At 41.9% G+C, this 72089-nt stretch overlaps 1 protein-coding gene across 1 annotated transcript; it reads left to right on the forward strand.

The window, feature by feature from the left end:
* The first annotated feature begins 18896 nt into the window (after window positions 1-18896).
* Window positions 18897-23484, forward strand: LOC144790749 (uncharacterized). Its single transcript, XM_078665456.1, has 2 exons — window positions 18897-19371; window positions 22543-23484. The coding sequence occupies exons 1-2, from the start codon at window positions 18897-18899 to the stop codon at window positions 23469-23471; spliced, it is 1404 nt and encodes a 467-aa protein (XP_078521582.1). The 3' UTR covers window positions 23472-23484.
* The last annotated feature ends 48605 nt before the right edge of the window (window positions 23485-72089 follow it).

Genomic DNA, 72089 nt, shown 5'->3' on the forward strand with positions numbered 1-72089 from the left:
TTGATTTTATCACCCATTTTCTTGTTAATTCATGCCCTTTGATGCCTAACAATATTAATTAATATGTTAAAGGTTATAACACAGAAATACAAGGAAGTGTGCTAGAGAGACAGTTCACACGGGGGCTCTGGGCAGTTTCCCACTTTGCCCATGTTTTAAAACGTCTCTGCCCAAGCTTAGCTCAAATAAAACCCTGCTTACATGAAGGGAGTCTGCTTGGTGCCCGAACAATAAGGCTCGTAATCTGATATGAATATCGCACTTTAATCCGTAGCACTTTACAGTGAACATTTTTCTATACAATTATAATTACCCAGTGGAAATTAATGCTCATTCTACCGTTCTCAAAATGATGAAGGGCTAAGTCAACAGTGTCTGGAGTTACATACCTTTGACCTTCATACCAAACACAAATCTCAACAGCAAGTGTTTAGCTCGCTGAGCTATCTAGCGAGCTGGGTCTGGTGGCTTAGTGGACTAATGCATCCACTGCAGGGGACTGTGTTTGACCTCATGGTCACAGGTTAGAATCTGGGGGTCCACTCAGCCATTCATCCATCTGAGGTCGATAAAATGAGTACCATTGAGGTGCTTGGAAGGGTGGTGCTTGGTCAACTCACGGGATGGCTTGTGGAAACGAAAACCCTTTCAGATCTGCAATATGGATTTAGGAAGGGTAGGGGCACGTCAGATTAATGCCTCAATTTACACCTACTGTTTGGGAAATATACAGTTGCCAAGAAGGGTGCACTCTTTCTGGCATTTATGGACCTTTCCTCGGCCTTTGACCGAGTGAATAGGTCCAAATTATGGGCTATGCTTCAGAAATTAGGAGTTGATAAAAATATTGTTTATTTCCTTGCAGACCTGCACAGGGATTTATCTGCCACCGTGAGATATGACCAGATGGGCAATTGTACTGGAGGAATACGTATTGCCAATGGTGTTAGGCAGGGGTGATTTTTGGCCCCCTTTTTACCCTTTATATGAACAATTTGGACTCTGTTTTATGCGAAGTGTGTAAAAATATTCCGCGTGTTGGGAAACGCCTGATCCCGGCACTCCTTTACGCGGATGATGCCGCCCTTTTAGCATGAACTGCGGTGAGGTTACAACTTCTTTTAAATTCCTTTGCGGCCTTATAAAATCCCTAGACCTTAGTGTCAACTTTTCCAAGTCCCACATAATCATAACTGTTTGTAAAACCAAAAGGGCTAAAACCTTTCATTGCGAGGGGAACGTGTTGTCTAGGGTTTCAACTTTCCCGTATTTAGGTAATATATTCAACGACCAAGGATCTTGGACACCACAAATTCTAGCGAAAAGAAATGTCCTGGGCAGATCGACGTCTGCTGTTTTGGGCTTTGCACGTAAATTGGGGGCTAGACCAATGCAAGCCCTTTTGAAAATATACGGAGTGAAATGCGTCTCCCTCGCAATGTACGGTGTAGATATTTGGGGAATTAGGAATGTGAAGGCAATTCAGGTTGTTGAAGATAAGTTTTTTGAAATATTTTATCTGTCCCACAATCCACAGCTGGCTATATTGTTCATCAGGAGTGTGGAGCTGGTTTTGTGGAGGACTCAATAGCCATGGCACCCCTTTTAAAATGGATCTTGACTTGGTTAAACCCGGAACTAGGCCTAAATCAGGAAATCCTAAGAGACTGCTTAGCTCTCGACCATGGGAATCGTATCCCCTACTCAGATATGTTTATAATTTGACAGTAAAATTGGGCCGACCCGAGATATCCAACTCACCTGGAAAGCTGTTGAAGGGGGACGTCAAATGGGTAAAGGATTCATATTTATTAATGGCTGCCATGGCTAGAGAAGAAAGGGAGTTGGCAAAGCTGACGGTAAGGGCTCACCAATTGTGGAAGACTACCTGACTATTGAACCATATTTGAATATCGTCACAAACCCCAATCATCGATTCCTACTGGTTAGATTCAGGTTGCACCAATTTCATTTCCTCCTTGCAGAGGCACCAGGTTGGAAGAGGGTGGAAGATCTGGGGGCATGTTCATGTGATGATTTCTCTGTACAGGAGACAACGCATTTTATTTTCTTCTGTGAGCACTTTCTTCTAATTCGGAAGCATTTTATCCTCCCAATTCTAGCTAACAAAGGCTTCTTGCAAGTCAAGCCAGCTCTTCTTTATTTGCAGTTATTATCAAATGTGTGGGAAATGTTTAATGTTGCTAGTTTCCTTACTGCAGCTGTTAGAATCAAGAGAAATAAAAGCTATGTATAACCCAATGCACCACTCTGAATTAATTGAACGTATGGATGCCTCAGCCTTGAAATGTGGTTTTTAAGTAACTTACCAAAAACGAACTGATTATATGTATTGTGTATTTAAAATTCTTTGTATACTGCTAATATTTTTAATGTAATTTATGGTTTTATAATTTTTTGGTATAAAATGTTTAGTATGCTTTGATGGTTTTAACATAAACCGAATAAAGTATTTTGACTAACTGACTGACTGACTGAGTACCATTGAGTTGGGTAACCATAAACATCTGCGATTCAGCGCCTTGGGTGATAAGTGCGCTTTACAAATACACATTTTATGTTATGGGTGATCAGGGGAGAAGTTTATGCTTCACTCATAATAATCATAGCCCTAATGTCTAAAACGCCTATTTGTATCGCTATAGATAGCATCTTATCTAAGTAGCTAAATATAATTACATAGGCAGGGCCTCTTGAGGGTGGGTGTTTATTGCTTTATTAGCACATGTTAAAGAAGTAGCTTGGCAGGTCGCCTATAAAAACTCCCAAATTTATTCGGTGAAGTATTACTAAATACAGCTCTTTAATTACCTTCTAATAAATGACTCCACGTGCAGTCTTTTCTTGGGCGGTGCCTTTTCTGAGTAATCTAATGATATCAGGTCCTATATGTTAATATTCACATTAATGGCACAGTAAAACACATCTGCAAGAGTCTAAAGAGGAATGAAGCATGTTTTTGCTCTCAGCCTCTGGAGTAACTTTTCCACAATAATGCCCTCGAGGTTGCAATCTGAGTCTTAGTATACATTGTGGTTTCTGCACTGAACCAGTGGCTTTGCAAGACAAACTTTGTGGTACCTTCCAACTCCACAATTATATGGTGCAATTAAGGGGATCCCATAAAATGCACAGGCAGATACAAGAGTAAGAATTATTAATTCTTGCAATTACCTCCCCTCTCGTTTCTGGTAATTATGATATTTATTCCCGGGAATGGAAAATAATTTTGTGGACCGAGAACTACCAGGCCAAAACTGCAGGTTTCCCCTCATTCTGGGAACTATCTGTCAGCGGCTGCTATGGTCAGAAGTGATGAGGCAGGGAGGGTAAAAAAAAAAGGTGAAATCACTTACCTGGAAGTCGCCTCCTCTCCAACGTCTAACATTCAATGCAGGAAACAGAAAGCCCACAGACTTCCAGAGTCCCCTAGCCAATCACGAAGCTGCTGTCACCAGCATGTCAGCAATGTTGTGGTTGGTCTGAGCACCATGGTTCGGTACTCAGCCCAAGATGGCTGGCCAAAAAGTCATGCACACTTAGAACGGGCTCACCACTCCTCCGTCTGCTGTGTGGACAGCCCAGTCCCACTTCACTCTGCACCTAACGCCAGGACGGAAAAATAAAATGATAATAACATGGTGTTCATATTGGCTCCAAGCAGGTGGCAAATGTGGTAATCAGAGCTAGTTATTCTGCAGCCAGTCGAAAGGGTGCGGGTGGGCAGTGCAGGCTCAAGTGCTTGTGGGGCAGTGTTTCTTGTTCATGGGTGCTGTGGTAGAGGGTTTGTGGGGCCTGGTGTGATCCTCTGCACTTGATGGGTGATTGTTTTACCAGTTGCATTTCAACACCGGAAACTCCCATTAAATTTGGGTGCAGAAACTTTGATGAGGAGAACAAAAATTGTCTCAAAGAGAGAAAAAGAACAAGTGCTTCTTTACAGACTTCCAGCAATGACCATAATAAAAAGACTCAGGGACCTCTAAGCAAATGTAAATTTGATAGTAAACATACGTTCATGACTGAATTCACCATGTTTATGCCTGGCAGGAATTCACAAAGGGACTACTTAAAGGCATGAATAGTTTTTCAAGGGTGGAGATCTAGGCGTTCCAAGGCGTGGTTTGCCTTGGAAATTCCCACAAACATGTATGTAAATTTATCTTATGTGCACATTCTGAATATGAACTGTGACTGATTTATTCAAGGAAAGCGGTTGTGCACCCCAGAATATCAATCAGAAATGTTCGAAACATCCATGACATCCTATGGACCAATGAACGCACCTAGGTCAAATGTCGCAAAAAGCATAAAAGGTGGTACTCCAATGATACACAGGGACACTTGGAGTCATGCATTACATTTGCATCCAAAGATGCTAATGTAGGCACAAACCAGGCACCCACCAGGCTATTGTAGGCACAAACAGGAAAACTAACAACACATAAGGGCTGATTTCGATGTTGGACGGGCCTGAATCTGTCCAACATCGATTGGGTACTGGGATTGACCGACCTCCTGTTGGTGGTCCCAACCCAGCAATTAGGATGCAACCGAACACTGTTCGGTCGCAGTCCTATTCTAAACTAGGGGAGCATGCTTTCCGACCGGAATGCATACTCTCATTGTAAAGAGAAGAGGTGCAGTTCCTCCTTGTACCTCGTGGCAGGAACCACAAGGTGCCTGCCACGGGGTGCAGGGATCAACAGGGGGGCATCATAGGTGCACCCTCGAGCACTGTCCAGAGCCCTTGCACCCATGGAGGCCATGCTGGGGACCCCAAAGTCAAATTGCAACAGCCTTTCAGTGTCGGAAAGGCCAGCACAGAAAGGCTGTCGAATGGAAAGAGCCGCCCTTGGGATTACAGGAGGTTTTCTGAATGGCAGACGGCTTCTGAGTCCGTTGGAAGCCATTCGGAAATCCGGTTTGGATTCATTTCCAACTGACTCCATCCAAATGTGTTGGTCGGAAACTAATCCAAACTGCTGATTACGATGCCAAAGGAACAGCTCTGATGGAGGGTCGGAGCCATTTCCTACAGCATCGTAATCAGCCCTTTAGTCCTTAATTGCGGCATTTTTCAGACCAGATTCATTCTTGCTAAGGAAGCATGGTTTAATTGTTTTTACAGTTGAAGGTAATGTGTGATTCCAAGGGTGCCCTATGAACTTCTTATTGTGATAATGTATTTTCTAAATGTGCTCTAAAACAATTGCAAAGAATCTGAATGAAGTTTTGAGACAGTGTTTTAATATTAAACACCCAGATTGTCTTCATATTTGATTTAGTTTTGATGTTTTTTTGGCTTTCTTGTGTTTTTTTTTATAAGGCGTAACTTGAGTGATTCACATACGTCCAATGTAGACCTCTGAGGAAAAAATCTATCAGATATCCAGGATATATTCGATCTATGTTAAGGCGTTAATTTTTCATTGAATTTTTTGCAAATGTATCATATGTGGCTATCTTGAAAAGTTCCCTATCTATTCAGGATTTACTTTATGCAACTCTGGTATAAGTAAGTTGACTTAAACAAAGTTTGAAAACTGTACTTGTCTGTGTCTATGTATTTAATATTTCCCAAAAAAGGTAGCACCTCTGAGTCATCCATAGTGGTCCACATAGAACAAAAGCAGAAATATTAGTCTGCTATTTTTTCTTTCAATTGCATTAATATGACACAGAGAAACATATAGGGTAAGCAGATGTGTGTAAAAGTGGGAAAAGAGTTCTGTATGCTAAATTGGAGGCCTTACTATAACTGATGGCAATGGTACCCTAGCGAAATCATACAACCAGTGCCGGTAAATATCTTTTTTTATTTCAAATTTGTATAATTCGACTTTTTGATCCAGAATTTTGCCCTCCATTTACCTTAGCACTTTTACTGACTGCCTAGTTCATCAGATGAACAAACTACCCTTGCAGTTCTGCTTAAAAGTACACTTGATTAATTTAGGCAAATAACTATCAGGCATTACGCTAATTGTGATGTTAAATATCTCTTTTAATATCTGCATAACAGCAGTTATTACCTAAGTTGCCTTACATGTCTCATTTGGGAAATTATTAAAATTATCAGGAAATTCACAGATAAAGGTGTCCTCATAACTCAGAACTGGTGCCATTAATGCTAGCATCACTCACGATATATGGGATTAAGTACCCCCCAGCTATACATTATAAGGATATTGAATGTCATTGAGGAGTTCTGTGACTATATAGAGGAATGAGGCAGAAGGCAGACTTCCTTTACAAAGTCACGCAACTCCAAGGTGGCTTGTAAAATCATTATAATGTGCGGTGCGGGGTACTTTATACCTTGTAATACATGGTCACACTATTGCTCTTCCACAAACACTTATACCCTTGGCGTGGTGCTCTTTCTTATGAAAGAGATAGGATATTTGTAGACATGAAGAATACAATTTCAATCTCTAGTGAAAAGTTAAACACAGCAAAAAGCAATTAGATATATTTTGCAAAAAGATATTGGAATCGGTTTGGCACAAGTCAGATCAAAGAAAAACACTGCATCTCAGCAGAAAAAAGAAGTGCATGTTTCATTTTCTTATGTTAGGGTGTTTTGATTATGCCCATTGACATGCCTTTCCATTTCGATGCTGGCAGTAGGCATGGTGGTGTCAGACCTTAACTGTAAGAGTTATTACAGGTGAACCGCTACATCATTTCTTTATTACAGATGACTAAGTAAGTCACAAGTCGTCTGTAATAGGGAAATTAGAGAAGGGCTTTTATACAGGTATTGCAGGCTCCCAATTATTATATGTCCGATAAAATACTCTATACTCAATATTGTAAGGATTTTAAAAGTCACATAGGAGGAAAATGACCATATAGATAAATGAGGCTGAAGGATGAGCCCTCTTATAAGATTACTGAATTCAAAGTTGATTTGAAAGCAGTAGCGGTCGGTGGTGGGAGTAGCTGCCGGGAGGTGACGTGGGGAGGGGGAGGGGCAGGGTGGGGGGTAGTAATCTATGGATTACGGAGGTTTACAGGTAAGTAAACATATAAATAAATAAAACGAATTTCGTTGCGTGCACTGCAGCCCCAAATGCGAGGCAGTGCACGCAACGAAATTCGTTTTTTTTATTTATATGTTTACTTACCTGTAATCCTCCGTAATCCATAGATTACTACCCCCCACCCTGCCCCTCCCCAAGTCACCGCCCGGCAGCTACTCCCACCACCGACCGGACTGTTTGAAAGGCAGAGAAGGTTTGCGGATATCTAGATTAACTGTGAAAACTGTAGTGTGAAACTTACCAATATGTAGCTGGCAATTTGTTGCAAATATTTATCCTAAGCAGTTTAAGGTAACTCACTTTCAAAAATGGCTATACTTCAGATTGTGCCAAATGCAGATAATTTCCTGCTTTTGTGTAACGAACATTGGCAGTTCAAAAAACACACTGGCAGAAATGTCTCCTGTGAATGACTGTTCATTTTAAAATAATATAGCTGGGAGAGCTGAAAAGCCTGTTTTCAAATGCACTGTAATTTTCCTCTGCAACTTTTCACTGGTCGCAACTCAGCAGAAATAAATTATTGCACTGCATTATCTCAGTCATTTTCCTATTCCTAAGTGAGTAGTCATGTCACAGCTAGACTGAAATAAGAACCATAGGGACAGGTTTTATACATTATTTGCAGGCTTCCATGTATTATATAATTCATAACTGCCTGATTCAGCAAGGGATCAGACCACATTTGCACATGGTAAACAGTAGCGGTCGGTGGTGGGAGTAGCTGCTGGGCGGTGACGTGGGGAGGGGGAGGGGCAGGGTGGGGGGTTGTAATCTATGGATCACGGAGGATTACAGGTAAGTAAAAATATAAATAAATAAAACGAATTTCGTTGCGTGCACTGCATCACATTTGGGTATGCAGTGCACGCAACAAAATTAGTTTTATTTATTTGTATGTTTACTTACCTGTAATCCTTCATGATCCATAGATTACTACCCCCCCCACCCTGCCCCTCCCCCTCTCCACATCACCGCCCGTAAGTAATGCAACAGAGCATCTTTGTAGATGGGGTGCAGGGGGTGATGTACAAAGTACCAATCAAGTGCTGATGCTATACAGGTTAGAGTGACAGCTACATCATCTCCTTTTCAGACTAAGAAATCAAAGTGTGGGTTCATGCATGGATTGGAAGGGTCAATTACCTGATGAAAGGAGTGCAGGGTGGGATCTAGTGTAGTGTGAATCTTTGAGTGTCAGGGGTAGAGGGGGTGAAACGTTTTCATCTGATGCAATTACTTTTTTTCTCAATTAGCCTTAGTTACATAAGTGCATATTCTCTATATATAAGAGCATGTACAGTTAAACTATCACACTCTTTTTTTCACGAAAATATAAGGCTGCCATTCTTCTTCATAAAATGGTTAATATTAACACCTTTTATTTAAAGTAGTTAGATACAGCAGACTAACTACTACTACTGTATGAAGTGATGAGTAAAACAAGGATGATTATTATAATTATTAAACACAACAATGATGATAATAATAATAAAAACGACAACAATAATAATAAAACAATAATATGTGCAATAACAATAGTAATATAACTATTATTGCCCAGTTATTATTATAATTTATAATTATAATATTAATAAAAGGGATACAAACAATTATAATATTAATATCAATGATAATAATAGTACTAATATTATTCAATTCACAGCAAGTAATAAATAGACTTTAAATACACCCTCGCTCTCAGCAGTCACATAGGGCCCAATTGGTACGGTTCCCACCTGGCCATTCATATGATTATTCCCAAGGGAATATTTGACTATTGCAAATTCTCTGGGCTACTCACATTTGTAAATATTTCCTCAAACAGCAAATATAATAAGTCTACATTTCTGCAAACACAACAAATCACAAAAGTGCATTTTCAATTATATAATTGTATATTTGTGTCTTGATGAGAGAAAATAGTTTTCCCATTGAAGATTCCCAAATCAAACACTTCAACCAAATTTTGTTGTTTAAACTGCCCATCATCATCCAGCAGAATAACTGACTCCTGCCTATGTTAAAATTAAGTCTATAACCATTCCCTAGATGGGACCGCCTGCCAAGAGCTTTGTGAAAACACACACATACATGAGGGCGTGCACCTACTTCTTGAGGTGTTTTTACCATGAATGCATAAAAAGCGCACTTATATGAAGAATTAACAGTATTGAAAATTATGTCATACATCCAAAATATATGTTCTGCAAATCACTGAGTTAGGTCTGTACTCGTAAATGATGGTATTTGCAGAGGCTGCCAACAAAGTTAAAGAGGGTGAGGCAGGTGGAAGTGGTGCGGGGGGGGGGGGGGGGCGGGAGCATGTGACAGGGTGTTTAATAATAATTACAAAAAATGGTTTACCTAGTGCTGCCAGCTGCCTCACGCTCCTCTGCTTCCAGTTCCTGATCCCAGCAGTCCCTGGAACAGCATCACGTACTCCCCATCCAATACCCGCGCTGTTCTCAAGCATGAGAGCAACATGGAGATTGGCCAGATTGGGCCAGATTAATGCTCGCTCAGGCACAGGGCGTCTGTGCTGTAAGGGCGCATGTCAGTTTGGCTGGATTAAGATGGCGGGCCAAACTAACATGTGCACTTAAAAGTGCACCTGCCACTCCTCCTCCCCCTCATATGGTCCGGCCCACCCTTCCCTGAGCACGCTGGCTTAGCCAGCAGGTAATAGATAAAACCATAATAAAATATTGTTTTATTTTTCTGTTGCTTGCTCTGAGCCAGTGCGGCGACAATCCTCCGCCATTGCGGAGGATCCACCGCTGGGTATTTGTACCCCAAGTTATCACTGAGGTGCGCAAATACCTTCTTGAATCGGGACCGTAACGATCACCATGTCAATCAGAACAGGAAGTCTCTTTACTAATTTCAGCTGCCAGGCATTTTCCTTAGCTGCGAAAGCAGAAACCAACATATTTTCCTTTATGATCAAATGTATTGGTTTCATGTGCCAACAAAACTACTAGCCTTTCCAACACATATAGGTACTTCAGCACAGTTTAGTTGATCTCTTTATTAGAATTTTATATTTGTAACACTTCTAAAAACACAGCAGGGGAGAGGGGAGGGCAAACTGTGATTAATTTATTTGTAAAAAGCTCAAAAAGGAAACTAACTAGTCATTATCTATCTATCTATCTATCTATCTATCTATCTATCTATCTATCTATCTATCTATCTATCTATCTATCTATCTATCTATCTATCTATCTATCTATCTATCTATCTATCTATCTATCTATCTATCTATCCATCCATCCATCCATCCATCCATCCATCCATCCATCCATCTATCTATCTATCTATCTATCTATCTATCTATCTATCTATCTATCTATCTATCTATGTACTTTGGTGATGATCCATTGAGACAATTACACGACTTTTGTGATTCTATTGGGCGTTTTAAACAACTGCCTCATTTCATAGAATTTGCAAATGGAGTTGTAAAATGTCAATGATTTCAGCAAATGATTAATACAGCCTGCCTGTTTTTTCAACTTCATCAATGGTTGGGGCCCAGGAAAGGTAATGGGTGAAGTGCTTCAGAGCATACCATTTATCACAGATAGAGAGGCCCAGGACAGACAGAGCATTGTTCTTGCAGGTGAGACTCACAGTGAGCAAATCTGCTGACTGTAAAGAGAGGAGATGCAGAACCGAGCTGGTGGTAGTTAGAAAAGGGAATTGAGAAACAAAGGCATGCCATATTCGAAGAAAGCATGGCCCACCCTCTAAGAAAACTAACAACACCATATTTGTGTTTAACTTGATGGTATTGTTCTGTATGCCAAGATACCTGTTGATAGAGTTTTGTTATGAATAACTTTCTGTTGGGAATAGCCCTTCCTGAGGCGTCACCTCTAACACTTTTCCTTCCTCCTCCCCTTGTTGCTGAATTCTTTTTTGTTGGCTTTCAGATTCTTTGCACTTTACCACTCGTAACCAGTGCTAAAGTGCAAATGCTCGGTACCTCAAATATGTTAACATTAGCTTATCCACAATTGGCATATTGGATTTACTTGTAAGTCCCTAGTAAAGTGCATTATGTATACCTAGGGCCTGTAAATTAAATGCTGATATTGGTCCTGCAGCACTGATTGTGGCACCCACTCAGTAGCCCTTTAAACATGGCTCAGGCCTGCCGTTGCAGAGCCTGTGTGTGCAGTTTTAAACTGCCATTTCCACCTGGCAAGTTAAACTACATGCCAGGCCTAAACCTTTCCTTTTATTACATGTAAGTCACTCCTAAGGTAGGCCCTAGGCAACCCCAAGGGCAGGGTGCAGTGTATTTAAAAGGTAGGACATATGATTTTGAGTTTTACATATTATGGTAGTGAAAAACTGCTTAATTCATTTTTCACTACTGCAAGGCCTATCTCTCCCATAGGTTAACATAGGGACTGCCTGAAACCATCTTTTAAATGTAATTTTCCATTGGGAGCATTGAGGAAATTGGAGTTGGTGGCTCTGGATCCACAATTTAAGAACACATCTTTTAGTAACGTTGGTTTTTAAATTACAGGTCTGAAAATGCCACTTTTAGAAAGTTGACATGTTCCTACTTTTACCGTTCTGTGCCTCTGCCTGTCTCTGAATACGCACCTGGGTTGGGTGACAGTTGGGCTTTGTGGATTCCATAAAGACAGTCACACACAAAGGAAGCTGAGGTGTGCCCCCCATATCCCGATGCGCCATCACCAGGCTGATGGGTCTCACCAAGCTAGAGTGAGGAGCTGACTCTTGTACCTGAATAGGGCTGTGCCTGGCCCCACACAAAGAGCTGCATACTCCCCGGTAGTGTGTTTGGAGCCAGGGAAGGAACGGCATGGAAATTGTGAGATTCAAAGGCCTCTTTGATGTCTCCTCCAATTCAAAAGGCAAATTTGGGTATAACTACTGGGCCCCTGACACCGCCAAAATAGTTCACTTTGAGGCCCTGAGGAGTCTCTACAATGAAGAGAAGCAGCTCTGCCAAGAGGGACTGCCACTTTGCTATTTGCTTTGCAGTGTTGACCTGCTGCCTATTGATTACTGTGTTGCCTGGAGAGACTGACACTGTGCAACTTGCTCTGCTGTGCAGGCCTGCTGCCTGCTAGCTATTGCATTGAGGCAGGATTGCAACTACCCTCTACAACCTTTTACCCAGGAACTCCAAGGGCTTGGTGGTTTGCCCTCAGTTTAGGAAATCTCAGGGCCGTAAAAGATTTTACCAACATCTACGCCAGAACGGGAGTCTACCAACCATGATTCCGGCAGCTGAACCCTGTTTCGATTGACTGTACACTCTCGAGGGCAGTTGTCCTGAAAAGGAACATCTAAGGAGCTCAGAGCTCCTTGTACTCTGCCCCATGCTCACCCATACTGATGTACAGTGGAGAGTGGTCCCCTGTGTTTCATTGCATCCAAAAGCACACTCTAACCACTAGCGGTGGCAGAGTGCTGACAACGGAATCAGCGTCTGCAGCGAGCGGAGTTCGTCTCCAAACCAGCATGTTGCAATCGAGCGCCGCAGCCAGACCCCTACCGGAACCAAAGTATTGAGGACGTCCAGGCCAGCGACGATGCCATCACTGCCTCAGCCGCTCCCAGCTAGATAATAGGACTCACTGCAATGCATCGCCGCATTGGGAGCCCGTTCAAGACCTCGGCACTGCATCAGATGTGCCCCAGCCTCGCTTCAACCTGTAAAGGTACTCCATTATTTGATTATGAGATGGACTCGGTGTTCCCTGACAGCCAGCAGCTGGCCCCAGTCCCATGTCCTCACGCTGAAGCGTGCTTACTTACAAAGGGACCCGAGAGGTCTCTGTTGGCCATGATGTGCTTCTCGCAGCTGCAGTAGTGAACACTTAATCATTTTTTGAAAGATAGTGCACGTGTTTCGCTCTACGGATCGAGAGCATTAGGAATTCCCTAGAGGGAACATAAATATTCAATTAGAAGTGCATAGGCTCTTCTAAGACTGCACTAATATTCTAACTTTTAAATGCTTATATCTTGACCAGTACTTATTGGAGTTTTGTCGTTTTGTCATATCTAAATCAGATAAAGATACTTTATTTTCCTACTCTGGTGTGGAGTCTTTTTGTGGTGTTCTCACTTTGCTACTGTAATCAAGGTGTTGCACAAATACTTTACACATTGCCTCTTAAATTAAGCCTGACAGTTCTGAGCCAAGCTACCAGAGGGTGAGCACAGGTTAATTTAGGTTGTGTAGTTGACTTACTCTGTCTAGAGTGGTGGTCCTTATTTAGGCAGGGTGCATACTTAGGCCAACTAGAAACCCCATGTCTAACACTTTCACTGAATAATCAAGAAATAAAAATAAAATAAGCATATATTTGTAAATTGGAAGATGGTCCAGGGAGTCGATAACAGAGAAACCCTTAATTAAACCTAGTAGTGTTATCACATGGCATTTTTCAGTGGGTACTCATAATCAAACGATAACTCCGCTCCCTGAAATTGCCAGTAGCCTTAGTGTCAGTAACTCTGGGGAGGGGTGGGGGATGAAGTTTCCCCCTCATATTAACGAATCGCAATCTGTGAATCGTAATCTAGTATGTACTAAGGCCTATCACTGCTAAATAGTGATTACTTAATGTTTGCTATCCACTAATTCCCATTTCCAATTTGCAATTCTGTAAACACTAAAACTGCAAATCTTTAGGCACAAATTTCGAACATAGCAGCAGCGAGTGATGACGTCACAGATCCTGGAAGTGATCAAGAACCAGTGTTGCTGCCCCTTTGAGAGCACACTTCTCCAACACTGCTTACGTCAGAAACAGTCAAAACTGTGACTACAAGAAGATGAGTGAAGAAAAAAGGAAAAAAAGTACAACGACCAGAAATAGGGATCCTGGTTGAATAATGCATTGCTGAAAATCCACTCACCACCATAGAGGCTACCAAAAACAAATATGGAAGCAGATGCAAAGCCAGATTAATGCTGTAGGGGTTTCAAAGAGGAGGGTGTAGGAAATCTGCAAACACTGGTTTGACCTGAGGTCCAGGACCAAGGAGTGGATTGCAACCAAATGCATGAAACAGGAGCAACAGACGAGCGACCCAACACCAAGCCATCACTTTCAGCAATGAAGCAATTAATAGTTTTAACTTTGCAGCCAGAGGTGGAGACTGGCATGCCATTTATCCATCGAGTCTAAGAAAACATATTCTATATGTTTTTGAAATTGAAAACAAGTACCCTTCCAAACTGTGCATTAATGTATATTATCATATTTGGTGCAAAAAAAAGACAACACACATTTAGCATAATAGTCCTTGCTGAATGAGGCCAACCATCTATTGAAATGCATACATACATTATCATCTTAAAAATTTTAAATAAAGCTGGACATTTCATTATAAACAAATGCTTTTTTTATGTCAACTTAAACAATGTTTATCTTAAATTTTAAAGAAAATATCTTATTAGTTTGCATAAAGACATATTATATCATTACACAAACAGAAATTACCGTCATGCTACTGAATATCCTAACAGAGCTATTTAGCCAGAGAACCAGGCACATATTGAACAGGTACCATCAGAGCAGGAAGGTATCGGTCCATCTATAACAAGTGTTCCTGAAAATACTGGTGCAACAGATGAAGATGCAGCCTTATGGCCATGACAGCTATTAGGAGCATAACCTACAATAAGTATCAAAAGAGCAACCTCTGTTACTCAGCCAACTACCAGTCATCCAACATTACAAATGTATGGAGAAAAAGAAAGACACATGGCATCAAGCAGACAGGGCAGGCCCTCTAGGCAAAGTTTGCATACATTTTACTCATAGGGGTCGATTACGATGTCTTATGGAAAGGCTCCGAACGGGATTCGATTCGGTCAAATCTGATTCAGAAGCCCTGTTTCCGACGGACTCAGAAACATTAACAAACAACCAATTTTGATGTTAGGAAACCGTTCAGGCTGTCCAACTCGGTTCTGAATAGCATTCGGAGTAACCGAGTCAATCGGAGCCAAACCATAGCGGTCTATGGACTGCGTTTCTGAACGAGCGAATAGGAGTGTAGGATTCTGACAGTATTTCCGAATCAGTTGTTCCGACATGGATTGGCAGTCAGAATCTGACCTTGGGGACACATAGCCGGCCCCCCTTCAACCAGGGCCTTCCAAATGGGGCCCGTGGGCGTACCCATAGGATCCTGTTTCCAACCATGCACGGTGTGGCAGGCACCATGGACAGCCTGCCACAGGGGGCACATTTTCCACTCCCACCCCTTTTTTCAACGGAAGTCTGTGTACTCGGTTGGAACACAGGCTCCCATTGAAGTCAATGGTAGTCCAACCGAACGATGTCCAGAAGCAACAAAATTGGTCGGTCAGACTCGCAGAACCCGAGTCGGTCGGAAAGCATTCCAATACGGATTTAGTCGGAATGCTTTCCAGAAGACATCGTAATCAACCCCCCTAGTCCTTATTGCACTGGTACTGCCTCATCGTTCCATACATTAGAGAAATCCACGCTATCGATTCAGCGCAGTCAGGGTAGACCACATGTGAATTTAGTAGGAGAGTTGGGGAGGTTAGGAAAACCATGTCTTAGGAAAATTCTCTCTTTAGTTCCGGTATCTCTGAATTAATACAAAAAGTGAAACACTAATGCCAAGTCATTAATGCTAAATCAGACGCAAACAAGCAGTGCTTAATTTGAGCCGGTGGTTTCCGGTGCTTGCCACCAGCACTTAATTGTCAACACCAGCATTTACGACAGTCTCCCACATGGTGGCGCTGTTTGCCTAAATCAGAGATGAAGAAAACAACAATAGTTTATTTGTTCAATACAGATTAAAAGTAACTAACACCTGCTGCCCAAGCCATTCTGACAGCTTTGGAGGGCTGGAATAGTCCAATCCGTCACACTTTTAGCAGTGTGATGGTTATCAGTTGTGTTGTCATTGTCATTGACCGCACTGGCAGGTGCAAGCTGCAGTGGCCTCCTAATGAGGGCCATGGCACTTTTTTTTTTTTTTTTTTACAAAGTAAGCACTGCAAACAAGCCTAGACAAATGCATAAAGAAAACAGCCTCTCTGAAAGGCAGGCTTAGGTTACAATAACCACATACAGATGCACAGCACATATGCAGGTTGTAGACAGAAACATTGAAGAAATAACAAAGGCACTTGAGGAAATGCAGAGAACTAGTGTAGCCAACGGATCTAAAACAACAAAGGTTGAGACTGACAAGGGGTTAACTATTAATAGTGTTTCTATCTCACAAGAGCCAAGCATTGCAAAGAGTAGAAGACGAACAATGGAACTCAAATAGAAAAAAGCATATCATTGGTATTAATCGACTAAGATGTATATAGTATCTTATGTGTATGTTAAACATGTTTCTAAAAGGTTTTTCTTGGCAATGAAGGAAAATTGCTCAAAAAAATGAATTCATTGCTGATTGTAAAAATATGGCCCATAGCTTTTTCCTCATTATGACATACAGATAAATATATGAAGATAATATTAACCACAAAATAAAGTTTATACCTAAATGGAAGTTTCACTCTCTTTTACTTTAAATGTAATTGTTTTTTAGATCATATGCGCCATTCTGAGGCTCTTGGCACACCCTGTCCCGGGGGTAAAAGTGGAGGGAAGGGTTCCTCCTCACTATCACCAGAGCTGTCACTATCTGAATTCTTTGCCATTCGCTTCTTGATGGATATATTGTGTACCATAGCACATGTGGCTATGGTTTTGCAACAAGTAGCAGGGCCATATTCTAGGGCACCCACACTCTTGAGCAGACATCAAAATCTGCCTTTCAACAAGTCAAATCTCCACACTATAATAGATCTGTTTTGCTTGTGAGCAGCACTACACATTTTTTTCTGTCATATATTTATATACAGTGTCATTATCCTTAGATATAGGGCATAGACACAGCCACCTGAAACAGGAAGGCGTGAATATAATCATAAAAACTAAGGAGCACATAAATATTTTTTACTTAACAGTGTAACTTCATGTATTTTTATCAAGCATCTTCAAACTTTTCTCTGGCTAGAAAGTCATACAGCTCGCAGTAATAAAAGATATAGGAGTTACTTGCGTTTCCTGGATACACATTTATTTATTTTATTTTATTTGTAGAGTTTTATATAGCGCTGGCTAGACACGGAGGTATCAGAGCAAGCTTCCAATGACGTGGGAAATGTGCAATAGCATAACAGTGATCTTATTACCCTTTAACTCAGAAGGGCTGTATGGGAAATATTTATGTGAAATTATTATTTCCAGTACATCTTCCTGACAATTTTAGACAGGAAACTCCATACACCCCCCCAACTACATCTATATGCTAATAACTCAGACTTCCGTGATTTCAAAAAGAACTTGACCTTCGGCCTAGTTTCTCTATATGGGCATGGAACTTCTCGTGGCTTGCAATATTCTTATAATGTATGGCAGAGGGTTCTTTACCTCATATATGATCAGTGCAGCAGGGATACCATTGGAGTTCACATATTTATGCAGTCAGGGAGAAAGAAACACTAGCCTATGCAACAGTGAACCACTGAAATATAACGGAAAGCAAAATCAGTTGTTGGCCCATGCAAAATGTACATTTTGGGAATTTTGGGCCAGATATACGAAGCATTTTACCGCGATCGGCCGTTTGTGAACAGAAAAATGCTTTTTGGCATGTACCAACTCTATTTTGCGGGTCCCTAACCTATTACCGACTCGCAAAATAGGGTTTGCGCACACTATTAGGAAAGGACATGTTAAGGGCCTCCCTTCCTAATAGCAAGTTGTACTGGTATGTAGGAATATTTTGTGACTGGTAATGCGATTGCAAGACTTTCTCAGTTACCACCAACTACAAGTTGGTGGTAAGCTATTCCCAAACATGTGAATGGTGGCGCCAACATTTTGGAAGAGCAGGAAGTGGTCCCACGGACCACTGCCCACTCTAAAAAAAATGGGAAGAAAACTTTTCATTCTTTTTTTCAAATGCACCCCATTTTCCTTTAGGAAAAACGAACTGTCCCTCCCCCACCCCCCAAAAAAAACTGCTTTATTTAAAAAGCAGTCACAGACATGGTGGTCTGCTGACCGTAGCAGACCACCATCCCTGTGAGTGTCGGTCATTCTCAAAGGGGGATTGCAAATTGCGACCTGCCTCAAGAATATTAATGAGGCAGGTCCTTTGCGACCCATTTTGGAATCGAAAACTGTGTCTCAGACATTGTAGTACATTAGAGATTGCGACTCGCAATTTGCAAATCGCTGCAAGTCACAATCTCTAATGGTCGTACATCTGGCCCTTTGCGGTACACTTATGTGACATTTTGAAATTACACCTTTACATGGCTTTCCCAGCAAAATTGTAGTGAAGGGACAAAGTGTGCCATCAGAACGTGAGCAACTGTTGTTAGCAGCAGTGTGTTTTTCAAGGATGCATTTGTAACTAAAGCAGAGTGCTAAATGACGAATTATCATATTGGATAATTTTGATGACACTTTGTGTAATTATACAAAATCAAATTAAGCAAATTTTGCACACCCCTTACTAGACATGAATGGCAACAACTATCAATTCATTTTCACCAGTCTGTGCAGAGAACCAGTTCCTTTCAAGATAGTTGTGTTATATTAACGAAATAATTAAGCTTTATTCCAGTAAGACCTGATATTTACAATGTATATATTTTTGTTTTGGACAGGAATGGTTTCCATGTGGTTCACAATAATGCTTCTGTGCTGTGCCCGCGGTATAGTAACATCAACAACCATCCTTAGCCTCACTTCGAACCAGTTGTTGACAATGGATGCACTTAACAGTGCTGAAACCAGAGACCAAGAACAGGCCTCCACTGTTCCTCCTGAGGCAGACCCCTGGACACCTGAAACTGATCCGCTCACAGATGGTGGGACTCCAGGAAGTTCCCAGAGTTCTCTAGCATCACCAACAACCTCCTCTCACTTAAACAATGAGGCAGATGGAGTGGAAAATGTTATTAGCTGGTCCGAGCCCAAGCTGCCTTTTCCTGAACCCAAACAGCCTGTCATCTTAGAACCATTCAGCACCCCAAGCACTGACTCTACTTTCACTGGGACCGATGGAGCAACAGAAGAGGATGGAAACAATGACACAGTGATCGCCTTACTAGGAGTGGACAAAGGCGGCCCGTCTGAAGACCAATCAGCGCCTTCCTTGAAAAAACCCAGGGAAAATGGTACAGAATTGGGGAAGTGCTTATGCTGCATTCTAAGACCCAAAGAACTAAGCGGAGGCCAAGGTAAAAGAGGGGAAATGGGTAACTTTATCTTGTAATGCATTGACTGCTTAAACAGCTTCGGCGTGCTGTTTTCCTTAATTTCCAATCCAAGGAGTCAATGTGACTCCCTCTACAGGCAGCAATAGGGATTAATTGAGTGAATGTCACATCTATCAAATATGTTATTGTTTCCACGCATTGAGTTTCACATTTGTTTATGTAGTTCAGGATTTTTTTAGACATTTTATAAAAATGGACCCGTTTTCAAGCAGATGATGGCATAATATCTTGACTCACATTACGAAAGTACTGCATCGCCACTACCCCTCCTGTTCCCTTCCTGTTTTGACAGAACTCAGCTGGGTCCTGGCTTTTATGCCACAAATACCATGTCAATAGGGTAAGATCGGTCAGGTCTACTGAGTGCAAGGTCCAGTATATATTTGAATTGGATGCTCAACAGGACTCTTCTTCTAATAGGTAGCCTTGCCCATTTCAAAACTCTGGTCATGCAATGTTTTTCCCTGCCAACAGGCAACACATTTGATATGATGAAAATGGTCTGAGCCAAAACCCATAACCTGTAGTATGTAAAACGTAACAGGAGTGTGCATAAGCTTCTGTGCCTTTAGGTTACTTTGGTGTAACAGAAGAGGCTGCAAAGCAGACCTTTCTGTAAGATCAATCTAATCGGCGCTAAAACTGCCCGCCACAATCTCGTGGGGGTGTTCTCTCATTTTCATGTGGGTGTGGCTCCATGCAAATGAAGGAAACCTTTGCCCCTGCACCCCAACCTTATTGCAGACTCAGATACAGATGCAAACAGCCCATGACACATTAGTTGACACACAGTGCGCCCTTGAAAAAGGAGGAAAATGGTTCCCGGCACATTTGAGGCACCCCACTTCAGGCAAGTGCAGTTACTCACTGTACTAGTCTGCATCGGAATTTCTCCTCCCCTTAACATACAGGCCAGGTTACCACCTGCACAGTTCTCACTTGCTGTGACATGACACATTGCCCTACTCTGAGCCTTGGACACCAACAAGTGTGTGGTGTGTGGAACAGAGTGGCTCAATGTACGATATCTGTAATTCAGTCCTTAGAGGGTGCATTTTGGACCCAGGTTGTAACCAGGTGTTGGGCATAAATAGTTGTTTGTGCTGACACAAGATTGGCAGCCATTTTGTGAAAAGGGTGTGAAGGGGGAAATATATCTTTGGCACTAGATCAGTGTGATTGCCTATATTGGGATGAAGGTGAAAAATGAGGGCGGCCTCCACAGTGACCGTGCTACCACTCAAGGCATTACTTCTCTTGAATCCCAAAATTGATCTGTAATATGCATCACACATATGTCGGATTCCATAACAAGCATTGGCAATGGCAGTTCTTCCACTGAGCATAAAAGGAAAACAAAAGAACGCACTTTCTATGTAGAATGTAATTTGGGGTAGTAACCAATCTAAGGAAAGAAATATATTGTAGTACAACTGAGTAATATTAAACATTCCACATGAAGAGATTTGGAAAGCCAGTCATTTGAAAGTCATTTTTTTTATTTTATACTACGGAGCAGATTTACAAGAACTGACGCATCTCTGCATTCTATCAAAAATGCGTCAGTTCAATTGCGTCATGCAAAAAAAAACTTGCGCCATCATGGATGCATCGCATTTACAATGCAGCACACCGTGGTGCAAAGATTGACAGATGTGTTACGCATCTGTTGGCGTAAAGGTAGCAGATTGCTAGAGTCGTGTCACAAGCACGATGCAACTCCAGCAATGCTCAGGAATGCCTGTTCCTATTGTGCTGCGCCACTACTTACACCTTCTTCAAGCAGACGTAAGGTTTTGATGCAGTGGTGTCCTAAAAGTCACGCAGTGAAATTTTGTAGATTTTACTGTGTCACTTTTATGAGGCTTTCTTGCATCGGAATGCCCACCCTGCATACACTATACCTGTCACAGGTATCATGTGACGCAGGGCTTTACAACGTGACACATCTCCCTAGATGCATCACATTGTAAATTTGCCACATTTTTTACCCCGCCGCTGTGTCACAAAAGTGATGCACCAGCAGGGCAAAAGTGTCACAAGGGGCTTGTAAATCTGCCCCTAGGTTCACACTAGCCAGAGGAACACATGTACATGGTCTGGACCCGTACCAGGACGTTACAATACCACAGTATTATATAGTTTACTAGACACAGTCATTGTCTGTGTGCCAGATTTGACGTAAAAGGTGACATTAAGTTATAAATGATGAAAGTAAAATGCAAACATGTGAAAGGCCTACATTATAATGTGGCAACATTGTAGGCAAAAGAAAATGAAACATTTCCATGCATGGAAGCCTTTTCAAATGTAATCTGTTTTTAAGAACCGTTTGTGTAAGTGCGAACATTTTGGCACAAGTTGCAAGCACACTGGTATGAAACAAAAAAAATTGAGTTTTACTCAATCCTACAAATAGACCAACGAGCTTAGCAACCTTTAGATTAGTTAACTTAGTAATGGGATCGTTTACACCTTCGAATAAAGTGCAAACATGGAACTCACGTTTTCTTCCCGGATTTTTGCAAAGCACCTAGCGGAGCTTTTACTCGCGTTTAGTTAACGCAGTTACTAACAGCTTCAAAGTGGAGGTAACTAGCCTGACAAAAGCACATTTGTTGGACATTAATGTGCATACAATGTGTGAAAAACAAATATGTACACATTAATCATCATAATTCTTACTGAAAAGTTATTTATTAAGTACACAAGCTTACCTGACACCCATTACAAATATTCCACTTTCGCGTTTTTGCACCAATGTGGTATTACTGTGACAAGAAAAATGTATTTATTTTCAAAGGCAGCATTATTCACAACACCATCGTTTAAGTGCCCTCTTAAATTTTCATGAAAGTGGCGAGCATCGTTAGATAATGAATATTTTGCAATTTTACAATGCTGGAGAAAATGCATGAGATGAAGCATACAACAAAAAGACATTATTTTTAAATAAGGAATGCATACAGAGGCTAGGGCTTTACATAGATCTGAATATGGTATTTCTATGCCAAGAAAAAATACATTTGTTTTCCAAGACAACAGTATTATTATTCACAGTCAGCTTGTGTAGTGTGTGTATATGCTAGGTAGTACAAATGATATGTCAACTTCAGTTTGTCTTTGTCACAGGTGAGCCTGAGCTGGTTGAGAAGACAGGAATGCAAGGACTTGAAGCACCCACGGAAGCCCTTGGATTGGATGGTCGTCAAGGGGAAAAGGGTGACCAGGGACTTATGGGAGGTGTTGGTAAACAAGGGCCTCCTGGCCAGAAGGGAGAATCTGGAGACCCCTGCACTTCCTGCCCAAGGGGTGAGAGAGGAGATAAGGGTGAGCCTGGACACAACGGCACTGCAGGACCTCCAGGATTCACGGGCGAAAAGGGTGCAGATGGTAAGCCGGGACTGAAGGGTGAAAATGGGCTAACGGGAAATCCTGGCCAGAAAGGGTCAAAGGGGCTTAAAGGGGACAAAGGAGATGTCGGTGAGATTGGTCCGAAAGGGTCTAAAGGAACATTAGGCCCTCTGGGACCTGCTGGTCCCAGAGGAAATCCAGGGATTCAAGGAAAAGTAGGTTATCCGGGACACTACGGGACACCTGGGCTTCCTGGACGCAAAGGGGAAAAAGGGCAATGCGGCGACTGCACAGAACAAGAGCACGTCGCCTTCTCTGTTGGTCTTCAAAGACAAAGAAGTTTTCCACTCCCGGGATCACCAGTGCAATTTGAAAAAGTTTTTCTCAATTTGAACAATGGATATGACACCAGATCAGGCATATTTACAGCCAGTTTTGAAGGGATCTACTTTTTCAGTTTCCATTTGAGTGTCACAAGCAAGCCACTAAAGGTGGCACTCTTACACAATGGAAAAATTGTTGTACAAACATTGACCAGGCAAACAGAGAATCATGTTTCACAAGCAAGTGGATCTTTACTAATTCAGCTTGAAGAAGATGATAAAATATATCTTCAGGTTTTAAATGCCTCCCAAAATGGTCTTGTGGCAGATGCAAACACAGATTCATTGTTTTCAGGTGTACTATTATTTCCAATTCCTGACTAAGTATTTATCTTTTCAGATTTTTAAACGTTTTTTAAAGTAATGAAGGCTAAATAATGTTTTTTTGTTGTTTATTGTCACTCAAATTTGAAGTGTATTTGTAATACCTGTGTAAATTGCAAATGGACAACTTTAGGCCGAACATGTATGCAACTGAAGCACTTTTGTGTACTCCGAACCCATTCATAAAACACATTTAAAGAAAAACACAGTCTCCTAAGAATATCTCGGAAACCATTACATATGTGAAAAAGGTAAAGCATTAAAAACAAATGCTCAAAAAGGGTGAGACTGGTCTTGGGATGCTTGTGTTCCAGTTTGGAGAGAACCTGGCTTGGCAGTTGAGGCTGGGCTCGTTCAACCAGGAGCTGGACCAAGGCCGATTTGCATATGGATGGGTTTAATCTAAGGTAGCATGGTGGGCAATAAAGCGGTGGACTGGAATACATCCAAAGTAATTAACAGTGGCTAAGATTAATTTAAGCATTCCACCCATTTCTTTTTTGTCAGAGGAACTCCCAGAATGTGATGGGTATGCCAAGACATGGGTCCTGTGCTCACTGTGTCACCGGAAGCAGGCTGCACTCAACAGAATAACCTCAAATATGTCATAACTGTTGAAGGGTTGCTTGTGTTTCCGTTTGGAAAGGACAAGGCTTGGCAATTCGAGCTGGACTGCTTCTGTTATAACAGGACCGAGACTGATTTCCTTATGGCTGGAACTAAGCTTAGGTGGCATGGTGGGCAATAAAACAATAGATGAGATAAAGCCCTAAACAATTGCCAGTGGCTTGAATTAATGCAACCATTTCACCCATCACATTTTTTTTTATTTCATTAAATTGTGGATAGCAGGGCATCACCCCTTTTGCAGGTGAAATAATGCTGAAAGTAGATTATTACTCTGTGGAGAATACAGTATAACAGATGCTACCTAAGATATTAAACTCCTTTAAAATAAATAGTGCACTGTTAAGCCTATTTAACGTCCCAATCTGTGGGAAGAGGTTTGATTGCAGGGTTACAGCTCCATGTGCTAAGCCCAAAACCCTTTACATGGTGGCACTCGTCAATAATGTTATACCACAGTGTTGAGTACTTAATATTATAATGTAACAATTTCGAGTAAAGGATATTGACAACCCAAATATTGTCAATGTAAGTATACATAGGTCAGTACATGTTTACCATTCTCAAATAACCATCTTTATACCTTTATAATGTAAACATACAATGAAATGCTGGGGGCTCTTAACCTGTGGCTTATCACCCCTAGGGGCATCCAGGTGCTGAGGTTCTGAGGCATGTGGCTCAATGGTTAGAGCGACAGACCCTGATGCAGAGTTCTGGCCCGGGACCAGGGTTCAATTCCCGCCTCGGTGGGTCTTGGGCTCAATTTCCTCGGACCTGTCAATTCTCGCCTCGTGCCTATTCTAATCATGGGCCCCATGCTGCAACTCTCGCCAATAGCTTGCTTAACCTCCACACCGGCCCCAACAGCGCTAGGATGCCTGGCTTCACCCTGGGGGTGCCCAGGAGTGGACACTTCACAGGGAAAGCCAGGAAGGGTTCCACAGCGGTATGAGTAATAGCGCCAGGAAACCGCTTAGTGGCAGTGCGCTCTACAAATGCATTTACATTTAGTCGAAGAGACAGGCCTTGAGCCTCTTCTTGAAGTCGGCCAGCGAGGGGAAGGTTTCCAGGGGGAGGGGAAGGTCGTTTCAGAACTTGGCAGTGAGGTAGGAGAAGGAACAGCCTCCGCTGCAGCTCCGGCGGATGTGGGGAATGTGTGCAAGGGCAAGAGAGGCAGAGCGAAGATTCCTGGTGGGTTGGTGGAAAGCCATGGGGTGGTTGATGTAGGTGGGTCTGATGTTGTGCAGAACTTTGTAGACATGAGTCAACAGCTTGAAGTGGCATCTCTTCTGAACAGAAGAGCAAGTGGAGAATTCTGATTTGTGGGTGATGCTGATGATGAGTCTGGCTGCAGTGTCTGAATGGAACTACACAAAAAACCCAGATTAACTCTGGTCTACAACACAGCACAGTGCAACAGCATTCCTGTAGGTAGGAGACATATCAGAGTCCCCTAAGAACCTATGCTAAGTAGTAAGGTCATAGGCATTGCAGGCCAGCATTATGGTAGGTGTTTTTGAAGACATACTGAAAAAAACATGGTCAATCTGCTGGGAAACACTTCTTGTTCTCCACATGGTCCTTCTCCACTAACAAGCTATGATGAAGAAATCTATCTCCACACAGTGCTTCTTCTGGGTGGCATATTTGTGGAACTAGACAGTTGAGGAAGTCTGGAAGCTGAGCTTGGGTTGAAGCACACTTGAATAATGCCAGTGTGGTGCTATGGTCTTGGTTTGCATCAATGTAATCTGGGTTCACTTTAGATTTTAGACCATATCACAATCTTCATCCAATGCTTGGACACTGAATACAATTCACACATGAAACCCTAGATGTTTTATCTTCTCTGCTTGGATTTTGCTTTTTTCCATTTACTGCTCCCCTTCTTCCCTAGGCTAAATTGTTATAGCTACAGCCTCTTACTGCAAATTCCCTTCTCCCATGCATCATGCCCCTATATGTTGATTTCCTTTTGCTGCAATCCCACCTCTCGCAAGGCATCTTACAACAGGCTATCTCCATGGCGACTCTCCCCAGGCACACTCTCCCTGGGAAGCTACATCATCAACAAACCTCTGCTGCAAAGTGGGTTCCACCAATTTAATCCCCCTGGATTTTTCACTTTTGAGTACCTGCATTTTGGACTTTTACTATGAACGAGTCTCACTGCATAAACCTCACTCAATGTAAATTTAGGTAAATTAACTAACAGTGCTAACCACCACCATCTACTACTTAAGATAAGGCTGCTGCTGTGCAGCTAGTGTAAGAGGTTCTGGGTTGGTTACAGGTGAACTTGTTAGCACCCACATGTGAGTACATGTACAGGCTTCACAAGTGAGTCTACTGTTTTACATATCCTGATATCTGCGCTCAAATACCCTGAGACAGAAGGAACCCTTCAAGAATTGGTCCTAACCTGGGGTAAACATTTATTGTGAGTGGGCATTCATAGTGTAGGTCTCTGGTGCTTAACTGAATTATACATTATAGGGAAATGTGCACTAAAGGGAAGTTTGAGCTACTTAGGGTCACAAGGTCCCATGAGTTATCACTCTAGGGGGAAACATGTATTCTGAGTTTAGAATCACAGTCCCTGAAATCATAAATACACTCTATATGGTACTTTAAGAATTGTCATATTTTCTTGGCTGAGGTCATAATTAGATTCCAATATAATAATGTTGCTGTCCAGCAGGAGATTCAGAGGTCTCCCTATATAATAAAGCCATTAACAGTGCTTGACCCAGATCCTGGGAAAGGAAGAGGTGGGGAGGAAATCTGCATCAGTTAATTAGCTTGTCACACTATGCATGGGATGGGACAGTCCAGGCCCACAGAAACAAAAGAGGAGAGCCAGACCTCTGGAGCCATACACAGGAGGTGCTCGCCCCTAAGGCTTTGGTGGGAAGGGATCAGGCAGCTGTGTCAGTTGGGGGAAGAGCTGAGGCTCTCAGGAAAGCTGTTTCCACAACCAACTTGTTGTTGTCATACTGGAATTCCCTAGAATGCTGTGTAGGAAAGTTATGACAAGGGTTGAGTAATGATATCGTACACAAGGATTAGCAGGGATGACTGAAACAATGGCAAAAGAATGCTCAGCTGGAAGGGCAGTCACCCGATGCACTGCAAGAATGAACCAAACGACTTTAATTCCAGCTGATCTGAAGAGCTAGGATGAGTCTCTCAAGGGCCAGTGGCACCGGCCCCTCTATGCCCTGGGTGAATGAACCTGCTTTGTACCCTGGAGGATTCCCAGAGACATCTGTGGACAGGTCCTGCTGCTGAGTGTTCTACATCAGGAAGGTTACTACTGACTCACCTGCCACACAGGCGTCAAATACAAGGAGACTGGGGAGTGTGGTAGGGAGAGTGTTCTGCTTGTTCACTATGGAGGGGCTGCACAAGACACTCCCATAAGCAGAATAAGAGCTCCAGAAACCAGCAGAGGGAATGCCTGGCACAGGTAGCCATAAAATCGAGATCCCCACAAAAAGTGTCAGTCAGAGGTCAAGAGGCCTGAGAAAAAAGCTTCTGGTGGCTAGGGCTGGTTTACAGAAGAAACATAAGTCCAAAAGTGCCTCAATCAGCCTTAGAGGGCTGGAGGAAATCTCCTGCAAAGCCCAGCCATGTGGGGGGACTCAGCAGAGAACAAAGCACAAGGCACTTCACTAGAAATTTCAAAATTCCCTCATGGAAGAGCAAGCCCCTAGGAGTTGGTGCAGATTTCCTTGACAAATTCCCTGGATTGGAGCACCATCCCTGAGCTCCACCTGAGCTCAGGATGCCATCCTCTGGGCTCCCAGGGGACCCACCCCACTGGAACAGAAGAAGGGCACCAGAAGCCCTCGGTAGTTTGCCAGTCTCCTCTTCTGGTGGTGGGGTGACCGGCACACTGCCCCCTAACCATGGTCGACATGGGCAAGAGAGGACCAGGTTGCTCTCTCTTCCAGACAAGAGCCAAACACCAATATTTCACCTCTCTTGAGGTGGGAGCATAGAACAGGAGGCTGGCCCCACACTGGCACACAACAGCTGTGCAGGCAGTAGAGCTTGTCAACTCCCTGGGGTTAGAATTCCTGGGTGGCCCCAGCTATAGATGTACGTCTGGCGCCCCATGAAAGAGGCATATGCACCTGGCTCCAAGAACAGCACGGCATAAGGCCACAGCTTTTATAAAAAACAAAAATGCAAAGTAGTGCTTCCAAAAGCTGCTCATGTAATATGCATGCTGAGGGACAAGTGTTCGCCTCATAAGCCCACATGTGCACTTTCAAATGTTCATATTTGTTAATGTGGTGCCCAAGTAAGGACTCTTTTGTAGCAGTGAGCAACCCTAAATACCCTTGAGGGCTTGGGTGAATATATGAAAGGGTAAGGGATGCCTTCAGGGGGATTTATTTTGAAAATAGATCTTTAGACTGATTTAGGAAACACTTATTAGGACAAATCAATGGTCCTCTAGTGGAATGAATCAACAGTACAACTTTCTTCAAATTATCAAAAAAATATACATTATACTTCAATATAAAACAAATAAACAAATAGATACACAAAGATAAACACTAGACCGATGTGTATGAAAAAAGATTGAGTTTATCAACAAGTTAAAAAGGCAGTGAAATTATAGTACACATATATATGAACAGGCCTACAGGAATATAGTTAATACATCAATATATAGCTCTGTAGGAATTCCTCAAACTTAGAACGCGTTCTGTATTTCGTCTGTGCACCGTGACTCTGATCAAAAGATTGCAACTAATCTGCTGGCCTACTATTAATGCGGGAAATTCACTGGGAGCATTAAAGAGAATACCATGATTTGGTCTGCACACTAAGCCATATGCTTAGTCCCATATCGATAGATTATAACAACATTACGCACAAGCAGCATATACGTCATGCAGCCCTTTGCATTCTGAGAAGACTGCTCCGTATTAATCCTGCTTTCCAGTTAGATGGCTACGCTCCTTTAAATTGAAACAAAGATTACTAGCTTTTCGTCATCCATCAGGCAAGTTGCCTAATCGAGCTCCTGAGGCCTCAATACATTCTTGTATTTAGAATATTCACCACTTTTGCGACACACAGAGAATTCACAGATCTATGATTCATGGTTCTTCTACCAGTTTTGATTTTATTCACCTGAATCATTTAGGGCATTACAAATATAAACTTTACAGTCCTGAAGATGGTCTCGCAGATAAACACATGGGAGACTAAAACGTCGACCATCGCCTTTTCCTTATCTATCTATCTTATTGAAAATCAGGAAAGGTGTCATCAGGATCTACTGAGCTATATATTGATGTATTAACTATATTCCTGTAGGCCTGTTCATATATATTTGTACTATAATTTCACTGCCTTTTTAACTTGTTGATAAACTCAATATTTTTTCATACACCGGTCTAGTGTTTATCTCTTTGTATCTATTTGTTTATTTGTTTTATGATGAAGTATAATGTATATTTTTTTGATAATTTGAAGAAAGTTGTACTGTTGATTCATTCCACTAGAGGACCATTGATTTGTCCTAATAAGTGTTTCCTAAATCAGTCTAAAGATATATTTTCAAAATAAATCCCCTTGAAGGCATCCCTTACCCGTTCAAGTAAGGACTCTGTCATCACCAAAGTGATTGTGGCACATTTGGGGATTATGCAGAATGCGGCAGCCCCTCATACATATAAAAAAAAAAGAAGGTCACCATAAGTCTAGAACTATGACCTAGAGAGAGGCTTTCTTAGCTTTCAAAGCACTCCTAGAGCTGAAGCTTTTCCACTTGTATTTGTAGTGCAGGGACCCATGATTGTTATCCTAAAGCTTCAGTAGCAGTGTGATAAATGTAAAAGAAATACTCTGGACAGAAGTTTTTCAATTCAAAACTTTATTTACCATGTTGATGGTTATCAATGAAAGGTATTAACGTTCAATTAATACTATTTAATGTTGGAACTAACCATATTAATTTCAATATGAGGTACAACATATTTCATATTGGTCGCGACCCTGTTGATTCCAATGGAGTAGCAATGGTGACATATAACATTTTCTCTATTTATGCTGATCTGGTGATACCCTGCCAAAGCCAGTACCTTGCCTTATTGACAATGACACCCCCATAGATTGTAATATAGCATCTAGTACAGGTAGGGGTATTGTGGTTATATCCCTCAGAACCAACTATTTTGTAAGAAGATATGAGGATGTTAACAAAGGTATTTCCATCTACCTGATTTCACATATTTGTAAATTAAATGTGTTGTCTTTAGTACTGTGTAAACATTTTTTTTCCTTTGTAAAAGAAATAGTACTGACTGGGCAATGATTTATTGAGTATTGTGGTACCCACCTGTGAGCTGGGCTTGCTAGTTCACACCACCTCTCCTGAATATGCCTTGATCTGCTCTGCTGTGGTATCCTGAGTCAAGTGTTATAATGGGGTACTTGGATCCCAGTAAAAAGACAATTTGTGTTACTTATTACTTATGAAGGACTTATCTTTTGCAACTAATAACCCAATTTATTGCAGCACCGCTCGTGTGAAGCCCTTCCGTGAGCTCATTCTGCTGCTGCCTGTTTTCATCCCAAATAAAACAACCTTCCTCGAGAGACATGGGTGTAAGTTCTGTGTAAGCATAATAAATTATGGACAAAGAGGAAAGACATTTTAGACAGCCAGGTAACATGGATCAAACATGAATATATAGATCACATTTTTAAAGAAAAGCAACAACATAAAAGGTATGATCTATGTGTTCGGTTGCTACAGTTTCTATGGTTAAGTATGACACCAAAAATAAATGGTAACTGGATGCACTGGTCTTCATAACAGAACACAAAATTAACATGGAAGTATTTCCAATGTATCTAATTTCATGAATCACTTTGAGATTTTAGATCCACAGATTGTATGCCTGGCATATGATGCAGCCCTACATGGATCATGCGCCAACAAAGACATATTTGTGCACTATTGGCAGCATCTTTTAATACACAAGGACTCATTATCAGTAGCCTCCGTACCCGTCCTCCTCTCAAGCATTAAACTAAGGAGCAAGACCTAAACTTTTTTTATGCAGAGGCTTGCCTACTTCACTTACTGGTGCTGCAGCGGAATACCGGGTGTCAGTTCCAGAAGCATAAATCCAATATACCCACAAATTATTGTTGCTAAAGCTAAGGCGTGACAGAAAGCAAGATTTGGCTTATTCATCTGTGTCCTTAATGGAATATCCTTCAATGCCACTAACATCTTCTACAGAATACTCTGAGGATCGCAGTACTCAATCTTCAGGTTCAATAAGCACTAAAACAATGTTCTGTATGATTCTTAAGAAAGTCATGAAATCAAAAACCCAGTCCACTCATACAAAAAGATTTAAAGCTCTTGAACACAAATTTAAAGCATTTGATGAATTGATGACCTTCTCCAGAGAAAAAATAAGAAAGTAAAAATAAATGGAACAGAAATGGCAAGCACTGTGAATATCACAAAACAGATTCCAACCGACTGTTCAATACACTAATTTATACATGTGAAATTTTGGAAAACAGCTCACAAAGATCCCGTCTGCTTTGGTAGGTGTTCCAGATGGTGCAGAGGAAGCAAAGGCTATGTGATACAATGGATTGCTACCCTTATCAAGAATTATGTTTTCAATAGTAATTTAATCCTGGTAACAAATGTATCTATTGCCAGAGTACAAAGTGTCACCAGACTCACTAAAACCTGGTCCTAAGCCACACACTATTAATATTATTTTTTAGAAATTCAAACATGCAGAAAGAATTGTTGAAGTAACAAGAGCACTTAGGGAAATCTCTACTCAGGATGGATATACATTTTTGTTGTTCTCAAAACCTTGCATGGAAAACAGCCACCCTCTACCGCAACATAAAATCACTCATACTAGAATTTCACACTCTTTCAATCCATGTAGCAATAATTTCAGGTGCATCTCTGAACATTAATTGTCAAGGATCTTTTCAAATGTATTCCCAAACTTCAAAAGCAAATCTATTTATTTCAGAATATCCATGAACAACGCTGATACTATTTGACCCTTTAATTCCCCCATTTTTCTGTTCTTCTGAGACATAAAGCATGAAGCATAGCAAGGAGATGACACAAAGGTTTATTTCCCCATGTTGCAGGAAGTACTCTTTTACTCTGTATTGTGTTTATCAAACCACACATGGGGTGTGAGGGGGGGTTTGGGTTGAGGCTTGGATGAGGTGGTGGAGGGAATAGTGAAGAAGGTGTTGGAGATATGAGCCTGGGAAAGAGGGGGAGAAAAAGAGGGAATACACAAAGAAGTTCTAAGAAAATCTATTAGGATAATTTGAGTAATTTAGGTCATTAGCATGAATGGTAATGGGTTGTGCCATAACTTAAGAGCTGTTCTGTGGTTAAGAGAGCTGAGCTTTCTAAAGTGTGGCCCAACCAGCAGTTGTAAAGAGTATTTGCTTCCCAACAGCTATGATATTATACACTCATCATCCTCTACTTTAAAAGCGGAGTAGCAATCTTGATCTTGAATCATAATGATCAGAATAAATATCCTAAAATAAATTAAGGTGGAAGGTAGGCAAACACACATTTCAAATGATCAAAGATATCTGAAATGCAATTTCCTTTCTTTATATCCTCCTACTATGATAGTCCAAAGTTGCTCTCCAATCTTGCCGGTGTGATCGCCGATTGTGTAGGACCTATTATGACTTTAACAGTGTTATCCATACTAAGATGGACATTCTCAATCTTGTGCACATTAAATGAATGAAAGAAACCAAGACCAGCATTCATAGTTTAATTGACTTCTGATCTCATAGAGCTATGAAGGTATTTGAATCGGAAGAAAATGGAATAGACATTCTTCTCTAGTACATGATTATGAATCAGTATCCTAGAATAGACCTTTCCTAGAATAGTACTATAGTTGTTGATCACTGTATGATTTGCTTCATTCTGAACATTACTCTATTTCACTCCTTGGAAACCATCATCAGGGTCAATAGATAAGAGCCAAAGATAATTGTTTTTTCTAGGTTTTTACTGACCAGACTGGAATATATTATATACATTAAAACTGAAGCCAAGTAATGTTTTCAAAATATTTCAAATTAAACACCACGCAGTATTGTGTGGGAATGTTTAAAAACCTATATTAGGGGAGTAACTCAGTAATTCTTAAAATAGGTTAAAAGGTGAGAATAGATTGATGAAGATATGCTCTACAAAATCTCAATTGTCATGTTAGTAGATATTCAGGGGAATTGGCAGATTCCTTACAGGATGCACATCTTACTTATTTAAAATGAATGTTCCCAAGGTCCAAATGCAAATGGTATGTAATCCCAAAATAAATAGAAATGCCTTTCTTTTTACATCGCAGAGTTTTGAAACTGCATAGAAATCTGGTAAATATTGGCCTTTATGAATGAGGGAATTACCAGAAAACTCTGACCATATTAAATCTTATAAAGTGATAAGGGTAGAAATTATATATAGATACTTCGAATTGCAATGATTTCTTTACAACCACCTATCTTGATCATTTAGGAATCCCTGTAGTCAAGGAAATATACATTTTTCATTTGGTCATCAAGTTTACTTTAGAGCAGATTAGAGCAGTTATACCTTACTCACCCACAGGCAAAGCCCCTGCTCATAACAGTATCCTGTAAGAAATGTATAACATACTTAAAGATGAAATTATATCACTTTACAAATGTATGCTTGAAGAGAGCATATTAAAAAAATCTATTCCACCTTCATGGTCAAAACCTATTATCTTGATATTTCTAAAAAAACAGGTAAAGGTCCAAATATATGTAAATCTCATCACAAATATGTTAGCTAAATTTGAACTCTAAAATATATACCAATTTAATAGCAAAGAGGCTCAATGTCATTCTTTCTGTCCTGATCACTAACTATGAACATACAAGGTTGAGACACTACTTCACCCACTAACATATCAGTATCATTGATTGATTGTACAGAGACATTGCATGAACCTCTATTCACTACACTACTAGACGCCGAGGAGTCTTTAAACTGTGATCCTGGGATTTTCTCTGGGCTGAGCTTTGGGCCATAAAGATTCATCCTGCAGTATTCACTGATTCAAAACGTTATGCACACACCTAAAACCTGTACGCTAATTAATGATAAAGTATCTTCTGTAATTAATATTTTTTGTGGAACACGGCCAGGGTGTCCACTCTCTCTTGCACTGTTTACACTGTATATGGAACTCTATCTAAATCTTTTGCAAGTACAACTTTCTCCATTTCTAACACTTAACCCACCCACCTCCATAGGATCTTATTGAGATTATGTTGCTATCTTCTCTCCTACACTTAAACACACAGTGTAAATTATGAAAAAAATTACATGAATTTGGTCTACTCTAGAATTACAAAGTAAACACCTAAATATACCCAAATGACTATGGTCAGGGAAACTTTGCACAACTGTTATTGGATTTAACCTTTCACACAATATTAGGAAGTTATGCTTACCCCTACTCTCAACAACTGCTTTCCTCCTTATTAAAATGCTTTACTTCAATCTTTAACTTCTTACTAGGAAGATCAAAACCTTTAGGTTGGTGGACTAGATACACTTTTTAAAAGTAATATCCTTCCAAAATGTATTAATCTCTTTTGTGCTTTGCATCTCTATATACCTGCCTCATATTTTATGAATAGCAATATCACTATTTTTCAGTTTATTTTGCACTGCAAAGCACCAAGTAGAGCTCTTATATTTCTCAAACTACCTATAACCAGATTACCTGATTGGAAACTAGTTTACCTGGCTAGCTTCTGTAAGAGGGTATAAGCATTTTACTCATGGGACATATCTCAAAGTTGCTTGAGGACTTGTTCGAATAACTAACAGAAGCTCAGGACTGCGTTTTGACAACTAAAAATTATTTAAATTAATTCAACCCTCTTTCTAATATATTGAGTATTTGGGAAGAGATTTGTACCTTTTCACATATTTCTGAACTTTATTCACAAACATCTCTGAAAGATACCTATGAATTACCATGGTTCTTTCACAATAAATTATTTTGCAAATGGCTTTGGCAAGGCATTATTAAAGTAAGCAATTTACTTCAAGGAAACTCAATGGAATCCTTCCTACAACTGAAAGAAGAATTTAATTTACATAACTATGATTTTTGCTCATTCAACACTTTTGGAAAGAAAAGTTCACTTTAACTCTTCCATTATTCCAACACACATTTTACACTGAATGTCCTAAAGAAAAAACAGCCAATAGATCACAATGGGCAGAAAAATGTTAGATATGGCTATCTGAAAATGGAACAGCCAATCAAATTTTGTCACTGCTGCATACGTTTTGCAAAATTGTTACTCCTGATTATGTAGCCAGAGTTAGGGTGGTCATCCTCCCAACTTTTTGCCTTCCTTCTCAAATCTTCTGACCTTATTTTTGCTGGTATTAGGACTCTGCGCCCTCTCCCCTACACATGGAGACATTGACCTATCCCCAATTGGCATATTTAGTTTACCTATAAGTCCCTAGTAAGGTGGTAACATATGTAACAAGGACCTATAAATTAAATGCTACTAGTGGGCCAGTAGCACGGATTGTACCACCCTCCTAAGTAGCCCCTTAATAATGTATCAGGCCTGCTGTTGCAGAGTCTGTGTGCTAAGTTTACACTGTCATGTCAACCTGGCAAAATACACCTTTTGCCATGCCCAAATGTTAAATTTTTATACATGTAAGTTAACCCTAAGGTAGGCCTTGGACAACCCAGAGGGCAGGGTGCAATGTATTTAATAGGCAGGGCATGTACGTTTAAGTTTTACATGGCCTGGTAGTGAACAACTCCCAAATTAGTTTTTGACTATGTCAAGGCCTATATCTCCTATAGGATAACATTGGGATTACCTTATTACATTTTATGAGTGTAATTTCCAATTGGGAAGAGATAAACCATTCAAGTCTAGTGTCTCGGGAATCACAATTTAAAATCCAAACTAATACTGAAGTCATATTTTATATTGCAATTCTGAAAATGCCACTTTTAGAAAATGGGCATTTTCTTGCTTTAGTCATTTGGTGCCAATAGCCTGTCTTTGGTCTTATGACTGGGGGTGGTTGGCAGTTGGGCTTTGTGCATTCCTCCTATACAGCCACATACAATAGGAGCTTAGGTGTGTCTCAATTGGCCATCTCTGGCGAATGGACAGGAGGAGCTGGGCTCAACCTTACTTACACCTGAATGGGGTGTGTCCTGTCCACACTCAAAGAGCTGCATACCCTCCTGTAGGAAGCCTGTGCACTTCAAAGGCATGTCTCTCAAGTCTCCCCCACTTCAAAGGCACCAATGGGTATAGGTTCTGGACCTCAGACCCACCAAAAAAGGACTCTTCTGGACCTGTGGTGACTCCACCAGGAAGAAGGACTGCTGTGCTGCAAATGGACTGCCCCTCTGCTGGACTGCTACTTTGCTGGACTCCTGCTTTGCTGTGCTGATCTGCTGGCCTGCTTCCCTCCTGCCTGCATGAGAAGGACTGGACCTGCATCACTTGACCCCCGAACCCAGAGTGACTACAAGGGCTAGTTCGCTGGCCACCTGATCTGAAGCCTCAGGGACAAAACAGTCTCCCAACCCCTGTACCTGGACTCTGCCATCTGTGAGTCTACCCTGCCAAGTGGTGCCACCCCAATCCTGGAACCTTGGAAGCCGGCCTTAGATTCTTACCAGCAGAACCGAGGTATCTTTTCGGCTGAGCGATGCATCCCCAAACAGAAACAATGCTTCTCCTCAGCTGAGCAGCACATCCCCGAGTAAAACGGACGCATCGCCGCTGTTGCATGGATTGGACTCATTGCAATAGACTTGCATCACCGCCGCCTCCCACATCTTGGGACTGACGCATAACCTTTGGAGCCGCTTCTGGGTGGCACTTTTCCTGGCACAAGCTATTTGAATACCTTGTCAACGTCAGTCTCAACGCAGCAGCCAAAACAGCATCACAGATTCACCGCTCAACAAAGCCTACATATCACCTTTAATGTGCCTCGCATCCTCAACAACAGGCATAGCATTGCAAACTCCATCGACAGGATCCTCTACTTCAATGCAACAGAACTTCGCACAGCAGCCTCGCCACATGTTAAAACCAACGCATTGCCTCTGCTGCGCGATGAATCTTCGACTCAGATCCACGCAATTCTCCACAACCAAGATTTAAGGTACTTTGTTCAGCTGGCTTAACTTGGTCCCTCTAGCCACCCAGCCCTCCATCGAGATCGGCCTGAACTTGTGACTTTGTCCCAGTCTAAACAACCAGATATCTCTCAATAGTGCTTTTTGGCCCTATTTTTCAGTATAAACTTTAAAAATCAATATCTCTCGTTCTACTTATTGGATTTGTGGAGTTTTGATCTTGTTTTATAGAATAAAATCTACCCTAATTTTCTAAACCTGGGGCAAGATCTTTTGTGTGGTGTTTTCACAGTTTTACTGTTTGAAATGTTGCACAAATACTTTACACATTGCCTCTACGTTTTGCATGTCTGCTCTGTGCTAAGCTACCAGAGCGCGAGCATGGTTAATTTAGGGGTATCCTGTCTCTTATCCTGACTAGGTATGTGGTTGCTTCTTGAAGAGCGCTCATACCCCTGTCAACCAGTAACCTAATTTGTAACACCAAGCCTATCACACAACTCATGATTTTTACATCACTCCAGGAAATTAGCTAAATGGTACAAACAAATTAAGCTTTGACGTGATGCTCTCATGATCAGGTGGATAACTTTCGTATGTTTGTTACTTATCCAGCTCGAATGAACTTTGGATGGTCATTTTTCAAAAACTGTGCAAAGTTATAAATAAACACATTTAACTAAATCTGTGCACCATATTACTATAGTGCAACACAAAAGAGAGACTTTTTATGCAATGTCAATCACCCAGCCACTTATTACTAAACAATGGAAAAACCTTACAGCCCCCGCCTACAAGCAATGGTGGAAAGAGCTAAACATAGTATTTGAAATGGCGTGCCAGACAGCTGTTACAAGAGAAACTATAAATAAATTGTAACCTCCATGGTGATTATTTATTTCAAACAACTCTAACATCTAATCCTAAGCATTCAGTATAATGAATTGTTATTGATGTGAACCTTTGATCACACCTGTTGCAAAAAAAATAAAGGCAGAGCGACCCCAAGGATCAACGGTACACACCATGTGGGTAGGCTTGGGCATTGTGGGACTTTGAAGCTAGTGGGAGAGGGAGAAACAACTCAATATAACCTCTAAGCATCCACTAGTGATACAATTTGAAATCACCTAAAGTTGGCTGCTCGTGTTACAACTCAATATTGCTCTCAGGAGGCTACTTCCATACTGTCCACATTTGTCCGGTCACTGAATCAGATCCCAATTCCAGGAAAGGTGGCATTCATTGAAACAAATGAAGTCGTACACATTTCAGCATAGCAAGCTTCCACCACATGGACTGAGAGAAGAGTGGAGTAGCTGTGTGAGGCAAAATCTATGGTGCCGGCCGCATACCAGAAATATTACATCTGACCGTCAACATTCGGATTGCCTCATGTGTAACCTAGCCCTCCCCTCAGCTAATAAGGTCTATTTTCAACAACTGCCTGGTGCTGGAGCAGTGTCGGGCTTTGAAAACCCACAGTCCAGGGTAGAGGCAACACAAGGACTTGTACATACAGCGCTGTGTCCCAGGCAGAACGCAGGAACAGAGCGGCTGACATAAAGCAACCATGACAATACATGTGGGTGGTGTAGACGCGAATACATCCCCATTGAGAAGGGGTTGCCAGTATGCACGGAGGGGGCAACCTCCTGGTATATAATTGAATTGACTGTGTGGCGAGGATTAACCCCTAGCCCTGAAGAAATTGCTGGAAATGTGAATGGCAATGAAACATGTTGGCCTTCCATAAAAATTGATGGTGTGCGACAATGTGTCTTGTTTTTAAATTGTGCAGACGCACTGTGGTTTTGCCAGTGGTCGTTTAGCTCGTTTTTAGCTTGGAGAAGCGAAAGACAGTGGGAATTTTGCTTCTTTAGAAAGGGGGTCAGAATAGGACTGCACGCGGTGATTGTTCCGAGTGCGGGTTTTATCTTTTTCACACATTTAGATAATTTTGACACTTTTTCACAATATTCTTTGTGATTTGGAATTGCCAATGATGAGAAACGGAGCACACTGGTGAGAACCAATCAGCAGCTCCCTTGGTGGTGTTTCCGTGAGGAGTTTTCAAATTTTAGATCAGGTCTTTTTTGGATTGAATATTATGAGAGGAGGGCGACCTGGTCTTTGTCCCTCTAGAGCTCCTTTTTTGTGTATGGTGAGTCTATAGCCAACAAGAGTTCCAAGAGGCTGGATACCCCTTTGAGGATGGACCACTGAACAGACTTTCCTGCCGCGGAGTAGAGCATAGAGGGAGCAGCTGCACAGTCAGGTCAACAGGTGAAGCACCTTGGGGGGAAAAACAAGCAGGCTGGTCCCAGTCTTCCCTCGGCTCTAAGATCAGCTTTTAGCCCAGAATCTTTTGAGTACTGAGTTTTGGATTTTAGTTATATAGGCACCTTTAACACCACAACCAAGTGTCCATGATTTGAGGGACATCACTTAGGGGTTCAGGAAGGGACTCATTCAGGCTGGGTCCAGATGTGGGTTCAAGATGGTGGTAGCTTGTTATGTTCCTGTGGCTCTGAACAGGAGGCAGGCAAACTATCACACTGGTAGTCTTTGGTTCATGTGAAAAAGCAGGGCTCAAGCAGCAGGGCAGGTGCAGAGGGCTTAAGGGAGGCTCCAGACAGCAAAACATCCCCTCCAGATGCTGCAAAGAAGTCTTTTGGAGTACACAGCATTCGATAACGTCAACTATGCCACCGCCGGCTCTGTGACCTGAAGGCACTGCAAGGGTACTGCAGCACTTCGCACCGCAATATTGGTCTCACAGACGATGACACCAAACGCCGCTACTGAGCCACTGCTTGCACTGTGACCTGTGGGCACTGCACTACACCTCATGTCACATCGCCACCTTAGTATCCCCGATAATGACGCAATGCAGTCACTAACGCCGCTGCCTGCACCGTGACCGGTGGACACCTCTCATGGAGAACACTGAGCACCATGCCACTTCACACGGCTGCCCTGGTCTCAGGGACGCCACAGCTCTAAGCTGACATTGACGCCACTGCCTACACCGTGGTTTGGGGGCACTGCTCATAAGTTACATGATGCACCGCCCCATCCAACACCGCAATCTTGGCCCACGAATGCCAGTGCCATCAACTCTAGGTCATCAACCGACTCAGCTACTTGCACCATGACCTGTCAGCACTGCAACAAGCACCGCAAAGAGCACCACCTCACTTCGCACCGCAGCCCTAGTCTCACCGATGCCTCTGGACGACTGTCACTGAGCTTCTGCCAGCACCGAGACCTGAGGGCACCGCAGGTTGCACGTTCGACCTCTCTGCTTCGCAACCCAGCCCGACGCCTGCTGACGCTGGCACTTCTGACTTCAAACTCAAGGAGTTTAACCTGCAATGCATGTGACTTCAAAGGCCCAATGACTCCCGGAACAACTCCCGGAACGGAAGCCTGCCCACACCGCTCCTCTGGAGCTCACTACAAGGTCCGACACCCTGCATCTTCAAAGGTACTGTTTTAGTTTGTTCATGAAGCCATGATAGCCCTGGACGGGGCTATTGACCTCAAGGAAATATTTTTAAAGTCTAGTTTTGCTGTTTTGGGTATTTTGGATTACTGTTTGTTGGATTTTTGTTGTTTTGGTCTTGCTTTTCACAAATAGATATTGGATATTTTTCTAAAACAGGTGTGGTGTCCTTTTGTAGTGTTTTCACTGTATTATTGTATGTTATATGCAAATGCTTTACACATTGTGACTGACATAAGCCTGACTGCTCATGCCAAGCTACCAAGGGGGTGAGCAGGGGTTATTTTGGACGTGCAATCCCTTATCGTGACTCAAGTGGTGGATTCTGCCTAGCTTATGTGCATACCCTAGCCAACCAGTAAAATCATTTCTAACATTGGTGGTCATCGGTGAGGATTAGGACTTGCATTTGTAACTAACATACAATGATTGGTGTACACTACTATTATAGTGCAGACCATTACGCAACCACATACTGTTTATCCCTGTTTCCCTTTAGAATAATGTTGGTGATACCTGGAACTCTGGTTAGTTGTTGCACCAGTGAGGACTTGTCAAAATGGAAATCAACTTTTGGCACTTGTACATCTACACAATGAAGGAGTTACAAGGCTTTTGCAATCTGGTGAGGTTGCCTGTGAAGAGGAGAAATCTTGAGGCAGTCCTGTTTTGATATGAGAAAACACGTTGGGTAGCAGCATTACCAGATGACTCTGAGGAGGAGTCTGAGGAGGAGGATCCCCAGTCAGAGTACCAGGAGGGCAGTGGCCCTGGGAAGGAAACATGGGGGGAAAGATGGGCTTTTGCAGAAAAGAGTAGGATCTGAGCTTGTGATCATAGACTGACACTATTTGACTGGGAACTCAAGAGGGCTGAGGCTAATAGAACCTTAAACCAGAAAGAAGAACATTGTTTAACCCAGGAACTGAGCTTGGCTGGAAGTATAGGCCACAATGGTGGAGTCCAGCTCAGATGGTGGTAGCAAAAATGTTATGTCCAGTACTGACAAGGGAGACTTACACACACACACACACACACACACACACACACACACACACACACACACGCATGCACACACACACACACACACACACAGACTTGGTGTCCTGCTTCAAGGAGAGGGTTGACATACACGAGGAGGTTCAGGATTTTGAGGTAACTTTAGTGGTGCGCAGGGTCCCTGAGGTGAAATGGGGAACTGGTACAGGGATCATATTCCTCATGCTGGGAGGGACACTACTGATTCTAGATGAGAGGTGCAGTGAAAGGGGTTCCGCCATAGTAGAAGCCTTGGTGAATAAGATAGACAACGCAGAAGAGTAAGGGTTGAGTGACAGCAACAGTCAGACACTATCTCATCAGTCTTGCAAGAGTGATGGGGGTATTTTTCTGAGGCCCTGGATGTTTGGATGAAAGGTAGTTTGGTTAATACATGTGAGGGGCTATGTAGTTTGTATGCTGGAGAGCACAGTTTCACTCCCTGTTTTCCAGAGCTATGCCACCACCAGGTGGAGTGTGAGTTCTCTGACCCCAGGGAGCTTGCACTGGAGGCAGACCTTGTGATGGAGTCCAGAGTGATCCTGATGGAGGCGGTTCAGGTTTTCCCCAACCAGGTGAGGAGGAGTCGGTGGTAGGGACCCAGATAGGTACCAGTGTAGGGGGATTGGTTAGGGGTTACACGTCCTGTCTCTGAGTAGAGGGACTTGGGATGGGCTGATTCCCAGGGTGCCCTAAACCCAGACCCAGAGCCTGTTTGGTTCCATGAGTGAACACCAGGAGGGGAGCCTAGTCTGTACCATGAGGCCTTTGCCAGAGAGGAATCCCAATGTGTCAGGTGAGCTGGGGGAGGTCTGCTGTCCCAAGCACCCTCCAGTTAAGATGTCTGGTGGCCCCACTCCAGAGAGGAGGTTGCATAAGTCTAGAGAAAGAGGCAAAGGGGGCTAACATTCCCCACTTGGAGGAACAGTGGTTCTGGCGTTGCCAGCTCTGAGTGCATAGTGCAGTGCAGAGCACCCCAGGATTGACCATGGTGAGGCCAATTCTGGTCTGGGAGTCTTCATGCACTGTCATATGGACAGAGGGCTGGAGACCTGCGCCAGTCAGACCCTCACCCAATACTTCCAGGTAGTGTTTCCTTTGGCAGGGTGGCTGTGCTCCCCCAGGTGTGCTGGCCTGCCAGGCACATGTCCAGCCTGAGGGTACAGACACCTGGTTGGAGGGCCAGGCTCAGGTTGTCTCCCCTGACCTGGAAGAAGGGGTGACTGCTAGCATTGTCTCTACCATTTTGCCTTCTGGGGGCAACACTCCAGGTGGGAGGGTACAGAGCCCCAGGGGGGGAGGGAAGCCCTGTCCCTGACTCCTGTCCAGACTAAGAGTACAGACTCTAGACTTGCAAACCAGTTGCAGGATAGTATACCATAACTGGTGGGAGTATTGTACAGGATGGCTGGCTCAGTTGCGCCGACAATTCTAGAGTCTGGGGGTATATTTTCACAGGAGAAGGTACAGGACCCCGTGAGAGAAGAACATGTGTGGGAGAGATCACCCCAGTCTCTTGGTCAGCTTCAGGCTTCAGCCCCTGTGCTGGTGGGCAAGTGTCAGGATATCATCCCTGAACTGGCAGGGCAGAGAGTGGACAGAGGGTGCCAGGCACATGGGACTACCACCCCCAACTCTATGCCGCCACAAGGGTTAGAGGGCCCAGAGAGGCATGAGGCTTGGCTCTTGTCATTGCTAGCTCTCTGTGGCCACTGTGGCTTGCAGTCCGGGTGGATATCGTTGCCCCTGTGGGAGGGACAGGAGTCATACTCCGAGGGTGGGATTGGCCACACCACTGTATTGCCCATGTGGGAACTATCTGCCTGCTGGTGCACCCCTGTGAGCAAGCTAAGGGTAGGTGCTGCACAGATGTGGTCCGCAGGTGAGAATGAGGGTTCCCCAAGAGTTAGCTTAGTGGACCCTGAGAGTATGAACAGAGGAATCCAACTGGGTGCAGCAAGGATAAACCAGAACGTGCCCCCCGTTGAGGGCCAGCTCTATGTTCTAATGCTCTAAGCAGGGAAGTCCATCAAGGAATTGAGTAGTCTACCTAGCATTAGGCTGGGAGGGGGTTGTGTTAGACTTTGATTGTTTCAGCGGGTTCACCCCAGACTTTTTGCTTTTTGGTCTCCTGTTTTTGGTTTTAGGACTCTGGGCGCTTTACCACTGCTATTCAATACTAAAGTGTATATGCTCGCCATGTACATTGTGTTTATGGATTGGTGTTTCCTTGATTGGCTTATTTGGTTTACTACAAAGTACTAGTACAGTGCAATGTGTCTGCCCAGGGCCTGTAATACAAATGCTACTAGGGGGCAGGCAGCACTTTTTGTGCCACCCACACAAGTACCTTTACAAAGGTGTCTCAGACCTGCCACCTCAGTGTCTGCGCATAGTTTTTAACTACCAAGTCGACCTGGCAAGTACACCCACTTGCCAGGCCCTAACCTTCCCTTTTATTACATGTAAGATAGCCCTCAGGTAGGTATAATGTACCCCTGTGTGCAGGGTGCAGTGTAGAGGGAAGCTGGGACATGTACTGGTGTGTTGTGCATGTCCGGATAGCGAACTACTGTGCATTTCGTTTTCACTGTTGAAAGACTATCTTTCCCATAGGTTAACATGGAGGCTGCTTATAAAACGTTTTACATATGTAGCTGCCCAAGCAAGAGGAGCTGATAGAAAAGTAGAGTTTAGTATGCATGAATGTAGGATTTAAAAATTTATATTTTTAGTAAGGATGATTTTTATATTGTGTGTTTGGAAATACCACTTTTAGAAAGCGGGTATTTCCTTGTGTAAACATCCATGTGCCTCTGCCTGTTTTGTGTATTAGCTGTCTGGGGCTGGGTTGTGCATTCACACTAGATAGACACCAGGGGGGTTGAGGTGTGCCCTGCCTTTCCTGGGTGACTCATAGCCAGGCTGAATAATCCTGGCTGCATTTAGAGAAGCGGGAGGAGTTGTCGCTTGCAACTGAATGGACTATGTCTGTCTTCCACAATGCTGTCTCCATCCCATGGAGTAAACCTTGACTGAGCCACGCAGAATGGCTCATGTATGCCAATGGAACTTTGTTTGTGCCAACTGCTAAAGGAAATTTGGTATAAATAGTGGGTCCCTTTCAGCAGAGCTTTAGATTAACGCTGGACTAAGGAACCTGCCAGAAAGAAGGACTGGAAGAGCTGTGAGGAGAGATTACCAGTTTGATGTGTGCTTTGCTAGGTTGGCCTGCAGTTGTTGCTTCTGTCTTGGGCAGGGAAAGGACTAGACAGTCTTTCTGCCTTCTTATTATCTCCAAGGACTTGATATAGAGCTTGCCTCCTGTTAGAAGTCTTAGGAAAATCAAAGACTTCAACTTATTCTGGGTACCGGGTTCTGGAACAGGATGTTTCAGCTGCCACAGAGGAAAAAAGTAACTCAATACCATCAACGACACTGCTGCTGGCTCCGTGACCTGAAGGCACCACAGAGGGCACCACCGCACTTCTCAATGCAACCAAGGTCTCGCCGAAGCCGCCGCCCAATGCCGCCACTGAGCAGCTGCTTGCACAGGGACCTGTGGGCACTGCACTCCACACTGCCTCGCTTCACACCACCGCCTCTGTATCCCTGACAATGCCGCAACACCATCACCGAGGCTGCTGCCTGCACCATGACCTGTGGACTCTGCTTGTGAGGAACAAGGAGCACCATCCCACTTTGCACTGCAGCCCTGGTCTCACCAGCGGCGCCGCTCCAAGCTGACATTGATGCCACTGCTTGCACCCTGGTTTGGGGCACCACTCGTAAGTTACTCAAAGCAGCCTTGGCCCACCGAGACCAGAGCCATCAAATCCAGGGGGTTAACTGATGCCGCTGCTTGTGCCATGACCTGTCAGCACTGAAACAAGCACCACGCTGCTTTGCACCGCAGCCCTGGTCTCACCGACGCTGCTGGATGATAGTTACCGAGCTGCTTGCTGCACCCTAACCTGAGGGCACTGCACCTCATACGCTCCGCTTCGCACCATAGCCCAACGCTGATGCTCCTGACTTCAAACTCAAGGAATTTGACCTGCAACACATGTGACTTCAAGGGCCCAACGACTCCTGCACTGACTCCGGAAACAGAAGCCGCTCCTCTGGAGCCCACCCCAAGTTCCGGAACCTTGCATCTCCAAAGGTACCGTTTTATGGGTCTCCCGGACACTGTGGCTGGCCTGCGACATCGTGATTGGCCAGAACTGTTGGATTTGTTTGTTCACGATGCCATGATAGGGCTGGATGGAGCTATCATCCTCAAGGAACTCTCTTTAAAGTATATTTTTGCTTTATTGTTATTTTAGAATACGGTATGTTGGATTTTTATTGTTTTGGTCTTGTTTTTCACAGATAAATATTGGATTTTTTTTTAACTGGTGTGGTGTCCTTTTATGGTGTTTTTACAGTATTACTGTTTGTTATATGCAAATTCTTTACACAATGCCTCTGAGATAAGCCTGACTGCTCGTGCCAAGCAACCAAGGGGGTGAGCAGGGGTTATTTCAGACGTGTAACCCCCTTATCCTGACTAGAGTGGTGGATTCTGCCGGGCTTAGGTGCATACCCTAGACAACCAGAGAACCCATTTCTAACAGCACCCAATCAAATGTTAGCACTTAGCAAATGTAATGACACTCAATGTTTTGCTATGGGAGAGGTAGGTCTCACAATAAGAGAAAAACTAATTTAGGAGCATTTCACTGCCAGCACAAGTAAACATTAAAGTACATGTCCAACATTTTAATTCCAATACACCGTTCCTGTGGGCTACCTAGAGCCTAACTTAGGGGTAACTCATCTGTAATAAAAGAGGAATTTAAGACCTGGCAAGGGGGTTATATTGCCAAGTTGAATTGCCAGTTTAAACCTGCATTCAGGCTACAAAGGCAGGTCAGTAACATGTTAATTGGGCCAAGATTTTAGTGTGTGACTATGAGCGTTTCTGCATGACTATGTTTATGCACATTAGCACATTAAAGCCAGACCTATTCGCTTTGCTAATACTTGTTTCTTCGTGCAGGAGGGATATGTAGAGGTACAACAATAAAAATGGTTGCTTGATGCAAAAACAGGACTGCAGTACCATTTATATTACTGTATATAAGAGCAAAGCACATCTGGACAAAAAGTAAAATGAAAGAAACACATTCAATTGTGGTTCTCATAGACCCTTGTAAATGGTAGTACATTTCGTACTGTACAGGATGCACTTACTCTCAGTAAGACAGGGCGTTTAGGCGATGTGCTTGACATAACCGCATTTTAATTATGAAAATAAGGTTTTGCATGGCCCGTGGCCTATCTTGTTCCTGGCTCTGACATTTGGGCCAAGATTTTAGCTGCTAGGCTGGCCCCTTGCCCGTTGCAATTAATCTTGTTAAATCCCAACCTAACAGAATTTATACCTAAGAGGTATCGATGGCTTTTGGGACCCATGTGCGCAGACTTTGTAATTGTATTAATTTCCATGTGAAAAATAAGGGTGGCGAGCCAATTATTTCTCACAGATGAGCCAAAGGGGCCTAAAGGAAAATGGCAGCAAGGAAGGGAAAGATCCTTGATAAGTGTGACAAATTTACCGAAAATCAATATTATATTTCTGAAAGTGCCGGCTGCAATAGAGTGGAAGCCATCTCAAAAGGATCTGAGACAGTATCGTGATGTAGTGCCTCATACTTTCAGTAGGTTGATAAATTGTTTGCCGCTGGGATACTGTAACACAGTAAGAGCTAATAGGAGCTCTATCTCATTAAACACTCTGCACAAAGTAAGGAATCTTTCAGAACGATAATGTGTTTTTTTAACCCAACCATTCAATTAAACAAATATTTTTTCAACTTCCCTTTTTGCTGAATGAATTTTTTGTTATTCCTAAATATTGTATTTAAGCCCAAGAAAGGGATACATATCAGATATGTGGCTTGGAGTTGACTCGGATCATCTTTCAGGCAGTAGATTTAATAAGGACTTTCAAAAGCCTAGGCTACAACAGCCACATCAAGAACTTTTATTTTTCAGGAATGCAGCTGGTTGTGGCCCTTGTCCTCTGATAGTAGAATCTACATAGTACCAGCAGGTAGCCTGCCTGTCTTCTCTGTTTTATTTAGCTGCTGTATTTTTGTTTCAAATTAATTTTATTGAGGTTTATGACATGAAACGTGTTTGACCTGTAAGCCTTAGGTTGGTTTTCCCCCAAAGTTTTTCCCTGTTTCCCACCATTTTTGCTGAAATTCTTTTTTGTTGGCCTCAGGACTCTATGCACTTTACCCCTGCTAACCAGTGGTAAAGTGTTTGTGCTCACTCCCCTAAACAGGGTAAAATTTGCTGACACCTGATTGGCTGATTGGGATGTACTTATAAATCCCTTTTAAAGTGGTATACCCTATATCCTGGGCATATACATTCAATGTTACTAGTGGGCCTGCAGCACGTATTAGGCCACTCACTCAACTTTATTAACATCGGCTGTGATTAATGCAAGCATTCAACTCATCACTTTTTCATTTTTCACAGTGCTGGCAAACGTGGTTGATGATTTTGCCCCTCCTTGCAGGCAGTTGCAGTTGTTCTACTTGTTCCAGTGGAAGGTGGTGTTGTGGGAGCAGTTATTGCTGCTGTTGACCCTGCTGTGATTGCACTTGAAGTCAATGCTGTTTTCCCTGCCCCTGTTGGTTTTGTTGTCCCGCTGCGGTGGCAGCTGTGGTCACTGCTGGGTATCTGTTGTGGTGACTGCAGTTATGGCAGTTGAGGTCCCTCTGTTGTGACATTTGTTATTGCTGTTGTCTCTACTGTGGCAGCAGATGAGGTTTTTGCCATGGTTTTTTTTGAGGTGCAGTTGTGGTTGCTACTGTGGTACATGTTGTTGTGGCCTCTGTTATCAGGGTATTCTCCCTGCTGTGCTGACAGCTGTTATTTCTGTGGTCCTTGACTCTAATGTGCTGACAGCCATGGTGGTAGCTATTTTCGTTGCTGTCAATACTGCTTTGGTTGTTGATACTGTGCCTATTGAGGTGGCAACAGTAATTGCTAAAGTGGTTGCCTGTGTTGAATGCCTTGCTTGAAACTATTTATAAAGTTGGTGTTGCTATTGTGTTGGTTTGGGTTGTCACAGCTGCTGTTGCTTCTGTGATACCTGGTGCAGTAAAATCTATTTGCTGCTGCAGCGGAAGCTCTGGTTGATGCTGTGGTCTATTATCAGTATTAACAGCTATGGGCATTGCTGTGACCACAACTAATAGAGCGCAGTGATATTCTGGAAATTGTAGGGGTACACCATATGCACGAATAGTCCATACCCTCATAGATGTATATGTGTGTTAAGTTTAGTTAGCAATTTGTGTTGTAATAATCAATGATAAATGAAGTGTTAGAATGAGTAGTGCCATTCAAGAAAAGTAAAATGGAATTTAGAGGGACTTATATAAATCTCGATGTTCCTTACAAATGCCTAAACAAAGTAGCTCATGTGTAATGTGATGCCTTAGAATTAAACATGCATCATATTAAAGTCTGCACACATAGAGATGACTAATTGTGCTTTAACGTGATGAAATGTAGTGCTTGCAGATGCAAAATTTATGAATGCGTGTTTATATTGATGTCAAAAGCCTAGATGGAGTATGTACTCTTTTGTGCTATAAAGGCCTATTTGTATTTCTTATGTTAGCTGATTTGTGTAGGCCTGAAGTGCCTTTTCGCTGGTAGAGCTCTCATTTGGAGGCAGTCAGCGAAATTCATGTGCATTCAAGGTTGTTCTGTTCTCATGATTCTGTTGCAGGTGCAAGGACACCGTCCTCGTTAGTTAGACTAGCGTCTTTGTTTTAGGAGTTAGGTATGGAGGAGACCTGTTACAAAGTATTCAGGAATGTCGATAATTGGGACTTTATTTTTTTAAATAATTTTATATATGCGTTTTTAGATAGCGCGGACTTTACCCGAAGGCGTCAGAGCGCTTCACAGTAGGAACAGAAAATTATAAATGAACAAATTACAAAAGCAGACGATAAGTTACATGAGGTAAAAGTGACAATTGTGAGCAAACAAAATACATGAGGTAGCAAACAGTGCAATACAGGAGGAAAGAGTGACAAGTGTGCAGGTTACAAGAGAAAACAAAGTACATTTAGAGGTAATATACTGCAATATATGCTAGGCACAGAGGCACAAGAACAAACGTTACGTAGGCAAAGGTGGCACTTGTGCGAGTATCAAAAGCAAACAAAATGGGAGAGGTAGAAAACAGTGTGTTACAAGAGAAAAGTGGCGTGTGCATGTTACAAAAGAGAACCAAACACAGATACAAGGATAATACTGCAATAAAAGGCATACACTCCAACCACACGAACACACTGGGAAGGCACTTCCATAGTCATGGAGAAAAGAGTTTTCAGTGATGGGAGTTCTTCCTTCAGACAATAGATATAGATTCAGATAATTCCTTCCTTTAGATAATTCGGATATAGATATTCTTTCTCGCTGAAGAAGTCTGGGACCCAAGGACACACCAACCGTTGCTGGATCAAGTACATGTTTTGGGGGAAAATTACCTACGAGAGGTGCCTGGCTAGAGGAGGTGTTTCAGGGGCGTGTTCTATCAATTGTGCATTTTGTATTAGGGACAGTGCCCCGAGGGATGAGTTAGCAGAGAGCCGTTAGGATGGCAGTAGGAAAGGGATTGATTCTTAAGAGGGAAGCTTAGAACAAATTCTATAGCTTTGGCTACTGACCCTTACAACATGAGTGACCTTCTTAGGAAGTCTTCACGAGCTGACACCTTTTCTTGATCTTGCCTGGGAAATGCTAAGTAGGGTTGCCCGTTAGTGATAGTGTAGGGATAGATTAACAGATTTCTTTTACAGCCACTAATGAAGACTAATATAGATGCTGGAGCAGTCATTGCTTGTTTAGTATTTTTGGAGTTGCTCATTCTTTTTACGCGGCACCGGATTAGACTGATTCGTAGAATGAACTTTGTATTAGTGCCTATGTATATTTACCCCCTCGTCATGAGGTGCTTGTATGTTCAGTTATTTTTGGCTTTGTTATAAAACTTCTAAATTTGAATTTGGAGTTAGTGATCCTTTCCGAGCTATACTCAATTTGTCCATGCTAATTTGTCATGAATACATTGTTTCTTCCATTTACTTTTTTCAGCAGGTAATAAAGGTCCAGTCGACCGAGGATTCTTAGTAAACTTATAAAGTGGAATCTGGTGTTATCACTGCCACGGTTCAGTTGTGGTTTCTTCAGACAATACAAAGAGGGGTAATTTGTGGGTCCTTGCTTTGCATGGATCTATTCTTGTTGAAGTGGCAGTTGTTCTCGCGGCTGTGATAGTAGCTAATTTGGCATCAGTTGCGGCTGCTGCTTTTCAAGCTATTGTTGCTGCTGCGGTGGCAGGTGTTGTTCTGCCATTGATTCTATCGCTGTATTAGCTGTTCTTTCTATTGTCAGTGTTGTGGTTATAACTGTGCTCACTGATTTTTACTCTGTCTTGCTGAACTCTGTTCTTGCTACTGTGCCCTACAATGGCGGCAGCAGCAGTCACTGCTGTTGTACCCACATTTGTCACAACAGTGCTTGCTTCTGTGGCCCTTTCTCTGGCAGCAGCTGTTGTTGTCCCTGCCATGGTGACAGCTTATGGTTACTGCTTTTACGACAGCTATTGTTGATGCTGCTGTCCATGCTGTTGTGGCAGATGTACTTGCTGCTATATTTCTTCCTATAGTTCCAGTTTTGAATACATCTGTGGTATCTTTTGTTGTGTAGATCTCGACAATTTCTTTTCAGGACCCTGATTTGCCGATGCAAATCCATGGAAACATTTGCTCAATCTATTGGATTTGAATCTGCCTCCTGCCATCGGTAAAAAAGACAAAGAGAGTGGTGGTGGGGGGTTGGAATCATTTGTCCTGTAACTACCATGGTGCAGCCCTTTATCTGGGGTCAGGCAATGGTAACTACAGGGCAGAGGACCCTGCTGTTCTTCTCCAGCAGCATCCTATTCAAATGCAGCTGCAGGGAAAGCATATGCTGTAGTCTCCAGTCCATGCAGAACCATCTGCTATTTAAAACACAGTGCCTTAGACATGGGATTGGCGTAGAATATATTGCTATTCACAACACGTAGGGCCTCATTATGAGTACAGCGGTCATCAGGACCACCGTACTCATGGTGGTGGTCCGACCACCGCCACCACTGCGGGTCCCCCCTCAGTATTCTGAGTGTGGCAGTCGGACACCACAGGACGGCCGCCTCCGCCGGGATCCATCCCACGGCAGTGGCACAACAGAAAGGGGCAGTAATATGTTGGTGGTGTCTCTGCGGCAACACCTAGCATATTAAGAGTTGCCTGCCCACCCCCCATTTTATGGCAGTGAGCCTACCATGAAAAAGGTGGCGGAGATGCAACTAACAGGACCCCCTGTCACTTCTGGGCCTGGGGATGAATGCAGGGGGGTACATGCCCTCCCCCTGGGAATAGCCTCCCGTTCCTGCATGGTAGGACATGCATGGCATGGTGCATGCCACACCATGCAGGAATGTGCTGCAAGCGCTGTCTCAGAAGTGGTCTGCTGTTAAGGCACTCCTATGAGCCTTAAACAGCTGCCGCCACAAGACTGCCTCAACACAGCCCATTTACAATGGATTAAAGTCATAATCTGGCCAGCAGGTGGGCACACTGCGGGCTTGGCAGTCCTCCTGTGGGCACACCGGTGGCTGTCCCACAGGGGGACCATTAAACTCATAATCAGGCACTTAATGCCAATGGCTCTGACCCCATCACCCCACAGCGCTTTAACTGCCATTTGTGTCCCTTGATGCTAGAGACTGTAGTCAAAGTCTTTCATCATGATTTGTGGCCAGCCCAAAGGGAAGGTGAGATCATTCCAGTTACAAGGTATCAGCTTAGAGACAGTGAACACCTTTACCTATCTTGGGCTACCCTTCGATAGAATGTGTGACTGGAAATACCATTGCAAGGTTAGAGGTACCCAATTCTAACGAAGTGAGGCCTCTGTCCGAACATTTGCTAAAATACAGGGGTCCTCCCCTATGGTGGTATTGCTTAACATATATAAGTCTAGAAGTATTACAGCAGTTACATATGGGGCGGGTATCTGAGGAATTCAGGACCTAGTTTGACTGCAAATTACCAAAAATTATTTTTCACTTGGGAGTGAAGCAGCGTCTATATGCCATAAAGAGTTGGGGTTAACTCAATTGAGAGATACTGTTAAAGTAGCCCTCATTATGTTATGGGTCTCCATTTGGTGTCGACCTGAACCAGCAATGACTAAAGCAGTCAGAAATGACTGCTTGAAGGACAAGGCTGGTGACACCCAGTGGCTGAAATATTTAAGACCCAGCTTCACTCGATTGGTTGAGAAGAAGTTTTTAATGTTCTTCAAGGTATATCCAGGCATATAAAACTAATTGTAAAAAAATAATGAATGGCTCATATGACAACAGGAAGGGAAGAGCGGGAGAGTGGTAAGCAGTTTGTGAGGTCAGATAGTATGCTGAAAACGACCAGACACATAGAACATATCTGCTCATTATTCCCACTATGTAGCTTTATATTTTGCAAGATTTCGCCTCAATATGTCCCATCTATTGGTTGCTTATCCGTCTACAGCCTTTTGTGATAAGGATCTTGCAGCTTATCCATGTGATTCAAAATCTGTCCAGGCCCAGCCACACTTTCTTTTGTGACCAGTATAATGAAACTAAAAAAAAACATACTTTTCACTTGGCTTAGTAATTTAAATATTAGGCAATGTAGATCTGCCCTGTTACATCTCCAACATAAATGGTGTGCCACGCAGTGTATAGGTACATTGCAGTCTCTATTAAACTGTGTAAGATTGTGGGGAATAAATTGTTATGTTTTTCTTTCTGTTAAATATTGTTTAATATTTAAACACTTTATTTAACGAAATGTTTTGTATAGGATCAGTGTCATTGGCTTTAAAATGTGCTCCTATTTTACATAGGTTACATGGCATTGTAATGTATTATTTTTATTAATTTTAATAATGACTTGTAATTATATATTTGTATGACTTGTTAACATTATATGTGTACCTTTTTATGGGGTTTTTAATGAAATAAAGAAATACTTCCCTTCCTACTGTAATTCAAGAATACTAATGCTAAAACTTCCCTGTCTTGAAATTTGCTTGTGGAGCGTATATACGACACAGATTTGAAATTTAAAGATGCATAAAAACTCACAAGCAAGAATGGACTTCATTTCCCAGTAGACCCAATAAATGTGTGACATTACATCATTACATCAACCATTTATGTTGCATATGTAAATTACTGCGCTTCAAAGAAGCACCATGGCTTATTAGAACTTATAAATCATGGTAAATAACATGGCTATAATAGAATCATGTCGCAAAATATAAATTCACTAGGTACTAATAATTTACTATTTATTGTTTCAAATAGATCAGTCTAAAAAGTATCCAATGGATTGAAATGATACAATTTATGTTGCATAGTAATCCATTTATTCATCCACCGCAAAAAATTATACCTCTTTGTCCTTGAAAATTGTGGACTCATAATATAGTACATTCATATGCCTGCTATATTCTATTTATTACAAAAACAGTACAATACAAACATTATTCCTTCACAATTTAAATAATAAAAAAAAATAATGTAGTCTCACATGTTTAAAATAAAAAAAGTTATTAAAAAATTGAGGAGTCCAAGATGGGTCTATAAAGATCCTTCTGACGATGGATTATCATATCATTAAAATGGTATTCCAAATCAGAGATAACCCTTTCACTATCATATAATGCAAGACAAAGTGGCTGATATTTCTTTGCCTACAATATCCAATTAAGGGATAAGATTTTCGAAACCTGATCTCTGAAAAGGAGTTGGCTTTTACACAGAAAACATACTTGAATAAAAACAACTATTTAAAGGCTGATTATGATGGTGATCAGTCCGACCACCATCGTTTTGGGCAGGAACCGTCCGACAATGAGTTGGCCACAGTGCAGGCAGTTGTAAAATGATTGAGCGACAGTAGAAAAAGGCACTTTGTGCATATACATTCACTGTGTGCTAGGCACCATGTAGTCCATGGCATACGGTGCATTGATGTGTGGGGGGGACACTACATGTGCGCCCTAGGCCACTTAGCAGTGGCCCACAAGGGTTGGGGGCCCTCCTTGGCACCCCCAAAGTCTATTTCCATCTGCCTTTTCATGGCAGTGGGACCGCATTGATAAGGGAGTCAGAAAGTTACATCCTAATCCCAACGGCAGTGCCTGCACAGGCACAGGCTCCATGGTAGCCTCGGCCTGAATGGCTCCTTGAGCCTGTGGAGGTGGTGGTCTTCCCCCCCCGGGCTTCTGCCCTCTGACTGCTAGTTTTGTAATCCCGCAGTCGTGCCGATGGCCTAGATGTCGGATGGATTGCCACCAATGGCCTGTCTTTGGTGGTCCGCCCGACATCATAATGAGGACCTTAGGTAGAAACATTCTTCTTATCTAAGTTTACATTAACAGCAATTGTGAGTGGAAGAGAACACAAAATCTTGTGGCTTAGTTACTTATAATGTTTTTAATAGGATCATTGTTATCACAGTCTGAAGAGTCTGATTGTCATGGATCAGTGTCCCAGAGTTGAACCTAAAAGTTCTATTAACATTCGTATTTGATGACGGCTTTCCCCAAAAAGTAGCAAAGTTCAATGGTATGGATCTTTAGGGCCTGATTTACACTTTTACGGACAGGTTATTCCATCACCAGCAAGAAGGATATTCCTGCTGCCTTATTAAAAGTGCCATAGAATATAATGCACTTGAAATAAGGTAAGATGGATATCTGTCACATTGTGACGAAGTAGCCTGTCTGCTCAAAGCTAAATCAGGCCCTTAGTTATAACTCAAACAAGTGAAGAGGCACAACAATGTCAATCAAGTTAATTAAAACTATCAACTTTAGTCTGCCGGAAAGTACAAAGTGATATCATCAGCAATAAATCGGATCTGGGTCCGACCATCGGAAAAGTAGCTCTTGACACCCTCTTTGGAACATGGATCCCTCACCAATAATTTGATAAAAACAGATAAGAAGTGGAGGAGTGCGCATTGCATGTGTGCATATTGAAATATGTCTGTGTCGGTTTAGCTTTCTGTTTTGAATCTAAGCCGTGGGAAATATTTCAAAGGCAGGCAGCCAATAGAATTTGAATGGTGCGGTGTAACATGGTAGCAATGCTATGGAGGGTCGAATTAAGTCTGCTGGATTCATGCTGTGCTTATGATGTGGATACAAAGTCCCTCATTGCGAGGTTGGAGACAACATTACAGTGAGGGCCTTATTACAATGCGACCGCAAATGGTGCGGTCACAAACTCCCATTTCTCTATGGGAGCTTGTGTGGTGGGTGGAAGCCATCCACAGCACAAGCTTCCATTGAGAAATGAAAGTTTGTGAAAACCCCTGCACCGTGTAGCAGCCACTTCAGGTGCCCCCCAGGCCCCTATGTGGAGCTCAGGGGGCCCTGCCAGGGGCTCCAATGTCGCTTTCCAGCAGCCTTTCCATGTTGGAAAGGCCGACTTGGAAAAGCTGTTGGAAACCGGCATCATAATGACGACGGGGGAGCTGAGCCTGGCTCCGCCATCATTTAAGGGATTACTAATCCGCTCCTGTTCCGACTGTCTCAGATAGCCAGTTGGAAGAGGAGCAGAATCCCCTTGTGGTTTTCCTTCTGACAACTGTAATCAAAATATGGCAGTTGGAGGGAAAGCTCAGTATTTCGAGTCGAGCACCTCCAACCACTTGTCGGAGACTCTCCGCCCGACATCCAAATTGGACCCAAAGTTGCACAGTCCGCACCGCGTTTATTCATATTGTAATATTTCCATTCCGGCTTAGCTTTACATTTGGGGTGCTTGAGCTAACAAGGGTTTTTGCTGAAGCTACATGAAACATTTTGAAAGCAAGTGGCCTGCATTTTATGTTACACAGATCGCTAATTAATTTTGAGTTAATTTTTAATGCTCATTTCTTCCCAGAACCCTATACGTAGAAATTAATATATAATATCTGTTCCCTTCAGGTGTCAGCAATAGACTACAATCCCCTCCTCTGGAATTGAGTTGACTGTCCCATTTGACAATGACTCATTTGACAATTGGACCGTTGGATTTGATGAGTTTGTGATAAAACTTACATTGCATCACAAAGAGGTATGTTGTGTTTATAAGCATATAGGAGATTTGAATGTGAATTTCACTTTCTGAAACACAGGCTTTTAACTTATCTCGAATGCAAATCCTAAAATGCACGAACATTCCATCTCCATATAGATGTTTCACTTGAGGTTAAAAGATTCTCCATGCTAGATACGTGTTCCAATTTCTCTATATTGCACTCGGGCTTGCTGTTATTTTGTGGTTTCTTGTGTTTTTACGATTGGTTGAAGAATGAAGCATTAGGGGTGGTCCAAGTTAGGACCTTTCCTTGGTTGGGTTTATCTTGGCACTTTTTTTTATGTAAATTCATTTTAAAGAGGTTTTAATAGTTTTGGGTTTTAATAATTATAGCTCTCCGATTGTCTTTTTAATTTTGTATGACATTTTTTTCTTCTGTAGGTGGCATTGTTTAGAGGAAGTTTAAATCTTTTGCATACAATGCGTTGGCTGTTATCTTGCTATTCCAATGGACCAAAATAAAATAATTTAATAAAATAAAACATCAAGACACTTAGGATTAGGGACTCTTGAATGACTGGGTGCATCATTCCATATTGTTAATCTCTACATAATTTGATTAAAAAAAGATACATAACAAAGGAGTGAGATGGCAACACTGACTTTGTTTGTGTTGATGCTGGGTAGCGTGGGCATAGACAATAGGTCTACAGTGTTAGACCTATTGGCTTGGCCAATGCTTGTTTTACATAAGCGGTGTTCTTGAGTCTTTCATAATATCATAAAGGGCCTGGGGCAACATATATGAAGCATTTTTGTGGTTGGAAATGGACATCTGGGAATGGTTTTCAACCGAATAGGATCAGGAGAGTCCAACCGACAGAGCACGATGCATCCGGTTGCTTCCAGATACGATTTCGTTGGACTCCCATTAACTTCAATGGGAGCCTTTGTTCCAACCGACTGCATAGGCTCCCATTGAAGAAAGGGGTGGCTGGGGAAAATCGGGCGCCCTGTGGCAGGCATCCCCTGGTGCCTGCCACACTGTGCATGGCTGGTAAGGGGGGACCAATGGGTACCCCCACGAGCCCGATTGGGAAGGCTTTGGGTGCAGGGGGACCCACTAGAGGCCCCTAAAAGTCTGATTCTGACTGCTGATTCGAGTCGGACGGCACGATTCAGAAAGGCTGTCCAAATCCAGCATCGTACTCGGTCGTTCAGAAACGCAGCCTGTAAAGACATACAATCCTGTTCCGAATGGCTATGTCATTCCAAATGTCATTGAATTCTGATTGGGATATTCCTAATACCTCACTCGCATCATACTCAGTCGGTTGGAAGCCTTTCTGAGTCGGTTGGAATGACACGTTCCCGATCGAATTTGGATGGAGCCAATGCAGTTAGGAGGCCTTCCTAACCGCATTAGAATCAGGCCCTTAGTGCGACCCTTCCAAATACCGAACCTGAATGGGATGTATGAATTTTTTGCTACCAAATTCCGGTAGCAAAACATTTACATATTAACGACTCCTTGAAGGAGATAGTAACCCATTCGCAAATGACAAGGAGTACCCAGGGGACCCCTTCCCCCTTAAGATGAAAAACACTTCTTTTTTTAAGAGCAGGCAGTGGTTCTATTGACCACAGCCTACTCTTCAAAAATGAAACTGCAGCTACATTTTTTCCCCTTTTAGGAAAATGGGTTGCATTTAAAAAAATTGCTTTATTAAAAAGCAATCACAGACATGGTGGACTCCTAACAGCAGCAGGCCACCATACTTGTGATGGCTGCGATTCCTAAAAGGTCACCTACCTTATTAATATTTATGAGGTAGGTCTCTGTGAAACTCATTAGGAATCGCTAATGAACCCTGCCCCAAATTCACAAACTGTATTTTGTAGTACATAAAATAGTACTACAACAGTACTACATACTTTCTACAAAATGGAATTCACAAACCAATAAGTATAAATCTCTACCTCTTCTATCCTTTATATAGGAAGATGTTCACATGTATGTTTTCTACTTATGGGCCGATTACAATCTCGGTTGGAAAGCCTCCAACCATAGCTCTTAGGCTTTCCAACTGGCATTGTCAGTTTCACTTCCGACCACCAAATTACAATTTAGGGAGTTGAAGTGAAACCGGCCGGTCATTCCAGATGACTTCCGATGGGCTCCCAGTCAGATACCAGTCCGTAATCCATATGGACGGCGTTGGGAGAGGGGATACAGGGTGTTAGAGTGGCGTTTAGGAAGGGGCATGCACTCATCCACAAAAGAATAAGCCCATTGCTATTCAGAAACTTCACTTCTAAAGTTACTACAGTAAAAAAGGACTAAAAACAGTTTTAAATGTACTCCAGCTCAGAGCTGGCGTAAGTCTAGCACCGCATATGGCATAGCACTGGTAGTACAACACCCTCCCATGGAAACTGATGGGGGTAGGGACTTAAAATAAAATCCAATAGGAAATAATGTTAAATTAAATTAAATTATGTGTAAACAAATACAAGTAAATATACTTCAATATTTTTTAAAATGATTGAAAATAAAATATATTCATAATTTTTCTAAGATAATTTAATATGCTTTTTTAAATTTCAAAATGAATGTAACATAACATTTTATATACTCATAAGTAAATTGAATTAAAAAAGTCTATATATCACTTTTAATAATTTTTTGTACATAATAGTAAAATATAGTTTTTGCCCTGGGTGGGAACTTCGTTTTTTATTTTAAACTTGAGGAAAATATTTTAAATGTAGTTTTGTATTTTTAACATAATTACATTTTAGTCTTAAATATCACACAACATTAACATTATTTGCTATGGAGTTCTCTTTTAACTCCCTGACACTATAATTTAATTTGAGAGGGCATAGCAGCATCAGTGGTTGGCCGTGTGTGGTGATGAATTTACAACTGCTTCTTGTGTCAAGTAATTTACACTCGTAAATTTGGCTACACTCCCTGTTTCAGGGGGTGCAGACAAGCAAGTGTACTCTTTTGAGAAACTTTACACTTGTAAAAGGAGAATTGCCGAAAGTAGTAAAGGTACTCAAAAATATAAGAGTAAACTTACATGTGTAACTTACTCAAAAATTTAAGTTACCTTTGTGAATAGCCCAATAATGTGCTAGGAAGTGTACTGCATCTCTCGCCCATATATGGGTACTATCATTTTGAATTTAGTCTATTTGATTATTCATTTTACACTTTCTATCTTGCCAGGGTAAACATGTTTCTATGTAAATCACTTTGTCATAACATTTGTGCACGAATGTATGGGGGTACAAACCATTTTCATTCGAGTACATACAAAACCATCAGGACACCTTAATGGGGCAGTCAAAATATTATGTGATCCAGTGTAGTGTCATTGTGCAAAAAAATATGTACCAAATGACTAATGAAATTTTTTTTACAGTTGTGCCAACAACCGTTGCAATGGCACTATTTATGCAAAAATAATGATGTGTGCCCCTTTCAATGAAAATGCTTGTTTGAAGTCCACATTATGCACATTTATGGCGAATCAGTGTGCTGTTATATGTGTTCTGCAAAGTTACACGACATTGGTGCAAGTTAAATATAATATTACTCGTTATTATTCCAGATACAAAAAATAACATACAAACTTGTTAGACATACATCAGTTATGCAAAAACGGATTTTCTGTGTGGCAATCCAAATGCTAAATTAGCATTCCAATGCGCCATTCACATTTTCGATATTTTTTAAGTCCCTTTTATCTTGAATCAAAGTTAATTACTTGGTTATCTCTTTTCATGATTTAAGTCCACAAGCTTCAGGCTTTGCATGTGTAAATGCTAGAATATAAGTATGTGTCTTTGAATCACCAATTATATCTTCAAGAACTGCTCTTTCTGTACACGAATTTCAGAGACTGACCCAATTCCCTAGAAGTGTAAGACTCACCAGGTTCCAGGAATACAATGTATGTTGACAAGCAGAAAATATTTCCAACTGTGAGAGGAGAGGAAAAAAAGATGTGAAGGAAGTCTATAAAAATGTTTGAAATCTGAAATATTTTAATTGGTTGTAATTTAATATGATGCTGCACCCTCCTATTAAATCTAAGAAATTACTGATGGATGTGAAATGGTTAAGGTACTCATTATAATGTGTGATGGTAAACCTCATTGTTAATACCACACCCAGAAATGCTGGCCCATAGGACATGGTAATTCCGGGATGCTGCATTAGTGCACATAACAAGTTTTCAATTTAGTAATGAACAATAGACTCCAAAATCACAGATTTTCCACTGTTTCTTGCAATTTCTTCACAAATTCAAGTAACTTTTCAATGGGCATGTTCCTCAAGGTTTGCAATTCTGAATTCTTTCTTCATAGAATACTTAGGGTATGGCATTATCTCAAAGTTTATGATTAGGATTTAGGGTTTCTAAAATACTTGTGAGAAGGGTCTGATAGTAAATCAGATTATACATAGCAATCATCGTAATAGTAAGCCAGTTAACATAATAACAACTAACTAATGTGAATCACGTTTACTTAGATACACAGCATAGCTGCAGATAAATCTGTTTTCAAGCGCACAAAATTAACCCTGGGCAAAGCACTACGCTACGCTCGCGTAGTTTGCTAAGTTTGCGCTACTTCGCACTACGCAAATTGTACGTAGCTCAGTGCAAACACGCGTAGCGGTCATTTTTTGCTTGCTCGCGGTCAACGTCAAGTTGGCGACCGAGAGCAAGCAAAATGACATCCGGGCGAGACTTTTTCCTCGTTTGCGATCAGCAACATCAAGTTGCCGATCGCGAGCATGTAAATTAAACCTCCTGACGAGATTCTCAATGCGGGGAGGTCAGGTTTCTCATTGCGAGTGGTCACGTATGCTTGCACCGCTCGTGATGAGAAACTACCAGTCCGCGTTGAGAAAGCTGCCGCTCGAGCAAAAATCTACTCAAGCGGCAGTAAAAGACAGCTAGCACTGTGCGAACAGCGCACTACGCAGTTCGCGTAGCGCTACTTCGTGAACTACGCCCAGGCTTACACAAAATACCATTAATAAGCAACTGGAACCCTACACCCAGCACCCTGTGCAGCCTTATTCTCCTGTGCATTTCCTTTTAGGGCTGGCTTGACAGAGCTGGTAGCTGCAATATTTTATTGACTATTCCACATATTAAAAATACACTCAATTATCATACATTCCATTCTTTATCTCATACATACATACATTAGGTACATAAAAGCAGTAATTTTCGTATTCGTTTACTGTAATAGAAAGTGTATTATTATATGGGGTGGGTGACTGCCCACCTTAAGAAATAATAACCCTCCTTGTCAAGGTGACCTCTCGAAACCCTAAATTAATCTGATCTAAACTGCCTGGCAGCTATGGTACAGAGCAACCATGATTATCTTAGGACAATGTGTAAAGTATGCAGTATCAAATAGTCAAAACCCCAAGATTTAAAAATCCCACATTGAAAAGTACAGTGAAATGTAATAAACGAAAAGACACAAAGGGAATCAGAGAGATGAATTTTCAAAGTTTTAAGTAATAATAGCACCAAAAAGTGATCTGTGCCAATGATAGGTATCCGTGAATTGGCAAAGGGTCACGATTTCAGGTGGGCCCCAAATGGAACACAATACAGATACCCCTAGCGTTTTCATCACATTCAAAGATTTTACATTTTTACTTTGTCTTTTTTATGGAGTTGCAAATTCTCCAGCATGGCAAGACTGACACTGTATCTGTGGAATGTGTATCAAATTGGACACTTTTGCTGCAAAGCCTCCCTGACCTCCTGGAGGTCTTGGAAGTCCCATCTTTCCGGGATTTCTACAGCAGTTCCTCTGGGTCACTTCCAAAGCTCCCGGAACCTTAGGGACTGCACTTAAGGGCCAGGACTCATTCCAGCAGAGGACACCAGCAAGGTTAAGTCCAGGTCCATTTGGTACTGGCTGACTAATCACTTTAGGAAGGAGGTCCTTTGCAGATTGTTGTGTTCCTGAAGCAATACAGGATGTCAGTCAACTCACTCTTCGAGTCTGCTTCTTTCTGCTGGGTACAAGAAGGAGTATGTCCAGTCCTTCAGGGGTTCTCTTAGGTCATAGACAGCATGCCCAGTCTTCTTCCGATATACCGCAGGTTCAAAAAGGTTTCTGCGGAGGGTTCTTTGGGATGCCACATTTATGGTTAGCACTAGCTAGTGGGTGGTGGGGACTCCTGGAACACTACCTTTTCAGCAGTTCCTGTTTGCTTTACTGCAAACAATACCACAGTGTCCTTCACTTCTAAAATCCAAGATGAGGAAACCCTTTCCCCCTTGTAGAGGGCACTTGTGTCCACCACGAGGTGTGGCCTAGGAAATAAGCAATCCCCTTCACTGTATACACTCAAAACCAGTTATGGGGGTAGCTTACCTGCCACTGGGTTTTCCCCTCCCACAGGGTTTGGTGCCAGACTAGCTGGGAAGACACAGGGTAGCCTTCTCTAGGACCTACATTACATTTACTTGCAAAAGGCAGGCCACTTTACAGGTTATTGAAGTTCCTGGGTCCACCCTAACTGGTATTCTTTTAAGGAGAAGAACACACATCTCCACACCAAGACCATTGCTCGTGCTCTGGGGGAAGATTTCATACCTCATTAAGATCAAGCATTGGTACTACTGAACAGATTAACACCAAATAATAAACATCATGATTTCCAGATCAACTCTAAATCTAAATCTATCGATCTAACTTTCTATCTTTCTATCTTTCTATCTATCTATCTATCTATCTATCTATCTATCTATCTATCTATCTATCTATCTATCTATCTATCTATCTATCTATCTATCTATCTATCTATCTATCTATCTATCTATCTATCTATCTATCTATCTATCTATCTATCTATCTATCTATCTATCTGTCTGTCTGTCTATCTGTCTGTCTGTCTGTCTTTCTGTCTGTCTATCTGTCTGTCTGTGCGTCTATCTATCTATCTGTCTGTCTGTCTGTCTATCTGTCTGTCTGTGCGTCTATCTATCTATCTATCTATCTATCTATCTATCTATCTATCTATCTATCTATCTATCTATCTATCCATCCATCCATCCATCCATCCATCCATCCATCCATCCATCCATCCATCCATCCATCCATCCATCCATCCATCCATCCATCCATCCATCTATCTATCTATCTATCTATCTATCTATCTATCTATCTATCTATCTATCTATCTATCTATCTATCTATCTATCTATCTATCTATCTATCTATCTATCTATCTATCTATCTATCTATCTATCTATCTATCCATCCATCTATCTATCTATCTATCTATCTAACTATCTATCTATCCCAAATCAAATTAATACCTCCTGCCCTAAGAAGGAAAAACTTGCTCTATCAGGATATGTAGGGTGCAGCAGTCTTTATTGCAAAAGGACCACGATGTATTTCGTCCAGAAAACCGGCCTTGGTCATGAACATGACGTTGTACAAAGGTGACATGTTTATACAAAGTGATCATCCGCAGAGATGCCATCTTGGGATGGTGTATCCCTACAAATTATAGTAGAATACTGATGGGAAATTGTCCATAGAAAAAAAACCTTATATAGCAGAGATATTTAGAGTTGGGGCTTTGCGAGCCATGTGTTTTGTTTTGGATGCCCGCCTCCTGCCAAACGTATTTAAGGTTTTGACCTGCACAGAATTCCAACTATCTGTGATCAGAGAATTGGACTCGTGAACCCATCTGTTTTCTGAGTATTTTGCTGCCTACTTGAGAGAGGAGGAAAGCTGGGATTCAAGCAGAAACTACGAGAAAGGGAAAGGGACCATGTTTCTTAGGATGCATAAGACACTGGACCACGGGGATATTGTAAGTCTTGCTGACAAAGTACGTGATATAGACTTTAAGACTCTTTTGCTCATCGTTACCACTGTTCTGAAAGGAGTAAGCCTGGGCAATGAACTCCTCTCCGTTTGCAGAGTTTGCTGACTTTTTCACACTCCATGCTTCGCAGAATTCCGACACGGAGTGGAGTTTTTTCCTCGTTCACCAACGGCAAGTTGGTGAGTGTGAGCAAGGAAATCCAACGCTAGACCACTTCCCAGCACGATTTCTCAACGTGGGCGGTCGTGGAATGATCACTAGAAAGATTCAGGGCCTTCTTGCACTGTACAAGAGGATGTTCACGCTGATTTTACAGAGCGGGACAAACACCTGGCACTAAAAATCAGTGTGAACTGCATGAGGTAATCCACTTCGCTGCTCACGGAACTCCACGTAGCTTGGCAGAGTTTTGTGTCATTTCAAGGAGTTCTTCATAGTGGAACTCCTCGACCTCTGCCCATGCTTAGAAATGAGTCGCTAGCCAAATATACTTTGAGCAGCAGGGGAAACCCATATTTGGCCTGTATGGGTAGACATACAGTATTGTATTAATGACTAACAGCAGGGTATCTGCAAACAAATTACCATTGCCATTAAAAAAGAGAATATGAGAGCACTAGCAGCAAAAGCCCTATTTGCTGGAGGATTTACACTTAATTTGAATCAAAGTAACAAAGTAATAAAAACGCAACAAAATAAAACTCTTCAAGGGGACCAAATTAAGAAATTGGAATGATTCTCATGTACTAAACTGCCCAAGGGGTCTCTTTAGAATTATATTGATAAGAATAAAGTTCAATGCAGCCTCTGCATATATATATATATATAATTCCCTCTTTTTCCAACCCAGAACCCAAGATATTAGAAGAATGGCTGACTATTGCTCTAACACTGTGCTCGAATTCCTGGTGAAGTATGCATGGTATGATATTGTCACGGTTTGAAGATGCTTGGTTATGAATAGTAAATCCAGACTTACCAATATATACTTACCTTCCTGATATTTTGGTTGTCAATGTTTTTGCTATGATATTCTTGAAGCCCAATATTTTGCAGTAAATATTCTGACATACAGCTCACTAGAATACAGTGTGGTGGTTAATGGAGTCATACTTATGTTAAGTATAGTGGTTAACATCACTCGAATTTAGCATTGTGGCCTTCAGCCCCTGCAATGCAGTGCAATAAGGTGTAAATTACTAGGATGCCTTTCAGGATGCTGAATTAATGCTTCTATTACTCAATTAATTTTAATTCAACTCAGTTGCAGATGTCAAAAGACCCAAAAATGCAGGGAAGTTGCGCAGCATGAGAAGTAACAGTGACCAATGTGGCAATTATTTACAATTGTGCATTCTTCTGTGGACAACTTTTAATGTCCTCATTGGCTTGCCCCACCCCCCCACCGTAGGTCCTCTGCCGTCAGTTGTTGGGTACCCGATACCAGTGGCAGTGAGTGTGGTGGATGTGGGGGGAGCAGGCATGTGGTGTTGACAGGTGTGAGAGCACCTACGTGGTGAAGGCAGCACCTCTGCTGCTTCTAGCAGCAACAATGAGGGGATGAGTTGAGCTGTGAACTGCTACTGTGCTATGTTATGTAAAATTCAGTGCTAAGTCTTTCAGGTGTTCAAGTGTCCGAGGAAGCTCCTGGACCTTTGGATTTTAAGCTTCTGGATACTTCTTGCTCCTTGCATCTTATCTTTCTGGTTTTCTGGCTCCCAACACGTTTTTGACTGATTGACATTTTTTGGAAACTCTCAATTTGGAACAACATTTGACTTCAACTCTCTGAGCTTTGGGTACCAATAAGTGTCACTATGTATATCTGGACACCATTAGGTATTACTAAGTATGGTTAAGTACTACTAAGCATAACTAAACTTCTTTAATTTTACAGGGATACGCCATATATGGGCTCTTTTCGTCTCGGTTTTCTGATTTATGGGCTTTCTGCACTTTTGCTTAGGTAGTTTTGCTTAATAAATGGAAGGGTTACCTAGGCATTTGGTGCAATATTGGCACCATTTTGACATTTGTAAACTGTGCTTGACCAGATCCTGTAAGGGCAGGGAAGTAGTATGTAAGCAAAGCTGAGGATTGGCAGTATCTAAAGACTCACTAAGGTACCTATTCCAGCTTAACACATCATGTTCAAGAGAATGGACCCATTTAAGCAGCAACTGGAGCAGCTGGGTGATAACTGGTAGCCTAATACTTTGACTGAGAGCTTTCTTGCGTGTTCAATGGGTGACATTACTGAAGCAACTGAGTAGATAGAGAACAATATTAGCACTGTACAAGCCATTAACAGTTGAGTGGGAGTTCCAATATTTGCCCCACTAGTTCTAGCACTGTGGAAGGTGAGGCTGAGACTGTGACTGTGTCTTTCCTTGGGATTGCTGATAGTCTAGTAGAACTGACAGTACACAATGACCATTACTTCGCTGCATTGGCCACAGGACGGGCCATGGGTCTCACTTCAAAGCAATCATCAGTACCAACAGTACCACCAGTGCCTATTTTCAAGCACTGCACACCAGCTTCATGAAGAAAACTGGGTTCTGCTAGGTTTTGGTCAAGTAGAAATTCTTGTTCTTTCACTGCTTTATTTTGATACCCTTACATGAGGCTTATGAAGTGTGTTCTATTCTTCATAAATCTATTTTTCAATAATTGTGAGGAAAGATTATCTTCAATTTAAAAGTAACTCTGGTCTGCTGTGAATCTTTTCAATCTCTTGCTGCTCTCTCTTATACACCTATTGCACCTAAGGATCATGTGTCATCTCCCCGGGTAGATTAGGGCATAAGAGACCATGGAGAAAGGGTATATATAGAATTACTGTAGGAATTCTGCCTTTTCGGCATGGTTACACCCCAATTGTTTGCCTTTTACTGGACTTTATATTTGCTGTTACCCGCTAAACAGGAGTAGAGTGTCTGTGCTCCCCTTTTATACAAGGTTAAATTGCCTTACTCCTAATTGACTTATTTAGCTTGATTACAATTTACAAGTATATGCTATAGAAAATATACCTAGGGCCTGGAAATTAAATGTTAGCTGTGGACTGTATCACCTACTGCATCATCCACATATTGGCCCTAAAAACCTCTTACACTCCTGCCTTTTTGACAGTTGGGAATCCCTTCTTTTATATATTAATATGTCTCCCCTAAGTGCACCTTGATACACCAGATATAAGAGTGGAACATGTGTGAAAACTGGCATGCTCATCCAGTGACTATGACGCCAAAGCTATTTTCATTGGCAAGCCTGTAACTGAATCCTAGAAAATGTCAAAGCACAGACTATGAACTTGAATCTTTAAATTTTGACAGGAAGCAGCTTAAACAATCATACAAAGAATATTTTACATATTTATTAAAAGTCTAATTCCTTGGTGAAATTAGATTTTAATAAGAATTTAGGAAAAGTTACTTTTGGAAAGTTACCATTTCCTTGCCTGAAGATCCTGAAGGCTAATTTGCATTATCTCTTCATCAGCTGCCCAGCCTGTCCTTGGTTTAATGAGGTGTGATAACTGCCCAGAGCAAGAACAATGGCCTGGTTGTGGTGAGTTTTTTTTCTTCCTACTGCAGGAAGACTAGATAGAGTGAAACGAAGTGCTGCATTAACATGTAAATATAAGATAAGCCCTGTAGAATGCAACCTTGTGTCCCCCCCGTTTACACGATAAAGTAATTTGATAGGAACAGTTGTGGAAAAAGTTACCAAACTCAAAATCATTCCTGAGGACAGGTGCTATCCTCTCTTTGCTGACCGTTCAAACAAAACAGCCAAATTATAAATATGCCAAACAGTGTGTGAGAAGCACTCAGTAAATCAAATCACAACAATTAAGAATGTATTAGCAAGAGAAATAAAACAACATTCATTAGTCTGTTAGGTCTTTAAAATAGACATTTCCTCATTGTCTGATTAAAAAGTTGTATTCTTTATTTTCATCTTGACAGGTTAAAAAAAAACATGGACACAGCCAACTCATTTTGTCTCAAAGAAATAGGACTTTCTTCAGGGCACATATTTTGAGTCCAGAAACATGTAGCATGTGTAAGGGTAATGTGGTTGTCCAAAATAACATTGCAGAAAAGAGTCCACGATTATTTTAAAATAGCAGTGTCCCAATATTGTCCCATTTCCAGAAAAGATGCACATTACCCTTACACATACTGCATTGTTCTGGACTCATCATTATCTTCGATACCTCCTCCTGATGGTCATATTTGTTAAGCTCAAGGGGGCTCAAATTCATTTAGTCACTGGGAGCTGTGTTAAGTGTGCCACTAGATTAGGCAACCAACACATGAAATTGGTGCTCGATATATACGAATGTGATTGTGTATCTTCAGCCAACAATGGTACAGGTAATTGAGGGTATATTAATATCAAAAGTCTGCAGGTTGAGCCTGGTGCTGAAATAATTTTCAAAGTGAGGGTGCTTGTATCAATTTTACATTACCAAAGTCATTAAGATTGTGAGAATTCGAAGCACCACACAATGAACAAGTATGGCAAATAAGTCACGCCAGTTCAGCAGGACAGTGGCAAGGATGTGTTGTGTAGTCAATGGTACATTTTGGAGCACACTGTTGCAAACCTTTTACTAAGACATAGTGTGGTAGAGCATCGTCATTTACAGACAGCCCTTTTCCATTGATCTGGCAAAATAATTGCACTGACATGACATTTTACTGATAAAACTATATAGCGCACAAACGATAATGTGTCGAAATCAAGTTTCAGCAAAGTGCATTGTTTGCACAAAGTGCCTTGGTTTGCTTTGATCCTATTAAATCTTTGTCTTCACTACACTTGAGAAATGTAAAAATTACAGAAAGACATTTTTGCTTTCCTAACTGCTATGTGTTAAAATATATGTACAGTTCCTTTACATGTTTTTAATATGTTGGTGTGTTATAGAAGTTATATAAAAAATTTGATAGCCTTTCCTTTCACTCCCTGTGTCCAAGCAAGATTGTCAGATAGTTTGCTTTACAACATCCTCTAACTTTGCAGTCAGAGAAAGAAAAATACAAGTCATTATACATGTAAAAAGAATAAGCAGCCATTTGTCAGAAGACATAGCCTGACATTTGACCTCTGTCTTTGAAAGCACAGCAAATGTGACAAGATAAAAACAAAATTATAAGGCATCATAATTTCTCATTTACGTTCTGAACTCCAGCATGTTTATTTTGGGGGTGCTGCAGCACCCCAAGCACCATTTCCATCACCTTTGGGTTAAGGTAATTATTTTATAGGCTGCTTTCTGAGGGCTGTAATATTTGGTGCACTCAAGTCAGATGACACCACTGCTCTTGTGAATATCGGTTTGGTCAACTCTCTTGCCTCCCCTAGCTGAGAGATTATCATGAACTCTTTGAAATCTGGTAAATATGTAAGCACCCCATGACTAACGTATGTTCACGATATTACTTGGAAACTGGGAAAACTTGGAATTGTTTCTTTGACTGCAATCTATTATGAAAACAGAAAAAGTGTTTGTGGGATGTTTTTATGGAGTAGACACTTAGCAAGAGATTCAAGAGCATTGATAACACTTTCTGTTAGATCTTTTCTGCTGCTGAAACCACACTACAGTATGGAGCCATGTTTTTGCCTAGAATAGGACATTTACCCTAGATTCAAAATAGGCATTTTGCATTATATGCTGATGTTTCCCAAGGGCTGGGCTCCACTTGTGTCCCTACAATCACAGTTCTACATAAAGTTTTATGCACTTTACCTTTTTCTGCAACAATCTTAAAATATGTACAATTTCTTTATTGAACCTTTTTGGAGAGTTGCTGGTTTTAGAACTTGTAGACATCTCGTCTTTCATTTGCAAATGCATTGTAATTCCCTCATCTGTTACTATGTGGGCTGGTTTTTACCCCCTGCTACTAAGACTAATTTTGTTGACTGAATCAACTATAAGCAGGTTTTCACCAGGGCACCAATGCCTCCACTCATTGAAGTATTCCAAAATGGGAAAAATATTTATTTTTGTAAAGCTGCCCAGTAAAAAAAAAAAAAGGTTTTCCATTTTAGAATGCAACCACAGGGATGATGGTGTGCTGTCCTTTGCAGGCAAAGATCCCTGTGACTTTAGCAAATCATAGGGGGGCCTCAAATTGTGTCCAGAATAATACATATTAATTAGGCAGGGTGTTTTGCGATCCCCTGTGTGCCCGTGTTCTGTGAATCAACGTATTAGTACATAGGGTGGTTCGCAAAATCTGATGCAATTCCAAAACCTTTGGTTCACATTTTGTGATATGTTTTACAAAATGAACCCTATGTGCATGCACACAGAGGGGACATAGCATGTTCCCCCCCTGTGTGCATGCACATAGGTTCCTGCACGGCATAGCCTTTTGGATCCTTGCAGGAACCTTGTTGTGCGGTCCCATTGCAGTGCCTTTTTTTTTTTTTTTTTAAACCTTTATTGCACCTTACAAATTACACAGCAATTGGCCTACAACCCGATCGGGCTGGCCGCCATTATCACAACATCGTCAGAATGCAGTAATGCCCAACATAGCTCATGTCGACATAATTCCGTACAGAAGATGGTTACCGCAACATAGAAAAGGTGCATATAGTGGAATGTCCAGGAAATCAATCAGGTTTTGTTGTTTTTTTCCTTTTTTCAACGAAACAAAAGCCTAACAACCAACTAAAAGAAACACATACTGATCGTTCATTATGGATGAACAGGTCCGTTCGCTATGTAGCGGTATAACCCCCCTACAATCAGTCCCTCCCACCAGTGTCCATGCACCCCCACCCAGGTACCCAATGTGTGTACGCTCTTCCGAGCAACAGCCCTACGTTCACTCTCTCTTAACTCCAAGGGGAAGGCCTAAGTGTGTTTATGCGACCTATTCCCCATGCACCTCCCCCCGTCCCCCACTTCTAATGTGTCCCCCGAGCCCCTCTAGTCCAATTCCTCCTCACCATCGGACTCATCCAGCTCTTCCTCCTCCAAGGGTTCGCAAATTCCTCCCCTGTAAATATTCCACTTGGACCAGACCCTATTCCACTTCCCCGGGCAGGCCCTGTTGGAATATAC

This window comes from Lissotriton helveticus, chromosome 11 (assembly GCF_964261635.1).
Source record: "Lissotriton helveticus chromosome 11, aLisHel1.1, whole genome shotgun sequence".
Taxonomy (NCBI): Eukaryota; Metazoa; Chordata; class Amphibia; order Caudata; family Salamandridae; genus Lissotriton; species Lissotriton helveticus.

What these genes read in the sequence shown, in the direction of transcription:
- LOC144790749 (XM_078665456.1), top strand. Translation starts at nt 18,897, where the DNA reads ATGGATGCACTTAACAGTGCTGAAACCAGAGACCAAGAACAGGCCTCC. An exon ending in AGAACTAAGCGGAGGCCAAG is followed by an intron (nt 19,372 to 22,542) that starts GTAAAAGAGGGG and finishes TCTTTGTCACAG; the next exon opens with GTGAGCCTGAGCTGGTTGAG.